This window comes from Lithobates pipiens, unplaced genomic scaffold (genome assembly GCF_037356315.1).
Source record: "Lithobates pipiens isolate NorthernLeopardFrog02 unplaced genomic scaffold, aLitPip1_a1.2 Scaffold_8, whole genome shotgun sequence".
Taxonomy (NCBI): domain Eukaryota; kingdom Metazoa; phylum Chordata; class Amphibia; order Anura; family Ranidae; genus Lithobates; species Lithobates pipiens.
In genome coordinates, this window is record NW_027507903.1 from 545,368,179 (window position 1) to 545,440,267 (window position 72,089).

The 72,089-nt window shown below is 44.4% G+C and overlaps 1 protein-coding gene across 1 annotated transcript; it reads right to left on the bottom strand.

Moving 5' to 3' along the window:
* Positions 1-234: 234 nt before the first annotated feature.
* Positions 235-29,792, bottom strand: LOC143960835 (olfactory receptor 13G1-like). Its single transcript, XM_077469776.1, has 2 exons — positions 29,236-29,792; positions 235-2,318 (listed from the first exon to the last, which is right to left on the bottom strand). Exons 1-2 carry the CDS (start codon positions 29,276-29,278, stop codon positions 1,327-1,329), a joined length of 1,035 nt encoding a protein of 344 aa, XP_077325902.1. The 5' UTR covers positions 29,279-29,792; the 3' UTR covers positions 235-1,326.
* Between the last annotated feature and the right edge of the window lie 42,297 nt (positions 29,793-72,089).

A 72,089-nucleotide genomic window follows, 5' to 3' on the forward strand; every position in this document is an offset into this window, starting at 1 on the left:
TGCTGTGGGCATGCCTACAATATTACTGAAAATAATGCCACAGGCTATTTCCCATACAAACTTATGTTTGTGATGAAAGCTCACCTGGCAGTAGGTTTGGCCTTCGGTCTCTATTTAGATGGCATATCTGCTGCAACCTACAGAGGATATGTTGAAAGGCTTAGTGAAAAACCTAAAGACAGCTTATAAAAAAGTATGACAAGCCTCTGAAGACAGAGGGCAGTGGAACCCCCCCCCCCCCCCGCCACTGTGCCAGGTCTCCAATCCATGTAACCGGGTAAGACAAATGAGCTGGCCCAACTCTCCTTCTCCCCACCCTCCAACTCACCCTTGCTGCCATCTTTCATGCTGTGAGAACAGGCAGTGTAAGATCTCTCGCTCTTTCCTCTCCCCCAGCAACCAGATCAGATTCGGACAGCAGCAGCTGATTGGAGTCTGACTGCCTGCTGCACAGGGAGGACCAATTTGCTTCTGAGCATGCCAGAGCTGCCATAGACTGCAAGTGTGTGATCGTGCATTGGGAGACTGAGCCTCCGGAACCTGACATCAAGAATGCTAACTGATAACTGTGGAACCAGACATGTCACTTGCCAGGAATGGTGAGAGGAAATACAACTTCTAACCTCTTGCTACATGCAGTTCCACATAGACTGCTCGTTATTTAGCAGCCTCATTACAGGCATACTATAGACACCCCCCAGGTACAAAATTTAAAGGAATATTACACTTTTATTGTTTCACTTTAAGCATTATTAAAATCACTGCTCCTTAAAAAACGGCCGTTTTTAAAACTTCTTTTTGCATTGATACATGTCCCCAGTGGCAGGACACAGGTCCCCAAACACTTTTTATGACAACACCATGCATATAAGCCTTTAAAATGAGCACTTTTGATTTCTCCTATAGACTTTCAAAGGGTGTTCTGCGGCTTTCGAATTTTCCGTGAACACCCAAAATTGTTCGCTGTTTCGGCGAACTGGCGAACAACCAATGTTCGAGTCGTACATGAGTTTGACTCGAACGTAAAGCTCATCCCTGTATTCGAGCCTTAAGTCTTCAACTGTTTACCTGCTTTGAGGTAATACACTTATTTAATGTATTAGTCTGTGGTCTAATTTCTATACAATGTTACATATACAATGTTACATATTTGTTACTTACTAATGCTTATGTTATTCAGGGATGAGAGGTCCTCTACCTCTAACCTGGTGTGTTAGTGGGGATCAAGCGGTTTTAGGGGTTGTGGCAGAATGGAGATTAGCACCAGAGGCACCTACGGGGGTAAGCGTTACACTTACATTTGCCAGTAGAGATTTCACATAAACCTTATATTGTATCATGGCAAAAACATTGGTTAATGTCTTGAAATAGTATTTTTATGCCTTTTATGACTTTTCTGTTTCTCAGACTGTATACCAGGGGATTTAACATTGGAACAACACCAATGTACAGTATAGAGAGCAGTTTGTCTTGTTCCTGAGAAAACCTAGATTCTGGTTTTATGTTAAGAGTAAGAGATGTGAGACAAAATAAAAGAACAATGGTGAGATGAGAAGAACAGCTGGAAAATGCCTTTAGTCTTCCTGAAGATGTGTGGATCTTCATAACTGTAGATAGAATGTACATGTAAGATGTAAGAATAAGTATAAAGGGAAAGAAACCCAAAACGACACCATCTACATTTATTAGAACCAATATGCTACTGCTGTCACTACAGGAGATACTGAGTATTGTCTTCATGTGACAAAAGAAATGATTAATTTCACTGGAACTGTAGAATGATAACTTAGATATCAACAACACATACATCAAGGCATTAAATGTACCTAGAATGATGCAGAATAAGCTCAGGGTTAAGCAAATTATTTTGTTCATTATAAGAATGTAGTGAAGCGGAATACAAATGGCGATGTATCGATCATATGCCATAGAAGTTAATAAGAAAAATTCTGTGCCAACACAAAAAACATAGAAAAAAACTTGCGTAAAACATCCTTGATAGGAGATAATGGTATCGCCCGTGATTGTTATAAACAGCAGCTTTGGCAAGATGGCAGAGATGTATAAAATGTCCAAGACTGTTAGATTGCATAGAAAAAAGTACATTGGGGTATGCAACTGCTGAGTTCGGCATACAATTAGAGTAACTAACATGTTTCCGAGCATGCCAAACAAATATATAAATAACACACCAACAAAAATCACATGTTGGACATTTGGATAGTTTGAAAATGCTATCATATGGAATTCATTGTAGAGTGTGAAATTTTGAATATTTTCTTTGTAGCAAAGTAGATCCATTGAAGTGTTTGAAAATGCTGTTAAAAAGTGTATTTAAAATGTTATATTTAATATTAAAAATAATGTATTTAAAATCATATTTTTATGATACACACATTATACGTTTTAAACCTAACAGCAATAAGAAAATGATCAACACAAGATAACCTAAACAAATAAGAGAAAACTACAATGTAGTATGTTTCTTTTACTTAAATAGGAGTTTCTCCCCCCCACCAAAAAATTCTAAGTCAGCAGTTACAAATACTGTAGCTGCTGACTTTTAATATTAGGGCACTTACCTGTCCATTGATCCTGCAATGTCGGCACCCCAGGCGATCGGCTCTCAGGTTCAGCCGCCGCCATTTGTGTTGATGGAAACCAGCAGTGAAGCCTTTCGGCTTCACTTCCGGTTCCCTACTGCGCATGTCTGAAGCGCACTCCGCTTCCTAACTGTCTGGGAGGCAGAGGAAGGAGGAGATGGACCGAGGTCGCCACAGCGCAGTCCCCCGGAAGTGGGCGATTGGTACCTGTCAAAAACAGGTACATGATCGTCCCTCCCCTGAAAGGTGCCAAACGTGGCACCGGAGGGAGGAGGAGGCAGATAAGCGGATCCTCCACTTTTGGGTGGAACTCCGCTTTAAAGTAGAACTATAGGCAAAACCTTTTTTTTTTTTTTTTTTGGATAGAACATGGGAGGTTAATAACCCCTGTCAGATTTTTTTTTTTCTTTTTAGACATCTGTGTCCCATTTTAAAGATTTCCCTTCACTTCCTGTTGCATATCCAAACAGAAAATGAGAAAAAAATCCCTGAAAATTAAGGAAATTCCTTGGAGACCCCAGGTCACCAGAACTAGTGTTGGAAGATTTGGAAGATTGAAAGATTTCCTCTCTAATACTTTTCTGGACACAACCCAATATTTATGATTTTTCTTTATGTTCACTTTGAATGATAATGGTAAACAGGACAAATAGAGAGGGTGAATCTCCTATGGGGGTACAGACAGCAAGAAAAAAAACAAAAACTGACAAGCATTCTAATCTCTATGCACTTTCCAAAATTAAAAAAAGTTTGCATTTAGTTATACTTTAAATATGAATCATAATTCTAAACTTTTGGAAGACTATTTCAAGAGATTTTAAAATACCCTTAAATCTATTAAAACTGAGTTGCATAAAAAGCTACCTCAAATAACTATTAAAGATAAAATCAATCATTTATTAAAGAGTGTACATTTTAGTCAGTTAAATTAGAAAAAGTAATAGCAGTTAGTTATCATGGGCCTTGTACATTTGTTAGCTATTAACCCCTTCCTGCCCAGCCCTGGAGTCCCTTTAACAGGGTCTGTTCTGTACACCCAGGGGGCAGAAAGGACGGTTAATCACATGACCACTGTGACGGGCTGTCACATTGGTTGCATGATTGGGAGCCAGTACTGCTCACTCCCAATCATTAGTATGGACCGAGAGCTGCCTTTAAAGTGGCTGTAAACCATTGGGGGGTAAAAATGTTTTAATTATAATTATCTAATTAGTATGTTAATTATCTCCGCACTTCCTCATCATCATCTTTCATATGCCCTACCGCAAGCTTTAGGTAAACTCACTGTTTGTGTTGCTATTGGTTTTCTTGGTGGTTTGTCACTCTTATATCTCCTTTGCTCCAATTTAATTCCCGTTACACCGGGGTGTTGTCTATATGCTTTCCCACTTTTTCACACACTTATTTTCTATCACCTTATCCTCCCTTCCTACAGTCCCTGTATAATACCCACGTGCACATTATATTATGATTTATTACAGTAAACCCCTTGGGCTCATACTGACTATTACAGCGTTTGAAGGGGGCTCCCCCCATGCACCTTCTTTCACAATTGTTTCCTGGGTGTCCCCGCCCTGCTGCCGCTTTGTCACCACCTCAGATCCCTGGGGGGATGGTTTCCTTATCCCCTGTTGTCTCTTATCATCATTATTTCTCTTATCTACGTTATTTTACAATTCTACTATATACCCACAGGTAGGGATGAGCTTCAAGCTCGAGTCGACCATAGTTGTTGTTCCCGCTCTTTCTGTGCTAAATAACTACCATTAATTAACTATTTACAATGCATTATAGACAGTCCCAGTTAGCTGCTCCTGATGAGTGGATACAGATCCACGAAACACGTTGAGCTTTCATATTTGATGTGTATACCATGGGTTTTATTTGGCTGAGTCATCAATTAATTCAATATAATATATATACCATGTCTGTGCTTATTTTGGGTGTACTGTTGATATAATTTTTAATCATGTGCTATATTGTTTATCATGTTACCAATTTTATTATGATATGATTTATTAATCATGTTTTATATTTTCTGTATCATACTTATTGATTGAATGTGTATATCATTTATTGCACTATGCCCAATGTTTTTAATTATAAATATCATGTTTAAAATGGCTACTTTCATGTTCATGGGCACAGTAATCGGTCATAAGAAACAGTTTATTAGTAAGAAATAGTTTATTTGTCAACTAAATACAATGTTTTAGGCAGACACAGGGTTAATTACATTTGACCATGCTAAGTTGTATTAAAAGAATTTTAGGACATTGTTGTCTAGATGTGTTTGAAACTAGAAAGAATTGCAAACTTGGTTCAGTGTAATGTAAGGAGAGGACACTCAGCAGCTGCTTACACATCTGGACTCAGAAGCACTAGCTCAATTTTTTTAGGATGGATGGCATCTGGCCAGGTGCTTTATCCACCTTTATTCTGTCTAAATATATCTGGACCATATTACTTTTGAGCTATTGTGGATCATTTGGGGCTGTGTTAATACCATCCCCATTATGGACATGAGCTCCCCATGCTCCTTTGTATTACACAGAGCTGAAGAAAGTATTTAATAAATTTCCTGTTTCTTTGTCCCCAGTCATCCACTCTATATTATTTTGTAAAGGGCCTGCATGCTCTGACCTGACATTTTTTTTACTGTTAATATATCTGAAAAATAATTTGGGGTTTGTCCTACTATCTTTTGCAATCTGCCATTCGATTAAAATTTTTGCATCTTTGATTTCCCTTTTACATATTCTGTTATATTCTTTGTAGTATTTAAATGATGATAGTGCTCCTTCATTTTTATATATATATATATACATATATATATATATATATATATATATATATATATATATTTTTTTTTAAAGTTCTTCTCTTATTATTGTTGGCATTTTAACTTTGGCCGTGAGCGACATAGGTTTGATTTTTATTTTCTTTAAAGGTATAATTTTTTTTTATTGTTTACATACAAACAAACAAATACACAAATACATATATAGGATTAAAGGAGCAAACAGTACTCCATCAACTAGGTCCTCTTTCACACTCTGAGATCACTTCTCACATAGAGAAAGACACCACCACCCCTCTGTTTTCCCTGTCTTTCCGAAAGAGAGCATAGCTAGGAATATTAATAGCCCAGTCAAGAGAAGAGTGAAGCCAAGATTCAGCAATACCAATTAGATCATAGTTTTCCTTGTGCACCAGAGCTTCCTACTCAGCTATTTTGCTTCGCAGACTTCTTGCATTGGTGAACAAACACTTTATTTCATTGTCACATTTTACAAACGTATGTTGCATATTTTTTTTTGTACAAATAGTACCATTTCCAATGGTTGTTTGTAATATAGGAACCTTCGTATCATCTGCCATAGCCCTCCCCCATCTTTCCCCATTCTACCCACCAATAGAGGCTGACCCTGTCTGACCTGTCTGCCCCATCATAATCTAATTCACCCTCCCCCCATAATCCTAGTTTAAATACTCATCTAGCCTTCCCTAAAAACCTCTCCCCAGTAGACTTGTGCACAACGGAAAATTTTGTTTAGTTTCGGTTCGTTGTCATTCGTAAAATACATAATTTCGTTCTGTTATATTCGTTATGTTACGTTAATACGTTTTCGGATAATTCGTTATTATTCGTAGAGTGTCGAATTCATTTGTTCGTATTCATTGAAATTCGCTATTTACAGTGGTGTGAAAAAGTGTTTGCCCCCTTCCTCATTTCCTGTTCCTTTGCATGTTTGTCACACTTAAGTGTTTCGGAACATCAAACCAATTTAAACAATAGTCAAGGACAACACAAGTAAACACAAAATGCAATTTGTAAATGAAGGTGTTTATTATTAAAGGTGAAAAAAAATCCAAACCATCATGGCCCTGTGTGAAAAAGTGATTGCCCCCTAAACCTAATAACTGGTTAGGCCACCCTTAGCAGCAACAACTGCAACCAAGCGTTTGCGATAACGTGCAATGAGGCTTTTACAGCGTCCTGGAGGAATTTTGGCCCACTCATCTTTGCAGAATTGTCCTAATTCAGTTACATTAGAGGGTTTTCGAGCATGAACGGCCTTTTTAAGGTCATACCACAACATCTCAATAGGATTCAGGTCAGAACTTTGGCTAGGCCACTCCAAAGTCTTCATTTTTAGTGATGGCCGAACGGTTCGCCCGGCGGTCGTTTCGCGGCGAATTTCCGACTTTCGCCGTCCGCGGGTTCGAACGCCTTTTTCCGTCGTTCGCCCCGGCGGACTTACGTGTTTAATGTATACAAGAACTTTAACCTTTCGTGACACGTTTATCATGTGTTACAGGACAACCAATTGAGACATGACAGCTCATGGACACTTGGACATTCCCCCTAACCTATAAATACACCCGATCCGGTGGCCATTTTACATTCTTTCTTCTGTCACTGTAGGGAAAGGATCCTGTGTGGAGTAGGGACAGAGAAAACGCTAGCTATTTGGTACACAAAAGTTCTTTTCAGGACTGGTATAGGTGTTAGGTCAGCAGCCTGAGTTTCTTTTGTCAGTTTAGATAAAGGGACAGAGCGCTGTATGCTGCTATTTTAGGGACAGCTCAGCCAGATTAGTCTTTCTTCATCATCATCATCATCATCATCATTAGCTGTTACTATCAGGTCCACAAAAGAGCTGTTCCAGCTAATCGTTCCAGCCTACTCTTTTTTGCCAATTTGTATAGGGACAGGCAGGAAGCAGTGTTGTCAGGCAGTGAGGATAATTTTAAAGACTTGCTGTTACTATTAGTTCCACAAAGGTTCTTTTCAGGACTGGTATCAGTGGTACGGTAATAGGCTTGTACACGTATAATATTCTTTCTTCCAAATATAGAAAGAATATTATACTTGACTGCTGCCCTTCTGCTGCAGTCTGCTAATCATTCACAACTCACTTGTTCCACAAAGCTCTTTATCAGGACTGGTAACTTGGTCTGTCTAGGGTGCTACGGTACATAGGCTTGGGTGCGGTACAGTCTGCTGTTCTGTAAGGACCGCTATCGGTCCACAATACATAGGGTTGCCGTGCACTACTGCTGACCGCTGCCCTATACTGCAGCAGTCCTTCATTGGTATAGGGACTGACGTACAGTCTGCTAATCACTAACACACAACCTGCTTGGTCCACAAAAGTTCTTATAAGGACTGGTAACTTGGTATAGGGTGCTACGGTACATAGGCCTGAGTGCAGTACAGTCTGCTGTTCTGTAAGGACCGCTATCGGTCCACAATACATAGGGTTGCCGTGCACTACTGCTGACCGCTGCCCTATACTGCAGCAGTCCTTCAGCGGTATAGGGACTGACGCACAGTCTGCTAAACACTAACACACAACCTGCTTGGTCCACAAAAGTTCTTATAAGGACTGGTAACTTGGTATAGGGTGCTACGGTACATAGGCCTGAGTGCAGTACAGTCTGCTGTTCTGTAAGGACCGCTATCGGTCCACAATACATAGGGTTGACGTGCACTACTGCTGACCGCTGCCCTATACTGCAGCAGTCCTTCAGCGGTATAGGGACTGACGCACAGTCTGCTAAACACTAACACACAACCTGCTTGGTCCACAAAAGTTCTTATAAGGACTGGTAACTTGGTATAGGGTGCTACGGTACATAGGCCTGAGTGCAGTACAGTCTGCTGTTCTGTAAGGACCGCTATCGGTCCACAATACATAGGGTTGCCGTGCACTACTGCTGACCGCTGCCCTATACTGCAGCAGTCCTTCATTGGTATAGGGACTGACGTACAGTCTGCTAATCACTAACACACAACCTGCTTGGTCCACAAAAGTTCTTATAAGGACTGGTAACTTGGTATAGGGTGCTACGGTACATAGGCCTGAGTGCGTTACAGTCTGCTGTTCTGTAAGGACCGCTATCGGTCCACAATACATAGGGTTGCCGTGCACTACTGCTGACCGCTGCCCTATACTGCAGCAGTCCTTCATTGGTATAGGGACTGACGTACAGTCTGCTAATCACTAACACACAACCTGCTTGGTCCACAAAAGTTCTTATAAGGACTGGTAACTTGGTATAGGGTGCTACGGTACATAGGCCTGAGTGCGTTACAGTCTGCTGTTCTGTAAGGACCGCTATCGGTCCACAATACATAGGGTTGCCGTGCACTACTGCTGACCGCTGCCCTATACTGCAGCAGTCCTTCATTGGTATAGGGACTGACGTACAGTCTGCTAATCACTAACACACAACCTGCTTGGTCCACAAAAGTTCTTATAAGGACTGGTAACTTGGTATAGGGTGCTACGGTACATAGGCCTGAGTGCAGTACAGTCTGCTGTTCTGTAAGGACCGCTATCGGTCCACAATACATAGGGTTGCCGTGCACTACTGCTGACCGCTGCCCTATACTGCAGCAGTCCTTCAGCGGTATAGGGACTGACGCACAGTCTGCTAAACACTAACACACAACCTGCTTGGTCCACAAAAGTTCTTATAAGGACTGGTAACTTGGTATAGGGTGCTACGGTACATAGGCCTGAGTGCAGTACAGTCTGCTGTTCTGTAAGGACCGCTATCGGTCCACAATACATAGGGTTGACGTGCACTACTGCTGACCGCTGCCCTATACTGCAGCAGTCCTTCAGCGGTATAGGGACTGACGCACAGTCTGCTAAACACTAACACACAACCTGCTTGGTCCACAAAAGTTCTTATAAGGACTGGTAACTTGGTATAGGGTGCTACGGTACATAGGCCTGAGTGCAGTACAGTCTGCTGTTCTGTAAGGACCGCTATCGGTCCACAATACATAGGGTTGCCGTGCACTACTGCTGACCGCTGCCCTATACTGCAGCAGTCCTTCATTGGTATAGGGACTGACGTACAGTCTGCTAATCACTAACACACAACCTGCTTGGTCCACAAAAGTTCTTATAAGGACTGGTAACTTGGTATAGGGTGCTACGGTACATAGGCCTGAGTGCGTTACAGTCTGCTGTTCTGTAAGGACCGCTATCGGTCCACAATACATAGGGTTGCCGTGCACTACTGCTGACCGCTGCCCTATACTGCAGCAGTCCTTCATTGGTATAGGGACTGACGTACAGTCTGCTAATCACTAACACACAACCTGCTTGGTCCACAAAAGTTCTTATAAGGACTGGTAACTTGGTATAGGGTGCTACGGTACATAGGCCTGAGTGCGTTACAGTCTGCTGTTCTGTAAGGACCGCTATCGGTCCACAATACATAGGGTTGCCGTGCACTACTGCTGACCGCTGCCCTATACTGCAGCAGTCCTTCATTGGTATAGGGACTGACGTACAGTCTGCTAATCACTAACACACAACCTGCTTGGTCCACAAAAGTTCTTATAAGGACTGGTAACTTGGTATAGGGTGCTACGGTACATAGGCCTGAGTGCAGTACAGTCTGCTGTTCTGTAAGGACCGCTATCGGTCCACAATACATAGGGTTGCCGTGCACTACTGCTGACCGCTGCCCTATACTGCAGCAGTCCTTCAGCGGTATAGGGACTGACGCACAGTCTGCTAAACACTAACACACAACCTGCTTGGTCCACAAAAGTTCTTATAAGGACTGGTAACTTGGTATAGGGTGCTACGGTACATAGGCCTGAGTGCAGTACAGTCTGCTGTTCTGTAAGGACCGCTATCGGTCCACAATACATAGGGTTGCCGTGCACTACTGCTGACCGCTGCCCTATACTGCAGCAGTCCTTCAGCGGTATAGGGACTGACGCACAGTCTGCTAAACACTAACACACAACCTGCTTGGTCCACAAAAGTTCTTATAAGGACTGGTAACTTGGTATAGGGTGCTACGGTACATAGGCCTGAGTGCAGTACAGTCTGCTGTTCTGTAAGGACCGCTATCGGTCCACAATACATAGGGTTGCCGTGCACTACTGCTGACCGCTGCCCTATACTGCAGCAGTCCTTCATTGGTATAGGGACTGACGTACAGTCTGCTAATCACTAACACACAACCTGCTTGGTCCACAAAAGTTCTTATAAGGACTGGTAACTTGGTATAGGGTGCTACGGTACATAGGCCTGAGTGCAGTACAGTCTGCTGTTCTGTAAGGACCGCTATCGGTCCACAATACATAGGGTTGCCGTGCACTACTGCTGACCGCTGCCCTATACTGCAGCAGTCCTTCAGCGGTATAGGGACTGACGCACAGTCTGCTAAACACTAACACACAACCTGCTTGGTCCACAAAAGTTCTTATAAGGACTGGTAACTTGGTATAGGGTGCTACGGTACATAGGCCTGAGTGCAGTACAGTCTGCTGTTCTGTAAGGACCGCTATCGGTCCACAATACATAGGGTTGCCGTGCACTACTGCTGACCGCTGCCCTATACTGCAGCAGTCCTTCATTGGTATAGGGACTGACGTACAGTCTGCTAATCACTAACACACAACCTGCTTGGTCCACAAAAGTTCTTATAAGGACTGGTAACTTGGTATAGGGTGCTACGGTACATAGGCCTGAGTGCGTTACAGTCTGCTGTTCTGTAAGGACCGCTATCGGTCCACAATACATAGGGTTGCCGTGCACTACTGCTGACCGCTGCCCTATACTGCAGCAGTCCTTCATTGGTATAGGGACTGACGTACAGTCTGCTAATCACTAACACACAACCTGCTTGGTCCACAAAAGTTCTTATAAGGACTGGTAACTTGGTATAGGGTGCTACGGTACATAGGCCTGAGTGCAGTACAGTCTGCTGTTCTGTAAGGACCGCTATCGGTCCACAATACATAGGGTTGACGTGCACTACTGCTGACCGCTGCCCTATACTGCAGCAGTCCTTCAGCGGTATAGGGACTGACGCACAGTCTGCTAAACACTAACACACAACCTGCTTGGTCCACAAAAGTTCTTATAAGGACTGGTAACTTGGTATAGGGTGCTACGGTACATAGGCCTGAGTGCAGTACAGTCTGCTGTTCTGTAAGGACCGCTATCGGTCCACAATACATAGGGTTGCCGTGCACTACTGCTGACCGCTGCCCTATACTGCAGCAGTCCTTCAGCGGTATAGGGACTGACGCACAGTCTGCTAAACACTAACACACAACCTGCTTGGTCCACAAAAGTTCTTATAAGGACTGGTAACTTGGTATAGGGTGCTACGGTACATAGGCCTGAGTGCAGTACAGTCTGCTGTTCTGTAAGGACCGCTATCGGTCCACAATACATAGGGTTGCCGTGCACTACTGCTGACCGCTGCCCTATACTGCAGCAGTCCTTCATTGGTATAGGGACTGACGTACAGTCTGCTAATCACTAACACACAACCTGCTTGGTCCACAAAAGTTCTTATAAGGACTGGTAACTTGGTATAGGGTGCTACGGTACATAGGCCTGAGTGCGTTACAGTCTGCTGTTCTGTAAGGACCGCTATCGGTCCACAATACATAGGGTTGCCGTGCACTACTGCTGACCGCTGCCCTATACTGCAGCAGTCCTTCATTGGTATAGGGACTGACGTACAGTCTGCTAATCACTAACACACAACCTGCTTGGTCCACAAAAGTTTTTATAAGGACTGGTAACTTGGTATAGGGTGCTACGGTACATAGGCCTGAGTGCAGTACAGTCTGCTGTTCTGTAAGGACCGCTATCGGTCCACAATACATAGGGTTGCCGTGCACTACTGCTGACCGCTGCCCTATACTGCAGCAGTCCTTCATTGGTATAGGGACTGACGTACAGTCTGCTAATCACTAACACACAACCTGCTTGGTCCACAAAAGTTTTTATAAGGACTGGTAACTTGGTATAGGGTGCTACGGTACATAGGCCTGAGTGCAGTACAGTCTGCTGTTCTGTAAGGACCGCTATCGGTCCACAATACATAGGGTTGCCGTGCACTACTGCTGACCGCTGCCCTATACTGCAGCAGTCCTTCATTGGTATAGGGACTGACGTACAGTCTGCTAATCACTAACACACAACCTGCTTGGTCCACAAAAGTTTTTATAAGGACTGGTAACTTGGTATAGGGTGCTACGGTACATAGGCCTGAGTGCAGTACAGTCTGCTGTTCTGTAAGGACCGCTATCGGTCCACAATACATAGGGTTGCCGTGCACTACTGCTGACCGCTGCCCTATACTGCAGCAGTCCTTCATTGGTATAGGGACTGACGTACAGTCTGCTAATCACTAACACACAACCTGCTTGGTCCACAAAAGTTTTTATAAGGACTGGTAACTTGGTATAGGGTGCTACGGTACATAGGCCTGAGTGCAGTACAGTCTGCTGTTCTGTAAGGACCGCTATCGGTCCACAATACATAGGGTTGACGTGCACTACTGCTGACCGCTGCCCTATACTGCAGCAGTCCTTCAGCGGTATAGGGACTAAGAGTTTTGTCACAGGGTGATTTAAAAAATGACAGGCAGAGGAAGAGGCAGGCCCTTCCGCAGGGGTGGTAGGGGTAGGGCAGGAGCAACAGCCTTGAGCCAAAGTGGGAAGTTGCAGAAGGTGCGTTCAATTACTTTAAAGGACGCACCAGACTTGGTTGAGTGGCTCACTCAGCCTTATTCTTCTGCACCCTCCTCATCCTCTCGATCTGCACCCTCTTCTTCACTCTCTGCTATGTGCACCCCCAAAGACACTACCACCAACAACACGACCACCACCACCACCACCACATACCTTCCGCTTGAGTCACTGGAATTATTTTCCGATCCATATCAAGAGGACATTTCTGATGCGCAGCCACTCTTGGTATTGGATCAGGAAGAGGAGGTAGCAACAAGCGCTACTCAGCAGTCTGACGCCAGTACCCAGATCAGCCCAAGGAGGAGGTTGGTCCCCGGTGTTGCTGCCTACTCTACTTATAGCGGTGGGGAAGGTGACGTTGATGATGACGTGTCTAGTGATGTCACGTGGGTGCCCACAAGAGAGGAAGAGGAGGGGAGTTCAGAGGGAGATATGGACCAGCAGATAGGGAGGAGAAGCAGCAATGACTTACATTGCACAGCAGGGACAAAGCAGACTGCAAATGTATCAGGAGCGAGTCATCGACCATGTACGGTCACATCTGGCGCTCCCAGGACACCGGCACATGGCTCCGCAGTGTGGGCTTTTTTTAACGTGTCCGCTGCTGACAATAGCGTTGCCATCTGCAATCTTTGCAGTCAACGCGTTAGTCGCGGTAAGCCCAATACTCACCTAGGGACGACCGCCTTAAGAAGGCACATGAGCAGCCATCACCGAGCCCAGTGGGAGCAACGGAACACACAAAGCCACACTGCAGGCTCTCACCGTCCAGCCTCGTCTTCTACTTCTCCTTCTCCTCTCTCCTCACAATTGTCCTCCACTCCACCTTCCATCACGCCAAGCTCACATTTTTCTGCAAAAAGGCAGGCTTCCGTGGGCCTAATGTTTGAGCGTAAAAAAATGATGACGCCGGATAACCCTCTTGCCCAACGGTTGGCGGCTGGCTTGTCAGAACTCATAGCCCGCCAACTACTGCCATATAAACTGGTGGACTCGGAGGCCTTTCGCAAATTTGTGGCCATTGGAACACCACAATGGAAGGTCCCAGGAAGGAAGTATTTCTCAGAGAAGGGCATCCCAGAGCTATATGGCCATGTTCAGCGGCAAGTGAATGTATCTCTGGCACACAGTGTCGGTGCCAAGATACATCTGACCACAGACACGTGGTCTAGCAAACACGGGCAGGGAAGGTATATCAGTTTTACTGCCCACTGGGTGAACCTTCTGACGGCCGTCAAGCATGTAACCCGTGGCACCCGTGTAGATTTGGTTTTACCGCCACGGATTGCATGCAGGCCTGACTCTTCTTCTCCTCCTCCTACTCCATCCTCCTCCCTCTCCTCCTCAGCTGCCTCCTCCTTTTCCGCTGCTAGCGTCTCTTCCACTGCACCGCCCAAGCTCCCCAGAACCTATTCCACATGCCAGGTGAGACGTTGCCATGCCGTGCTGCGTCTGTTGTGCCTGGAAGCAAAGAGCCACACTGGCCCGGCACTCCTTTCAGCTTTGCGTTCACAGGCAGATGAGTGGCTAACACCGCTCAATTTGACAGTTGGTAAAGTGGTGTGTGACAACGGTGCCAATCTGCTTAGCGCATTGAAACAGGGCAAAATCACGCACGTGCCGTGCATGGCACACGTCTTAAACTTGGTCGTGCAGCGATTCCTTGTCAAATACCCTGGGGTCCAGGACATCTTGCGGCAGGCAAGGAAAATCTCGGCCCATTTCAGAAGATCTTACACGGCCATGGCTCGCCTTGCTGACATTCAGCGGCGACACCATCTGCCGGTCAGACGTCTTATTTGCGATTGCCCGACGCGATGGAACTCAACCTTCTATATGCTTGATAGGCTGCTCCAGCAGAAACGTGCAGTTAACGTCTACCTGTATGAACTCTGCGAAAGAAACGGTTCTGGGGAGCTGGGTTTTTTTTCACCGCGCCAGTGGCTGCTCATGCGCGACACATGCAGACTTCTGCGGCCATTTGAGGAGATCACCAAACTGGTCAGTCGCAGCCATGGCGCCATCAGTGACATGGTACCTTATGCCTTCTTTCTGGAGCGTGCATTGCGTCGTGTCATTGATCAGGCTGTGGAGGAGCAGGAGCGGGAAGATGAGGAAGTCGCAATGCTGGATGAATTCCCAGGGGGGGCTACTCTATCTGAGACAAGTCAACAACAGGAGTCTGATGAGGAGTCAGAGGAGGATGGTGCCGGGGCGGATGAGCAGGAGCAAGAAGAGCATGCTTTAAACCTTTCTGGGATCCCTGTTGTGCGAGGATGGGGAGAGGAGAATGAAGAGGACGACATTATCCTGGATGATGAGCAGGAGCCAGGCCACCACACCGCTTCCACTTTAGTGCAAATGGGGGCCTTCATGCTCCAGTGTTTTAATAGGGACCCCCGTATAAAAAGCATGAGGGTCAAGGACCAGTACTGGGTGGCAACGTACTTAGACCCCCGGTACAAACACAAAATGGCGGAAATGTTACCGCCGTCGCAGAGGGCTGTCAGAATGCAGCACTTCCAGGCCTTGCTTCGAGAAATGCTGCATTCTGCTTTTGCGTGCGCTGGCAGAGGAGCAATTCCCACTCCCAGAGAAGGATTTGCGGGTACCAATCCAACAGCGCCTGCAAGAAGAGGCCGGTTTGAAGATGTGTTGGTGACTTCGGATATGAGGTCATTCTTTCAGCCGACCCATCGACAGGTGTCATCCGGATCCAGCATCAGGGAACGCCTAGACCGTCAGGTGTCCGACTACATTGGGTTAACGGCCGATGTGGACGCTCTGAGGAGTGATGAACCCCTAGACTACTGGGTGGGCAGGCTTGACCTCTGGCCAGAGCTTGCCCAATTTGCAATCGAACTGTTGGCTTGCCCCTCATCCAGTGTCCTGTCCGAAAGGACGTTCAGCGCAGCAGGGGGGATTGTGACCGATAAGCGTACTCGCCTAGCTCACCACAGTGTTAACTACCTCACATTTCTAAAAATGAATGAGGCATGGATCTCGGAGGAATTCAACACATGTGATCAGTAGACCATGTATATGTCTATAAACAATTTTTGGAATCAAGCACACAGACCTTCTTAATTCATTTGGCTCACTTCCCTGACCCAAAAAAGCACACCGTACTATATGCCCCTACCCTCCTCTTTGAAGAGGTTGAGCGGTGTCATATTTCTACTGGGGCTGCTTATTATGAGGGGTTCCCACCATCCCTGTGCTGTGCTGACTTCCTCCTGGGTGTTCTTATTATGAGGGGCTCCCACCATCCCTGTGCTGTGCTGACTTCCTCCTGGGGGTTCTTATTATGAGGGGATCACACCATCCCTGTGCTGTGCTGACTTCCTCCTGGGGGTTCTTATTATGAGGGGATCACACCATCCCTGTGCTGTGCTGACTTCCTCCTGGGGGTTCTTATTATGAGGGGATCACACCATCCCTGTGCTGTGCTGACTTCCTCCTGGGGCTGCTTACGGTGCTGCTGTCAGCGCTGTATGTCACGGAGCTGCTGTCAGCGCTGTATGTCACGGAGCTGCTGTCAGCGCTGTATGTCACGGAGCTGCTGTCAGCGCTGTATGTCACGGAGCTGCTGTCAGCGCTGTATGTCACGGAGCTGCTGTCAGCGCTGTATGTCACGGAGCTGCTGTCAGCGCTGTATGTCACGGAGCTGCTGTCAGCGCTGTATGTCACGGTGCTGCTGTCAGCGCTGTATGTCACGGAGCTGCTGTCAGCGCTGTATGTCACGGAGCTGCTGTCAGCGCTGTATGTCACGGAGCTGCTGTCAGCGCTGTATGTCACGGAGCTGCTGTCAGCGCTGTATGTCACGGAGCTGCTGTCAGCGCTGTATGTCACGGTGCTGCTGTCAGCGCTGTATGTCACGGAGCTGCTGTCAGCGCTGTATGTCACGGAGCTGCTGTCAGCGCTGTATGTCACGGTGCTGCTGTCAGCGCTGTATGTCACGGAGCTGCTGTCAGCGCTGTATGTCACGGAGCTGCTGTCAGCGCTGTATGTCACGGTGCTGCTGTCAGCGCTGTATGTCACGGAGCTGCTGTCAGCGCTGTATGTCACGGTGCTGCTGTCAGCGCTGTATGTCACGGAGCTGCTGTCAGCGCTGTATGTCACGGAGCTGCTGTCAGTGCTGTATGTCACGGAGCTGCTGTCAGCGCTGTATGTCACGGAGCTGCTGTCAGCGCTGTATGTCACGGAGCTGCTGTCAGCGCTGTATGTCACGGTGCTGCTGTCAGCGCTGTATGTCACGGAGCTGCTGTCAGCGCTGTATGTCACGGAGCTGCTGTCAGTGCTGTATGTCACGGAGCTGCTGTCAGCGCTGTATGTCACGGAGCTGCTGTCAGCGCTGTATGTCACGGAGCTGCTGTCAGCGCTGTATGTCACGGTGCTGCTGTCAGCGCTGTATGTCACGGAGCTGCTGTCAGCGCTGTATGTCACGGAGCTGCTGTCAGCGCTGTATGTCACGGAGCTGCTGTCAGCGCTGTATGTCACGGAGCTGCTGTCAGCGCTGTATGTCACGGAGCTGCTGTCAGCGCTGTATGTCACGGTGCTGATGTCAGTGCTCTGTATTACGGTGCTGCTGTCAGTGCTCTGTATCTCCTGCACCCTCTTGTTTGCCTACCCTGGTCCCTGACCTTCCCTCTCCTCCATTGCCTTCATTAGCTCCATAGTCCTGAATTGTCAGAACAATTTCCCAAATAAAAAAAAAATGCTTGTAGTTATCGATCCCAAATTCACCTCATACATGTATTATGCTATTGTCCAGGTGGTGGGACTACGTGCTACCCCCTAATAATTACCCCGTGGCCGCAAATTCGACCTAAAGGTTTGCGAAATTCGCCTCCCATTGAAGTCAATGGAGCCCGCGGCGAACGGTCGTTTTCGCGAACGTTTGTGCCCGTTCGCGTTTCGCGTTCGCGAAACGTCCCGTCGGAAGTTCGTCCATCACTATTCATTTTGTTTTTCTTCAGCCATTCGGTGGTGGACTTGCTGGTGTGTTTAGGATCATTGTCCTGCTGCATAACCCAAGTTCGTTTCAGCTTGAGTACACGAACAGATGGTCGGACATTCTCCTTCAGGATCTCTTGGTAGACAGCAGAATTCATAGTTCCTTTTATCACAGCAAGTCTTCCAGGTCCTGAAGCAGCAAAACAGCCCCAGACCATCACACTACCACCACCATATTTTACTGTTGGTATAATGTTCTTTTTATGAAATGCAGTGTTCCTTCTACGCCAGATATACTTGGACACACACCTTCCAAAGAGTTCCACTTTTGTCTCATCGGTCCACAGAATGTTGTCCCAAAAGTCTTGGGGATCATCAAGATGTGTTGTGGAGAAATTGAGACGAGCTTTGATGTTTTTTTTGCTCAGCAGTGGTTTTCTCCTTGGAACTCTGCCATGCAGGCCATTTTTGCCCAGTCTTTTCCTGATGGTGGAGGCATGAACGCTGACCTTAACTGAGGCAAGTGAGGCCTGCAGTTCCTTGGACGTTGTTGTGGGGTCTTTTGTGACCTCTTGGATGAGTCGTCGCTGCGCTCTTGGGGTAATTTTGGGCAGCCGGCCACTCCTGGGAAGGTTCACCACTGTTCCATGTCTTCGCCATTTGTGGATAATGGCTCTCACTGTGGTTCGCTGGATTCCCAAAACTTTGGAAATGGCTTTATAACCCTTTCCAGACTGATAGATCTCAATTACTTTCTTTCTCAATTGTTCCTGAATTTCTTTGGGTCTCGGCATGATGTGTAGCTTTTAAGGATCTTCTGGTGGACCTTACTGTGTCAAGCAGCTCCTATTTAAGTGATGCCTTGATTGTGAACAGGTGTGGCAATAATCAGGCCTGGGTGTGGCTAGAGAAATTGAACTCAGGTGTGGACAACCACAGTTATAGTATGTTTTAACAAGGGGGGCAATCACTTTTTCACACAGGGCCATGATGGTTTGGATTTTTTTTCACCTTTAATAATAAACACCTTCATTTACAAATTGCATTTTGTGTTTACTTGTGTTGTCCTTGACTATTGTTTAAATTGGTTTGATGTTCCGAAACACTTAAGTGTGACAAACATGCAAAGGAACAGGAAATGAGGAAGGGGGCAAACACTTTTTCACACCACTGTATCTATGTATAGACATTCGTGATAATGATTCGTAGTTTGGAAAGTCATTTGTTTATTGAATCTTTTAACACACACAATGACAACGTCTCTGTCACGGTCTAGAGTCAGGCTCAGAGGCCAGTAGCTATAGCAGCAGAGCAGGTATTCACACAGGTCACCCTGGCTGATGACACGGGTTCACCTGAGGTGCGGGGTCTAAGCACTAACCGGTATTCACCAGAGCTCCTGAAGGTGGAGATGGGCTTGGCTGCGTGTTAGTACCAGGTCGCGGTCCTCAGGATAGCCCCACCAGGAGGTGAGCAAGCCGGGGTCTGGTAGCGGATATAGCAGGTAGGGATAAAGCAGAAGCGTAGTTGAGAAACAAGCCAAAAGTCGGTAACAAATAGTTGCAGGTTGGGATTCAGCAGAAGCGTAGTCCAGGAACAAGCCAAATGTCGGTAACGAATGATAGCGAGGATACGTTTGGCAGCAGGAGAGACAGGAGCAAGATATTGGCTGGTGAAGGCACAATATTCTGGCAACCAGGAAGTGCAGAGACATGGCTTAAATCAGGAAGTTCATGGGAGGAGCAAAGGGTTCAAGGTTCAAGGCAAACAAGATTCAAGACAAGATCATTCAAGGAATTGTCCAAGGGGCTGTCCAGCATTTCAGGTGGCTCAGCAAGCAGAGTAACTGCCAGACACACCAGAGGTCCCAGGTCCTAACAGTCTCTTCTCCTCGGCTCAAATACAATACAACACCCTTCTAACTCAGTTCTCAGGAATGCACTTTGCCAGTAATCCAACCTCCGGCACAAAATTAATTAGCTGATTGGACTGTAAGATTTACTTTGAGCTGACCTTTTGTTTCATTAGATCTTTAAAGAATTACCGAATCATGTTGAATTCACTCAAATTTATTTGTTATATTTCTTTCGTATTCATTGTAATTCATTATTTTTTTATTCGGACATTCGGATGCATCCGAATGTCCGAAAGATGCAAAATTCGGCCGAATTTCGATTCGTTACGAAACGAATTGTACAAGCCTATTCCCCAGCACAGTAGACCACCTTCCATTTAGGGGCAAGCCATCTTCAGCATATAGGTGGCACCCAAAATGAAAAGTCAGCCCAGTGCTCTAAAAACTCAAATCCCTCTTTCTTACACCTGGTCTTTAGCCATGCATTTAGCTCTCTAATCTTCCCCTGACTTTCCTGTGTTGCATATGGCACAGGCAAAATTTCAGATAATATCACCTTGGGGGTCCTTCTCTTCAACTTGCAGCCTAATCCTTTTAACCACTTCCCGACCAGCGCACGACGATGTACGTCGACAGAATGGCTCGGGCAGGCATATTGGCGTACAGGTACGTCCAATATTCAATGCCGCCCTGCCATCGGGAGCGCGCCACTGGCGGGGCGCTCCCGCGCTGGTCGGGACCCCCGTGAGTCCGGTCGCAGGACCCACGGACTCGATCGCCGCGGGCATCCCCGCGATCGTCTCACAGAGCAGCCGAATGGAGGAAATGCCGTATAAACAGCATTTCTCCATTCTGCCTAGCAACTAGTGACGCTGATCTCTGCTCCATGTGATTGGAGCAGAGATCAGTGTTCACTAAATGAAAGCCCAACCCCCCCACAGTTAGTAACACACCCCTAGGAACACTTAACGCCTACACTGCCACCCACTGGTTAACCCCTTCACTGCCAGTGTCATTTACACAGGAATCACTGCATTTATATAGCAGTGATTACTGTATAAATGACAATGGTCCCAAAAATGTGTCAAAAATGTCCGATGGGTCCCCCACAATGTCGCAGTCACAATAAAAATCGCTGATCGCCGATATTACTAGTAAAAAAAAAAAAAAAAAAAAATTATTAATAAAAATGCATTAAAACTATCCATATTTTGTAAACGCTATAACTTTTGCGCAAACCAAACAATAATCGCTTATTGCGATTTTTTTAACCAAAAATATGTAGAAGAATACGTATCGGCCTAAACTGAGGGAAAAAAATGTTTTTTTATATATTTTTGGGGGATATTTATTATAACAAAAAGTAAAAAATAATGCGTTTTTTTCAAAATTGTCGCTCTATTTTTGTTTATAGCGCAAAAAATAAAAACCGCAGGGGTGATCAAATACCACCAAAAGAAAGCTCTATTTATGGGAAAAAAAGGATGTCAATTTTGTTTGGGAGCCACGTCGCACGACCGTGCAATTGTCAGTTAAAGCGACGCAGTGCCGAATCGCAAAAAGTGGTCTGGTCTTTGACCAGCAAAATGGTCCGGTCTGCAAGTGGTTAATTGGCTCTTAAGGTGCCTCCACCTTCCATATATTCTGTCATTGGTTCCAACAAGGACCCATACAGCTGACCCAGCTGTATTGGTCCATGTTGGAACCAATGACAGAATATATGGAAGGTGGAGGCACTTTAAGAGCCAATTGAAAGGACTAGGCAGCAAATGCCCATGCCCAGCCCCTCCCAGTAGTTTATCAACCCCGTCAACCACATACCAAACCCTGGCACCAAGGAGACAGCAAACCCTTCGGTTGAGGCGATCCTGGCGACAAATTATTCTATCAGTCTTTCTGATTACAGAATCCCCTATTACCACCAACTGTCTAGGCCTACCTGCACTCCCCTTACTACCCCTACTAGATGGACTGCTCTCCTGGCTGTTAGGGGGAGCAGTGACATCTAGGGCTGCCCCCTCTGAGCTTGATACCCTCCCCACATCTTCACCCAACTTGGCGTATCTGGTAGGGTGCTCAAACCCAGGGCTGTCCTTCCTTTTTTGTGAGCTCCTACCACTCCCTCTAACTGTATTAACCCATCTTCCTACCTGATAATCCTGACCTACCCCTCCACCCTTTCCTTTAATGCCTGTAGCCAACTGCTCAGTGAGCAGTGGATTCCTTTCAAGCTTGTCAGTTCTGCCCAGTGTTGCAATTTTCTCCTCCAGATCTCTAATGTGAGCTTCCAGAAGGGCAACCTGCTCACAGCTGCAAGGAAAGACCCCAAAAAGAACCTAAAAATACAAACACAGCAATCACCAGCAATCAAAAGCAAAACTGGTTTTTAGGGCCGGTTCACACTATTGCGATCAGGGCTATCTATAAGGCAGGGCAAAAGGGGCAGCTGCCCTGGGCCCTGTCATTGTTGTGGGGCCCAAAGCAGCTGCCTCATACTTCCCAACTATCCCGGTTTAAATTCCCTTGTCCCTTGTTCCTTGAAATTTTAGTCCTGTGTGAAGTTCTGTTACTAATGCTGCCCAGCTCTGCCCTATTGTTGTGTACAGATGACTCACCTGCAGACCCTATGTTTACATGTAAATTATCGGCATCAAAGACATCAACATCAAAAACATCAATCCCATAGTTCATACATCGAGAAAATTAAATTCATATATAAACATATTGCACATAGTGAAGATCAATAGAATTAATTAGGTAAAAAACATTACAGAGTCTAATAAAACTGCATGATTCATATGTAAATAGCAGCAGCATTACTAAGTAAATAGCTGTGGCTGGTGGCATTGATATGTAAATAAAGGCGGAATTCATATGTATATTATGCCCCCTGCAGTGAGCAGATGATGTGCTGTAACCTCTAGCAACCAATCAGTGAGCAGTATTGCTGTACAGTAATCTCTAGCAACCAATTAACAAGCAGAAATCATTTGCTGTAACCTCTAGCAACTAAGCAGTGAGCCTTAATGTGTGCTGTAACCTCTAGCAACCAGCCAGTAAGCAGTAATGATATGCTGTAACCACTGGCAGCCAAACTCAATTGTAACAGATTTTAAGTTTAGCTGCTATTTATTGTATGTCTCAGAGCAGGTGGAGAGGGAAATTGCATGGGTGGGGGGAGGCCCAAGAAAATTTTGGCCCTGGGTCCAATCAATATTAAAGATGGCCCTAATTGTGATGACAGACATTGCATGTAATGCGCAGCGCACTGCTGTTCACATTACATTTGATGTCTGTGTGGGTGTGATGCCAGCCATACAGATAGTATGGCTGATATTGTACCGCATTTGGTGCAAACATGCACAGGACCCTTTTTTCTGTTCGGAACAGAATCGGATCGCATGTGTGTTCATGCGATCCGATTCATGTCCGAACTGTCAGTTCGCAGTGCGATATACAAGCTGAAATGGGGGTGTCGTTAACATATAATGGTACCCCCCAACAGTTTGCATATGGCAGTGTGAACTGCTGTGCCTGTCGGGTGCGATGCGGGAACCGCAGTTGATTCGCAGGTTTCTCGCATCGCAATAGTGTGAACCGGGCCTCACTCTCCACTCAAAGTTCCCACTCTTCAGTTTCCAACCAGCAAATCTGGCCCAGTGGTAAGACAGCTGACATCTTCACCCGGTCTTCCTTCTGGGTTTGCAGCCCCCAGGTACATGACTGGCTGGGGGCGTGATGATGTCACTCTGATGATGATGATGGGCTCTGAAGGTCCGGCACTGTAAGTGATGTCATTGGCTGCATGCACTCTGAATATCTCCTAAACTGTGTAAGTTTAGGAGATATTCACAATACCTATAAGTAATAGGCTTGTCTGTAGTACAAGTGGTGTAACAGAATTTACAACCACTTTAAGAGTTTTGTCACTGTGTGAGAACAGAATGCTCTGTCACCCATGGATTCATATGTGTGGCAGTCCCACCTATTTGCCTCCACACATATTGAGGGGCTTCAGTAAACAAAACTGCAGTGTTTATCTTTATCACACATCACAGGAAGCACCTCCATGGTTAACAGAGGACGGAATTAAAATTAGACTTGTGAAACTTAAAGCGGAGGTCCACCCTAAAGTGGACCTTCCGCTCATCAGAACCCTCCCCCCCTCCGGCGCCACAATTGGCACCTTTCAGGGGGGAGGGGGGTGCAGATACCTGTACAGTATAGGTATCTGCACCCACTTCCGGGATAGCTCTCTGCGGAAAGGGGCGTAGATTACGCCCCTTTCCGCAAGTGCCCCCCTGCCTGCTGGGAAACACACAGATCCCAGAGGCAGCGGGGACCGTCCTTATTGCACAGCGTGACTCGCGCATGCGCAGTAGGGAACCGGGAAATAAAGCCGAAAGGCTCCATTTCCTGATTCCCATACCCAAGATGGCGGCGGCAGCACTCGAGAGACGATCTAGAGATCGGCTTCGGGTGCCGACATCGCGGGCGCACTGGACAGGTAAGTGTCACTATTTTAAAAGTCAGCAGCTGCAGTATTTGTAGCTGCTGGCTTTAAAAAAAAAAAAAAAAACGCGGAGTCCCGGTGGACTCCCGCTTTAACATTAATAAATCACTGGGACCAGATGGCTTGCATCCGAGGGCACTTAGGGAACTCAGTCAAGTAATTGCCAGACCATTGTTCCTAATTTTTACTGACAGCCTACTGACTGGAATGGTACCAGGTGATTGGAGAAAAGCCAATGTAGCACCAATATTTAAAAAGGGCCCAAAATACATCCCTGGAAATTACAGACCATTTAGCCTAACATCAATAGTATGCAAGCTCTTGGAGGGGACGATAAGGGACTATATACAAGATTTTAGTAACAAGAACAGTATCATTAGCAGTAATCAGTATGGATTCATGAAGAATCGTTCTTGCCAAACCAATCCTTTAACCTTCTATGAGGAGGTGAGTTGCCATCTAGCTAAAGGAAGGCCCATAGACATGGTTTATCTGGATTTTGCAAAAGCAATTGACACAGTTCCCCATAAACGTTTACTGTACAAAAGAAGGTCCATTGGCATGGACCATAGGGTGAGTACATGGATTGAAAACTGGCTACAGGGGCGAGTTCAGAGGGTGGTGATAAATGGGGAGAACTCAGAATGGTCAGAGGTGGTTAGTGGGGTCCCCCAGGGGTCTGTGCTGGAACCAATCCTATTTATTTTGTTCATAAACAACCTGGAGGATGGGGTAAACAGTTCAATCTCTGTATTTGCGGACGATACTAAGCTAAGCAGGGCAATAACTTCTCCGCAGGATGTGGAAACCTTGCAAAAAGATCTGAACAAATTAATGGGGTAAGCAACTACATGGCAAACGGGGTTTAATGTAGAAACATTTAAAATAGTGCATTTGGGTGGCAAAAATATGAATGCAATCTATACACTGAGGGGAGAACCTCTGGGGGAATCTAGGATGGAAAAGGACCTGGTGGTCCTAGTAGATGATAGGCTCAGCAATGGCATGCAATGCCAAGCTGCTGCTAACAAAGCAAACAGAATATTGGCATGCATTAAAAAGGGGATCAACTCCAGAGATAAAATGATAATTCTCCCGCTCTACAAGACTCTGGTCTGGCTGCACCTAGAGTATGCTGTCCAGTTATGGGCACCAGTCCTCAGGAAGGATGTACTGGAAATGGGGCGAGTACAAAGAAGAGCAACTAAGCTAATAAAGGGTCTGGAGGATATTAGTTATGAGGAAAGGTTGCGAGCACTGAACTATTCTCTCTGGAAAAGAGACGTTTGAGAGGGGATATGATTTCAGTCTAGAAATGCTGTACTGGTGACCCCACAATAGGGATAAAGCTTTTTTGCAGAAGGGAGTTTAACAAGACACGTGGTCACTCATTAAAATGAGAAGAAAAGAGGTTTAACCTTAAACTACGTAGAGGGTTCTTTACTGTAAGAATGGAAAGGATGTGGAATTCCCTTCCACAGGCGGTGGTCTCAGCGGGGGGGGGGGGCAGCGATAGTTTAAAAAAAATATTAGATAAGCACCTGAACAACCGCAACATACAGGGATATACAATGTAATACTGACATATAATCACACACATAGGTTGGACTTGATAGACTTTTTTCAACCTCACCTACTATGTAACTATATATATGGGTTATTATGTGGCCAGAAAGAGGATAAAATAATTTTTTTTTACCAATTAGTTAATATTGATACCCATAATTGTTTTTTGTGGATCTAATGCTTCTGTTCCTGTGTTTCCTGTGACTCCTATTCTTGATTTTTTTGCCTTCTTGTCTTCTGTTAGCCTTGCTCTGTTCAGTTTATCTTAACAATAGCTTTCTGGTCCTATTCCCTAGGTTTATTCCGGCTTTGTGACTATTTCCTCCTTCCTTCAGTCCTGTCCCATTGTGTGTTTTTCTCTGAATCTATTTTTATCCTGTCTACAAAATATGTTGCTGCTCCATATGTAGCATATGTGTCATTTTTATCTGTCCTTTTGGGGTACCTTGTGCCTCAAGCTTTAGCCCTTTTTTTTTTAAGTCAGCCTTCCTCACCTCTGTCTTCTTTCTGCTCCTAGTTCATTACCACCCCAGAAACCTGAAGAGTTCCGGCCCTTCCATACTCCATTCAAAGCTAAAATAAATGTTTTGGATGTATTTGGGTTTTAATACATTAAATATTCTTTCTGTGTACAATTACACTCACCCACCACTTTAACCACTTTTAAGTACACCTTGCTAGTACCGAGTTTGACCCCCTTTTGCCCTCAGAACTGCCTTAATACTTTGTGGCATAAATTCAACAAGGTGTTGTAAACATTTCTCAGAGATTTTGGTCCATATTGACATGATAGCATCATGCATTTGCTGCAGATTTGTTGGCTGCACATCCATGATGTGAATCTCCCATTCCACCACATTCCAAGGGTGCTCTATTGGATTGAGATCTGGTGATTGTGGAGGCCATTGGAGTGCAGTGATCTCATTGTCATGTTCAGGAAACCAGTTTGAGATGATTTGAGCTTTGTGACATGGTGTATTATATTGATGGAAGTAGCCATCAGAAGATGGGTAAACTGTCTATGGACGCCGAATGCTGGACTTGGGAACGCGCCTGCAAGGTAACCACCCGGAAGAAAGCGATTCTCCTAGGAGGTTATGTGATGCGAGGAGGAGTCGCGAGAGCCACGGAGGACCCCAGAAGTCTAGAAACAGGGCCACTCTGTGCAAAAGGACCTGCACAGTGGAGGTAAGTATGACATGTTTGTTATTTTGAAAAAAATTGAAGCTTTACAATCACTTTAACCCCTTGATTGCCCGTGATGTTAACCCCTTCCCTCCACGCTCCGGCGCCATCTTGCCAAGCCAGAAGGTGACCCACTCTTCAGAGTTTATCCAACCCGCTCCTTGATTGACTACCCTGTGCCGTGGGTCACTGCCCTTGAGAGCCATCGAAGGATCATAGGAACACCTAACTTCCAAGCCAGAGGTCGCCTACACGGATGCCCTTATCGCTTGGTGTACTTCACCACAAGCTTTGTTGATTCATCAGGCGTATGTCCTTTTGAGTCCATGCTCTCTGGTAAGCCTTCATCCAAATGGTCGTCGATAATCTACTTGCAACTTTCTTTTTACTTGTCTTCATCTTTGATGCCATGAGGATGTTATGAAAATTCAATCTATGTGTCTGGACCCATTCACACATTTGATTCCCTTATCTGTGGACTTCACGTTCATCCTATGTACACATTTTATTTTCACTGTCGACTCATTTAATCATGCATTTTCACATATTTGAATATATGTTTGAGATTCACATGATCACTATATAGTCTTAGTTTATCCAGAGGCCGTTCTATTAGCGCTGCACTTTTATTTGTTGTTTCAATTTACAACTGTCTTTTTGCTCAGCTAACTGCTGTTTATTTATTTTTTCAAGGGACAGAGCGGTATTTTTTCACGTTTTTTTCATTAGTACAATAACATTGCACATTTTTAGCACTGATTACTGCAATAATGTCACTGGTTCCCAAAGAAGTGTCAAAAATGTCAGCTAGGTGTCCGATCTGCCTGATGTCTGATCAATGTCTCAGTCCCACTAAAAATTACAGATCACTGCCATTACTAGTTAAAAAAAATAATAATAATAAAGGTGCCATAAATCTATTCCCTATTTTGTAGACACTGTAATTTTTGCACAAACCAATCAATATATGCTTATTGCAATATTTTTTACCAAAAATATGTAGAAGAATAAATATCGGCCTAAACTGAGGAAGAAATCAATTTTTTATGTATTTATTTGGGGATATTTATTATAGAAAAAAGTAAATAATATTGTTTTATTTTTTTATTTTTTTAATTGATGCTTTTTTTTGGTTTATAGCACAAAAAATGATCAAATACCACCAAAAGAAAGCTTTTTTTGTGGGAAAAAAAACCCATACGTTTTGTTTGGGTACAATGTCACACAACCACACAATTGTCAGTTACGACACAGGCTGTATCGCAAAAAAGGCCTGGTCATTAAGGGGGTAAATCCTTTCCGTTAATAAACTCTCCTCAGTGAAGCCAGAAGCAGTGCGTGTACATAGGATCATGATGTGCCGGCTGAGGATAGTTTATTAAAGCTCTGAAGATTTTGGGAGTCTTCTTTATTTTGGGGTCCTATTATGATCACCTTATGAGGATTATTGATTTCCCTTATTTAAAAGAGTGACTGGATTTAAAGGCCCTGGCTGGGTATGGAGCCACAAGCGTTTTTTGACCTTTTGTAATGAGAGGTCCATTTGATCCGGTAAGCAAGCCCTTTTTTAGCCTTTGGTGATGGTGTTAATTCACAAGATCACCTTTTAAGGTGTTGGATGGTAGTGAAGATCCATCGGAATCACAGAGCATTTTCACTGGATTATTTATGTTACTGGACTTTTTATTGCATAATTCATTTTCACTGTTTGATTTAATTTTGCTATTGGATCACTCTTAGCTGTTGGGTCATTCTTCTATTTGTCATAATTCTACTGTAATAATGTCACTGGTCCCAAAAAAGTGTTAAAAGGGTTTTGTACACGCTATAACTTTTGTGCAAACCAATAAATATACGCTTATTGTCATTTTTTAAATAAAAAAATATGTAACAGAATACATTTTGACCTAAACTGAGGAAGTATATATCTATATTAGATTTTAATATATTTTTTTATTGGGTATGATTTATAGCAGAAAGTAATAAATATTGTTTTTTTTTTTTTTTTTAAATTGTACTGTACCTGCAATAACGCCTCTTCTCATGTTCAAAATAGTTATTATCATTAGGAAGAGCACATTTATATATACTATGTGAGAAGATTTCCCTAAGCACCTGGTGAGTTAAGTCTCATAAGAGTGACTACAAATATTCCTCAGTTAATTTTTTTTTTTTTAAAGGAAAATATTATCTGAGAAGGCAACTATACATAATATATTTATATACTAAAGTCAAAATAAAATATAGATACTGTTTTGGTCCATTTTAATTTTAATTTTTGTTTATAACATTTCAGTGGTATTTATTTTTAACCATTTTTATAAAAATTTTATTTCTCAAATAAATACCAACTCCTAGATCTACAGAATTCTTAGAGCATTATGGGTTTTCTACTGAGACAACAACACAATTTTAATTTATTATGTTATAAAAACTATACAGAATACATTTCTAAGCATAACCAAAATAGTATATAGATACTATTATAAATAATAGTTTGGTCAATTGGTATTTACTTTTTGCTTATAACACCTCAGTTGTACATACACTATATTACCAGTAGTATTGGGATACCTACCTTTACACACAGATGAACTTTAATGGCATCCCAGTCTTAGTCCGTGGGGTTCAATATTGAGTTGACCCACCCTTTGCAGGAATAACGGCTTCAACTCTTCTGGGAAGGCTGTTCACAACATTAAGGAGTGTGTCTATGGGAATGTTTGACCATTCTTCCAGAAGCAAAATTTGTGAGGTCAGACACTGATGTGGATGAGAAGGCCTGGCTTGCAGTCTCCACTCTAATTCATCCCAAAGGTGTTCTATTAGGTTGAGGTCAGGACTCTGTGTAAGCTAGTCAAGTTCCTCCACCCCAAACTTGCTCATTCATGCCTTTATGGACCTTGCTTTGTGCACTGGTCCAAATCATTTGGTGGAGGGGGGATTATGGTGCGGGGTTGTTTTTCAGGGGTTGGGCTTGGTCCCTTAGTTCCAGGGAAGGAAACTCTTAAGGCGTCAGCATAGCAAGACATTTTGGACAATTTCATGCTCCCAACTTTGTGGGTACAATTTGGGGATGGCCCCTTCCTGCTCAAACATAACTGCACACCTGTGCACAAATCAAGGTCCATAAAGACATGGGTGAGCGAGTTCTCGTCCACATCAGTGCCTGACCTCAAAATTCACCTCTGGAAGAATGGTCAAACATTCCCATAGACACACGTCTAAACCTTGTGGACAGCCTTCCCAGAAGAGTTGAAGCTGTTTTAGCTGCAAAGGGTGGGCCAACTCAATATTGAACCCTACGGACTAAGACTGGGATGCCATCAAAGTTCATGTGCATGTAAAGGTACTGAGCCCATAAAATGCAGCCACTGTGCCCATTGAATGCAGCCACTGTGCCCATCATATGCAGCCACTGTGCTCATAAAATGCAGCCACTGTGCCCATAAAATGCAGGTTCTGTGCCCATAATATGCAGCCTCTGTGCCCATCTTACAGCCTCTGGGCCCATCATATGCAGCCTGTGCCCATCATATGCAGCCTCTGCGCCCATCATTAGACTCGCACCTCCTGATTGGCTGAGAGGCTGTTCAGTGTTAGAAAAGCAAACATTAATTCACTAACACACCTGGGTGGACTGCAAGCACAATGCTCTTCCCTCGTAGTCCACCTTTTTTGAAGCCTATTGGAGCTATGGCTCTAATCGGGACGCTTCAAAGAAAAAAAACACCCCCGCCGCTGTAATTTAGAATGGGGGTGGCGGCGGCCATGGATAGATTCATGCCATGCACAAACCTATCCATTATTCATAGAGTGGGCTGGTGTAACAGAGGGGGCGACGCCTGTGCGCACTTAATGGACGCACCACCACTGGTTCCAATACTTTCGGTAAAATTGTGTATTTTTAAACATTTATATACAAACTTTATTTTACAAATAAATATCAACTTATAGTTCTGTTTATGACACAGAATTCACAGAGCATTATAGGTTTCCTACTGAGACAACAACACAATTGTAGTTATTATGTTATAAAAATATAAAACTTGTTTGGCCACTCTAGACAACAGCTGCACTTTTATGAATTTTTTTTTCTTAAAAGTACCAGGAAAATCTTTTAGGGGTCTATTTATAAATAGTGTGGAACAGTTACAGAATTTACAACCACTTTAAGAGTTTTGTCACTGTGTGAGAACAGAATGCTCTGTCACCCATGGATTCATATGTGTGGCATGTGGGCACTAAAGTCCCACCTATTTGCCTCCACACATATTGAGGGGCTTCAGTAAACAAAACTGCAGTGTTTATCTTTATCACACATCACAGGAAGCACCTCCATGGTTAACAGAGGACGGAATTAAAATTAGACTTGGGAAACTTAAAGCGGAGGTCCACCCTAAAGTGGACCTTCCGCTCATCAGAACCCTCCCCCCTTCCGGCGCCACAATTGGCACCTTTCAGGGGGGAGGGGGGTGCAGATACCTGTACAGTACAGGTATCTGCACCCACTTCCGGGATAGCTCTCTGCGGAAAGGGGCGTAGATTACGCCCCTTTCCGCAAGTGCCCGCCCCTTTCCGCAAGTGCCCCGCTGCCTGCTGGGAAACACACAGATCCCAGAGGCAGCGGGGACCGTCCTTATTGCACAGCGCGACTCGCGCATGCGCAGTAGGGAACCGGGAAATGAAGCCGAAAGGCTCCATTTCCTGATTCCCATACCCAAGATGGCGGCGGCAGCACTCGAGAGACGATTTAGAGATCGGCTTCGGGTGCCGACATCGCGGGCGCGCTGGACAGGTAAGTGTCACTATTTTAAAAGTCAGCAGCTGCAGTATTTGTAGCTGCTGGCTTTTAAAAAAAAAAAAAAAACGCGGAGTCCCGGTGGACTCCCGCTTTAACATTAATAAATCACTGGGACCAGATGGCTTGCATCCGAGGGCACTTAGGGGACTCAGTCAAGTAATTGCCAGACCATTGTTCCTAATTTTTACTGACAGCCTACTGGCTGGAATGGTACCAGGTGATTGGAGAAAAGCCAATGTAGCACCAATATTTAAAAAGGGCCCAAAATACATCCCTGGAAATTACAGACCATTTAGCCTAACATCAATAGTATGCAAGCTCTTGGAGGGGATGATAAGGGACTATATACAAGATTTTAGTAACAAGAACAGTATCATTAGCAGTAATCAGTATGGATTCATGAAGAATCGTTCTTGCCAAACCAATCCTTTAACCTTCTATGAGGAGGTGAGTTGCCATCTAGCTAAAGGAAGGCCCATAGACATGGTTTATCTGGATTTTGCAAAAGCAATTGACACAGTTCCCCATAAACGTTTACTGTACAAAAGAAGGTCCATTGGCATGGACCATAGGGTGAGTACATGGATTAAAAACTGGCTACAGGGGCGAGTTCAGAGGGTGGTGATAAATGGGGAGAACTCAGAATGGTCAGAGGTGGTTAGTGGGGTCCCCCAGGGGTCTGTGCTGGAACCAATCCTATTTATTTTGTTCATAAACAACCTGGAGGATGGGGTAAACAGTTCAATCTCTGTATTTGCGGACGATACTAAGCTAAGCAGGGCAATAACTTCTCCGCAGGATGTGGAAACCTTGCAAAAAGATCTGAACAAATTAATGGGGTAAGCAACTACATGGCAAACGGGGTTTAATGTAGAAACATTTAAAATAGTGCATTTGGGTGGCAAAAATATGAATGCAATCTATACACTGGGGGGAGAACCTCTGGGGGAATCTAGGATGGAAAAGGACCTGGTGGTCCTAGTAGTTGATAGGCTCAGCAATGGCATGCAATGCCAAGCTGCTGCTAACAAAATAAACAGAATATTGGCATGCATTAAAAAGGGGATCAACTCCAGAGATAAAATGATAATTCTCCCGCTCTACAAGACTCTGGTCTGGCCGCACCTAGAGTATGCTGTCCAGTTATGGGCACCAGTCCTCAGGAAGGATGTACTGGAAATGGGGCGAGTACAAAGAAGAGCAACTAAGCTAATAAAGTGTCTGGAGGATATTAGTTATGAGGAAAGGTTGCGAGCACTGAACTATTCTCTCTGGAAAAGAGACGTTTGAGAGGGGATATGATTTCAGTCTAGAAATGCTGTACTGGTGACCCCACAATAGGGATAAAGCTTTTTTGCAGAAGGGAGTTTATCAAGACACGTGGTCACTCATTAAAATTAGATAAAAAGAGGTTTAACCTTAAACTACTGTAATATTTGGGGGTTATTTTAGCTTAAAGGTAGAGCTTACCAGTGAGCTGGATCCACACCAGATGTCGTTTAAGGGCTCGTAGGCCCACTTTTATTAAAGAAAGAAAAGTCAGATAACAAAATAGTTGCCCACACAGGGGTTTCAGCTTTCCACAGCAGTAATGTATGTAGAACCAAAAATACCAAGCCACCTGGCTCTCTTTAGCAGCACTGCTGCTCAGACTTCTGCTGCAGCCCTCTTGGCTCTTTAACAGAGTTCCTGTACACCCAGTACCTCAGCACTCTTTAACAGCTTCTCTTTCAGCCCACAAGCTTGGACCCTCTGTCTGCTCTGACAGACCGACCTGTGCAGACATGCACACTTCTTCTCCCTTACACGCCTGGACTCCTCGGGAGGGTGGAGCCCAGAACCATGGTGTTGGCTTTGTTTTAAGCCCAAGACCCACCTGTGCAATCATGCAGCCAGACTTCTGGCTGTTCCCAAAACCCGGTCCCAGGATTGGAGATTCCGTACTACCACATATCCCCCCCCTTTGTTTCGACCCCGAGGGCGGAACACCCAAGTTACTTTTGGCACCTCTGTGCCAGATACCATTTACAGAAGTACCCTCCTGTCCAACCTCGCTTCTCCTAACGGGGAACTCCACCCAATGCCTCCTTTGGTGTCTCCCTCTAAGCCTTACTGTCACTCTGCTATGAGCTTTGATGCGACCTTCCCAACTTTTCTTCCGAGTGAATTTCCATAAGCACTTCCTCTCCTGAAATCTAAATGGGTTCCCGTTGGTCTTTCTACCAACCCTTCTGCCTCCACGCTTCAGTTTCCCAGGTTTCCCCAAAACTCTCTCAGCAGTACTGTTCTGAGACTGTAGGGGGCCCATTTCTATAGTGTTTAGAACGGAAACCCACCTCTTATTTCTGGTACCTGACGCAGCAGTCACTAACTGATTACCAGGTTTACCTGTACCTTTGGACACCACATTATCATGTACCATTAACACATTATTTGGTTCATCATTGACAGACATATTCAAACCAACATTAGACCTCTCAATGTTGCACATGTCACCAATGCCTTTTTTTTCAAAATTTGCTAGGGCAGAGTCTGCAGAGGGCACACATACTGGAGGGCCGCCATCACCCACAGGAACCTCACAGGACACCACCTCCCCTGGGTTCACCCACTCTGCAGGCAGCTGTCCTATCACTTGACCCGTTCTGATGCCATCTGTATTTTTATCCACCGGAACAGGCAAGCTCTGGTCTGATCCACATACAATTTTTATCACACTCCTTGTCCATTCCCCTGTCCTGGGGACCTTAATAGGTTTGTCACCTAAACCAACCACTGGACTGGGGACCCCAGTCTCTTTAACCACCTTTGTTTGAGCACTGGTCAGGATCTCTGCTGCTTTCAGGTTCACACTTGGCCCTTCCATCTCATGTGGTTTTTCTACCGGTGCAGTAAACGCGCCCTTCACCAACAACTGACCAGCACCACACTGGACCATAGCAGCAGAAATGCTTCCCATCTGGCTGTTAGGAGGTGAATCCACAGACATTTTAGGCTTATTTACAACTTCTCCAAAGTCTGTCTCAAATATTTCTTCTGCACGTAGTCCAGCAGCATACATAGCAGCAACTTTTAACAAAATTAGCAAATTTAGGAATAAACCATTCCTGTCCCGTTTTACTTTGCTCTGTACAGCCTGCCATACAGTGCTCCACCTAGTGGTACTGCGCAGTACCAGCCCATCAGACTGTGGAGGAGACACACTAGTATAGATTGGCTGTACATCCCAAAGTTCAAGCATCTCTTTTAATGCTTTGGTAAATAACCAGGCCCTTGACTCCAGACCTAAGTCCTTCCTGGGGATTTTCATGACACTGGGGATGCAGAGAGACTCACTTGCTGAGACTTGAAAAGTTGTAATGGTTAACGGAACCTCCTCCCGGCTGGAGGTAAACACAGCCTGGTGCTCCACCAGAGCGCTGCCAATTGCTGGACTCATACCCAACTTCTCAGGCTCAGCATCAGTGAACTGCTCCAGAACATTACCAGTGACGTCACGTTGACACTCCATGTCAACCTCAGTTTTGTGGGTCACAGACAATGTCTCTGCTGTGCCCTTATTTGGTTCATCCTGCTCACCAGGGTTAACCCCTGCAGCAGCCACCGCGCCCTCAGGTACAGGCTGTTCTGCAGCCCCTCCTGCTGGCCCAGCAGAAACCGTGTCCACCTTATCTTTGTGCATAAAAGCCTCATCTATCAGGGAGATAAGATTTTTGCTCCAACTATCCCAATCTGTTGTATGTGCGCTCCCTTCTGCGGTACTCCTCAGCACCGATCCTTCTGCCCAAGGAGACACATAAGAACAGACTGGCTCAGCTGCAGACTCATTACACCAGTCATTGTAAACCATGTCAGACTGTGGTAGCACAGGTTGCAATACACCATATTCACCACCTTTCTCTGCTTGCATTTCATAAGCCTCACACACGTTTGCATTTTTCACAGGTTGTGTTAATCCACCATTTACCTCCACATTTTTAGTACTAGCAGTTTGCACCAACACATTACTATTACACGGTACAGTTCCATTCTGTCCCACCAGAGTGACATCGCAGTTGTCCAGGGCAACCTCTGACTCCAACACATGAAGTTCCCTGGAGATTCCTGTGGACAACTGTGCCGGCTTACCACCAGTTGCTACAGGCAACGGCCCATTTTTGATAACCCCAGGTTCTTTCAGAGCAAAAGTTTTCCCAACAGCAGCAAACTTTTCATTAACAGTAACACTTATAGCATTTTTAGCATTTGTAGGCTGTCCTAGCCCATGGTCAACTTGAGCCTGATAGTCATTAGACACAACACTTTTAGACATCAACACAGGTTCTATTTGGACTTTAACCCTTGCATTCCCACTATATAGGGAAAAGTCATTCTCAAGTGCACATTCAGTGGCCCCACTAACTGGGGTCACTCTCACATCATCATGGACAGTCTCGTAACCAGTCCTTTTATACATGAAATCAGCAGTTCCAGCCATCATTTCATTAAAGACAGTCTTACCCACCGCAGTAGTTGGGGTCACCATCTTCATTTGAGTACGTCGTCTTATGCACCAGTCCTCTGCTGCACTTTTACTGGCCAATTCCTCCTGGTGGCCATGGGATGAAACTACAGCAGGCATCTCCCACCGTTTAGCACCCCCTGCAGGCACAACAGGAAACCTCTTGTTGCTAGGGGTGACTGCAAACATATTTTCACCGGAATCTGGGCCTACAGACAAAACTTTTTTCTCAGCAACATTATCTCCAGCCGTATTCCATAACCTAGGGCGAGAAAACATGCCATGCCCCAGCTGGCCACATTCCAGGCATGGTACTGGACGATTTTTTCCCAAAGCGATTCTCTCCTGGTGATTCCCAGCTGGCCGGAATGCACAGGCCTCTTTGTGGGGACGCTGAACCAAACCTCTACTGCAGCTCCTTTCAGGCATAAATTTCACTCCGGTTGCCATGGGAGACCGCACTCTCCCAGCAGAACTTTGCTGGCTCTCTCCAACATGATAAATTGGCTCCTCCTTAAGCCACTTTCCACGATCCTTATTAGACATAGCCCATGGTACAGAGACAGCCCGACTGGCTTCCTCTGCGTTGCTATGGGCAACCACTCTCATCCTCAGCCTTTGATCAGCCTCTCTCCTTGCATATAGCATGGGCTTCTCTCTGCTGGATCCCGTCTCATGCTGTGACACATTCACATCTTTCACAATAGCTGTTTTAACTGCATCAGCTTTGCCAGGGGCAACAACAGCCCTCTTCCAGTTATGGACATCCAGCGGCTTTCCCCTTGCACTGAGGGTTGGCTTCCTTTCCTCTGTAGCTTGGTTCAGTGCTGCTAAATGCCGCTTGCACCAATCCACTGCAGATTCAAATGCTGGTGGACTCTCCATAACAGCAGTCACCTGTGCACTCATTGCACCAGTGTTGCTAGGGACAACCCCAGCCCTTTTTCTCCTGGATACACTCTGATCAGGTATGTATGGGGCTCGTTCGGGCGGTAACATCCCCTCCAACCACAGAGCTCTGTCTCTCATTTCAGCAAACCTGGCTTCTTTTAAGAGCTTTGACCGCCCCATACTTAGAGACTCCAGAACAACTTTAAACAGTCCAGGAAAATGAAAGTGTCTCTTTTAAAGCAAGTTGCTTTTCTCTTCATGCAAGCTTTCCTCACCTGCACATTGCACACACTGATTGTGCTGTCTCATGCACACAAACACAGTTCATAGCAAGAGAAAAAAAAAATTTGACTTTTCATTCACAGGTACACCACCTGCAACACGCAATGCCTTTTGCCTGGCTGCACTTCCACACACAGCCAATAGTTCCTGATGCGACTTACTGTAGAGCAAGGACCCGGATTCCACCGTCTTCTGCCCGCATTCGAACACCACTTGTAATATTTGGGGGTTATTTTAGCTTAAAGGTAGAGCTTACCAGTGAGCTGGATCCACACCAGATGTCGTTTAAGGGCTCGTAGGCCCACTTTTATTAAAGAAAGAAAAGTCAGATAACAAAATAGTTGCCCACACAGGGGTTTCAGCTTTCCACAGCAGTAATGTATGTAGAACCAAAAATACCAAGCCACCTGGCTCTCTTTAGCAGCACTGCTGCTCAGACTTCTGCTGCAGCCCTCTTGGCTCTTTAACAGAGTTCCTGTACACCCAGTACCTCAGCACTCTTTAACAGCTTCTCTTTCAGCCCACAAGCTTGGACCCTCTGTCTGCTCTGACAGACCGACCTGTGCAGACATGCACACTTCTTCTCCCTTACACGCCTGGACTCCTCGGGAGGGTGGAGCCCAGAACCATGGTGTTGGCTTTGTTTTAAGCCCAAGACCCACCTGTGCAATCATGCAGCCAGACTTCTGGCTGTTCCCAAAACCCGGTCCCAGGATTGGAGATTCCGTACTACCACACTACGTAGAGGGTTCTTTACTGTAAGAATGGAAAGGATGTGGAATTCCCTTCCACAGGCGGTGGTCTCAGCGGGGGGGGCAGCGATAGTTTAAAAAAAATATTAGATAAGCACCTGAACAACCGCAACATACAGGGATATACAATGTAATACTGACATATAATCACACACATAGGTTGGACTTGATAGATTTTTTTCAACCTCACCTACTATGTAACTATATATATGGGTTATTATGTGGCCAGAAAGAGGATAAAATAATTTTTTTTTACCAATTAGTTAATATTGATACCCATAATTGTTTTTTGTGGATCTAATGCTTCTGTTCCTGTGTTTCCTGTGACTCCTATTCTTGATGTTTTTGCCATCTTGTCTTCTGTTAGCCTTGCTCTGTTCAGTTTATCTTAACAATAGCTTTCTGGTCCTATTCCCTAGGTTTATTCCAGCTTTGTGACTATTTCCTCCTTCCTTCCGTCCTGTCCCATTGTGTGTTTTTATCTGAATCTATTTTTATCCTGTCTACAAAATATGTTGCTGCTCCATATGTAGCATATGTGTCATTTTTATCTGTCCTTTTGGGGTACCTTGTGCCTCAAGCTTTAGCCCTTTTTTTTTTTAAGTCAGCCTTCCTCACCTCTGTCTTCTTTCTGCTCCTAGTTCATTACCACCCCAGAAACCTGAAGAGTTCCGGCCCTTCCATACTCCATTCAAAGCTAAAATAAATGTTTTGGATGTATTTGGGTTTTAATACATTAAATATTCTTTCTGTGTACAATTACACTCACCTACCACTTTAACCACTTTTAAGTACACCTTGCTAGTACCGAGTTTGACCCCCTTTTGCCCTCAGAACTGCCTTAATACTTTGTGGCATAAATTCAACAAGGTGTTGTAAACATTTCTCAGAGATTTTGGTCCATATTGACATGATAGCATCATGCAGTTGCTGCAGATTTGTTGGCTGCACATCCATGATGTGAATCTCCCATTCCACCACATTCCAAGGGTGCTCTATTGGATTGAGATCTGGTGATTGTGGAGGCCATTGGAGTGCAGTGATCTCATTGTCATGTTCAGGAAACCAGTTTGAGATGATTTGAGCTTTGTGACATGGTGTATTATATTGATGGAAGTAGCCATCAGAAGATGGGTAAACTGTCTATGGACGCCGAATGCTGGACTTGGGAACGCGCCTGCAAGGTAACCACCCGGAAGAAAGCGATTCTCCTAGGAGGTTATGTGATGCGAGGAGGAGTCGCGAGAGCCACGGAGGACCCCAGAAGTCTAGAAACAGGGCCACTCTGTGCAAAAGGACCTGCACAGTGGAGGTAAGTATGACATGTTTGTTATTTTGAAAAAAATCGAAGCTTTACAATCACTTTAACCCCTTGATTGCCCGTGATGTTAACCCCTTCCCTCCACGCTCCGGCGCCATCTTGCGAAGCCAGAAGGTGACCCACTCTTCAGAGTGAGGCTTGAATTGCATGCTCCCGCACCATCTTGTTGGGACAGGAAGTGATCGCGGTAACATACATCCATTAATGAGGAGACACCACAGGTCTGTAAGTACTTTTTTATCTTCACAAATGTGAGTGTTCCTTTTTTTAATAAATTAAATACCCTTTTACATAATGGATTTACACTATGTCACACTTTGTTCTCCTTCTTAACCATATCACACGATAGAGTTTATCCAACCCGCTCCTTGATTGACTACCCTGTGCCGTGGGTCACTGCCCTTGAGAGCCATCGAAGGATCATAGGAACACCTAACTTCCAAGCCAGAGGTCGCCTACATGGATGCCCTTATCGCTTGGTGTACTTCACCACAAGCTTTGTTGATTCATCAGGCGTACGTCCTTTTGAGTCCATGCTCTCTGGTAAGCCTTCATCCAAATGGTCGTCGATAATCTACTTGCAACTTTCTTTTTACCTGTCTTCATCTTTGATGCCATGAGGATGTTATGAAAATTCAATCTATGTGTCGGGACCCATTCACACATTTGATTCCCTTATCTGTGGACTTCACGTTCATCCTATGTACACATTTTATTTTCACTGTCGACTCATTTAATCATGTATTTTCACATATTTGAATATATGTTTGAGATTCACATGATCACTATATAGTCTTAGTTTATCCAGAGGCCGTTCTATTAGCGCTGCACTTTTATTTGTTGTTTCAATTTGCAACTGTCTTTTTGCTCAGCTGACTGCTGTTTATTTATTTTTTCAAGGGACAGAGCGGTATTTTTTCACGTTTTTTTCATTAGTACAATAACATTGCACATTTTTAGCACTGATTACTGCAATAATGTCACTGGTTCCCAAAGAAGTGTCAAAAATGTCAGCTAGGTGTCCGATCTGCCTGATGTCTGGTCAATGTCTCAGTCCCACTAAAAATTACAGATCACTGCCATTACTAGTTAAAAAAAAATAATAATAATAAAGGTGCCATAAATCTATTCCCTATTTTGTAGACACTGTAACTTTTGCACAAACCAATCAATATAGGCTTATTGCAATATTTTTTACCAAAAATATGTAGAAGAATAAATATCGGCCTAAACTGAGGAAGAAATCAATTTTTTATGTATTTATTTGGGGATATTTATTATAGAAAAAAGTAAATAATATTGTTTTTATTTTTTTTTTATTTTTTTAATTGATGCTTTTTTTTGGTTTATAGCACAAAAAATGATCAAATACCACCAAAAGAAAGCTTTTTTTGTGGGAAAAAAAACCCATACGTTTTGTTTGGGTACAATGTCACACAACTACACAATTGTCAGTTACGACACAGGCTGTATCGCAAAAAAGGCCTGGTCATTAAGGGGGTAAATCCTTTCCGTTAATAAACTCTCCTCAGTGAAGCCAGAAGCAGTGTGTGTACATAGGATCCTGATGTGCCGGCTGAGGATAGTTTATTAAAGCTCTGAAGATTTTGGGAGTCTTCTTTATTTTGGGGTCCCATTATGATCATCTTATGAGGATTATTGATTTCCCTTATTTAAAAGAGTGACTGGATTTAAAGGCCCTGGCTGGGTATGGAGCCACAAGCGTTTTTTGACCTTTTGTAATGAGAAGTCCATTTGATCCGGTAAGCAAGCCCTTTTTTAGCCTTTGGTGATGGTGTTAATTCACAAGATCACCTTTTAAGGTGTTGGATGGTAGTGAAGATCCATCGGAATCACAGAGCATTTTCACTGGATTATTTATGTTACTGGACTTTTTATTGCATAATTCGTTTTCACTGTTTGATTTAATTTTGCTATTGGATCACTCTTAGCTGTTGGGTCATTCTTCTATTTGTCATAATTCTACTGTAATAATGTCACTGGTCCCAAAAAAGTGTCAAAAGGGTTTTGTACACGCTATAACTTTTGTGCAAACCAATAAATATACGCTTATTGTCATTTTTTAAATAAAAAAATATGTAACAGAATACATTTTGACCTAAACTGAGGAAGAAATTAGATTTTAATATATTTTTTTATTGGGTATGATTTATAGCAGAAAGTAATAAATATTGTTTTGTTTTTTTTTCAAAATTGTACTGTACCTGCAATAACGCCTCTTCTCATGTTCAAAATAGTTATTATCATTAGGAAGAGCACATTTATATATACTATGTGAGAAGATTTCCCTAAGCACCTGGTGAGTTAAGTCTCATAAGAGTGACTTCAAATATTCCTCAGTTAATATTTTTTTTTTAAAGGAAAATATTATCTGAGAAGGCAACTATACATAATATATTTATATACTAAAGTCAAAATAAAATATAGATACTGTTTTGGTCCATTTTAATTTTAATTTTTGTTTATAACATTTCAGTGGTATTTATTTTTAACCATTTTTATAAAAATTTTATTTCTCAAATAAATACCAACTCCTAGATCTACAGAATTCTTAGAGCATTATGGGTTTTCTACTGAGACAACAACACAATTTTAATTTATTATGTTATAAAAACTATACAGAATACATTTCTTTTTTTTTTTTTTTTTTTTTTTAATAAATTTTTATTGAAATTCTTCAATAATACAAATAAGCATAAAGTACAAGTAGCCAAATACAAGTCAAGAGTGGCTGAACATCAATTTACCAATGAATAAAGTACAACAACAATGTCAGATAATCGAGATAAAGGAGGAACAAAACAAAGATAGAGGCCAATGGCCTCCGTAGGCAAGTACAAATAGCGTAAATATACTCCCATCTCAATCGCATGGAAAGAAATCAACTCTAATGCGCTATTTAGAAACAGAAAAACTAAAACACAGTGGTATTGCATTATATTGTAAAAACTGGACCTTACTGTCAAGCCACCGGACACCCCAAAAGGGATCTTGCTGTGAACGGTGATTGAATGAGGGAGGTAAACAGAAAAGTGTAGGGGTCCATTTATGGCAGAGTCTGCTAGTATGCTAGTTTATCAGACCGCATAATCGGGGTTTAAACTACCTACTGATATAAGTAAGGGGTACATAGGAAGAATCTAGTGAGGAAGAAGGGTGCAAATACATCCTGTACAATAATGAATCAAGCTTTTGGAAAGTGAAAGAACGAGACCTGTGGTGTCTCCAAATGTGGTTAAACAACACAAAAAAAAAAGGGGGCTTGAGAAATTGCAATTAGAGAGGAAAAGGAACGGATCTCGTGGTAACCACAACCTATGGTCGCTGAAAAGAGCACTGACGATACATTTATGGGTTGTTATTCTGATTTCCCAAATTGAAAGAATCTCTAAAATGTGTCCAACACGCCCAAATTTTACCATATTTAGTGGGTTCATCTCTCGCTTGGTGTATGAGATTTTCCATATCTGCTATCTTATCCACCCGTGTCACCCATTCGGCTAACGTAGGAGGCGATGAGGTCTTCCAATGAACCGGGATACACTAATTAGCCGCATTAATGAGATGCATTGAGAGGGATTTGGAATACTCTTTCTTGGGAGTGGAAGAGTAGTGCAGAAGGAATTGGGCAGGAGTAAAATCAGGGGTGTAAGTTGTTATATTGGTAATGTGCCTGTGGATTTCTTGCCAAAATGGTTGTATAAGTGGACATTCCCACCAAATATGGGTTAGCGTTCCCATTGCGGTATTGCAGCGCCAACATGTAGAAGGGACACTAGGGAAGAATTTGTGAATTTTGTCAGGGGTTCTATACCATTTAGAGAAGATCTTATATCTGCTCTCTTGAGAAGAAACATTTACAGAACCTTTGTGAATGAGATGATAGATGTTCTTCCAATCCTCAGATGAAAGAGATAACTGTAGATCAGATTCCCATTGTTTAACTAAATTATCGCTCAGAATATCATAAGAGGAAAAGAGCAGTGCGTAAGTCATAGAGATAACATGTCTTTGTGGTTCACGGTTGTTACAGACAGATTCAAATGGTGTAAGGGTTCTAAACCAGTTGGAATAAGTTTTGGAAGTTTGAAAAAAGTGTCTAATTTGTAAGAACTTAAAAAAGGGGACATGAAATTCCGGGAATAAGGACACCATGTTTGGGTGGGATAGGAGAATGCCATTTTGAAAGAAGTCAGATGCTCTTGGTAAGGACCCGCCTGGGGACCTCCTCGGCAATTTAGAGAAAAATCCTGGTGGAAAGTCTGGATTGTCAGTTAGGGGCGTCATGGGGCCACAAGTAGGGTTCAAGTGTAGAAATTTGCAAGCCTCTCTAAATTTTTTCAAAGTAGAGTGTATGAATGGATTAGTACGTACGTTTTGCGGGATGTGTGACGTGCGCAGCCATGGTAGATGAGCTAACGGTAATTGTGTGAATGCTTGTTCTAGGTTAATCCAGTCCTTATAAGATTCATGAGAGTGCCAGTCTATTATTCTGGTCAGGTGGCACGCCATATGGTACTTCTGAAGGTCTGGCAGACCCATACCGCCTAGCTCTTTAGGAAGTGTCAAACGATCCCAACTTAATCTAGGTGTTTTAGCCAACCAGATAAAGTGTCTGCACATGCGTTTATAAGAGAGGAAGAAAGTAGGAGGTAATTCTATAGGAATCGCTTGCAACAAATACAGGATCCTGGGCAGCACATTCATTTTTAAAATAGCCAGTCTGCCAAACCAAGAGAAGGGTCCTTTGAACCAATTGTGTAGGTCTGTTTGGATCACACGGAGGAGGGTCTGAAAATTGATAGAAAATAAATCTGTAAGGTTGGCGGGAATATGGATGCCTAAATATTTGATTGAATTGAGTTCCCAACAGAATGGGAAGTTATGTTTGCATTATAAAACTAGTGGAGGTGGTAGCGATATGTTTAGAGCTTTAGATTTAGAAAAATTTATTTTCAAATTAGAAAGTAACTGAAATAGCGAAAAATCTTTGAGGAGATTGGGAATAGAGGTAATAGGGTCAGATAAAAAGAGCAGAACGTCATCAGCATAAGCTGCGACCTTATATGTTTTATTGGTGATAGTTATACCTTTAATGTCCGGATTCTCTCGAAGTCTACGAAGAAGGGGTTCCATAGTGAGTAGGAAGATTAGGGGGGAAAGAGGGCAACCCTGACGAGTGCCGTTGGAGATGGAGAAGGCGTTCGACAGGCATCCATTAACTCGGATTTTGGCCACAGGGGAGGAGTATAAAGCCATTATCATCTGTATTAGTTGAGGAGGGAAACCTACTGAATGTAGAACCGCCTCCATGTAGTCCCAAGCCACCCTGTCGAACGCCTTCTCCGCGTCAAGTGATAAGAAGAAACCAGGGGTAGAGTTAGTAGAGAGCCAATGGTGGATGTGAAGCGCTTTGATCGTGTTATCCCTAGCTTCCCTGCCAGGGACGAACCCCACTTGATCTAAATCAATTAAGCTCGGAACGATGGGATGTATACGGTTGGCTAGCGCTTTCGCATACAGTTTAATGTCCACATTTAAAAGTGATATTGGGCGATAATTGGTAACTAAGGTGGGATCTTTATCAGGCTTTGGAATAAGGGTTATGTGTGCTTCAAGCAGATCTTTGTGGGCTGTGTTAGAGGGCGACATTGTAGTAAAGGCTTTAACCAAATGGGGGATTAGGATGTCAGGAAAGGATTTATAGTAGCTGACAGTAAGGCCGTCAGGGCCTGGGCTTTTGCCGGGTTTCATTTGTTTTAGGGCACTAAGTATTTCTTCCGATGATAATGGGGAATCTAAACCAGGGAATCTTTCTGTATCAATTGGCTCAGGTGAGTACTGTTGTAAAAAATTTTTAATGGCTGTTGAACGTTCAGTCGGATTGGACATCGTGGGTGGAGTGGGGAGGTTATATAAAGAGGAGAAATAGCGAACAAATTGATCCGAAATGTCCTCTGTCGAGGATAGTGTGGTACCTCGTTCATCTACAATCGAGTGTATCGTGTGTTTAGCCTTCTTTGCTTGAAGGGCTCTGGCCAGTAATTTGCCAGATTTGTTTCCAAATTCATAAAAAACTTTTTTAGATAACATAAAATTACGCTTTACTTTTTTATGTAGAACTTCTAAAAGTTCTTCTCTAGTTTGCGTAAGTTCAGTCATAACCTCCGCCGCTCGCGAAGCTTTGTGAGTTTTTTCGAGTATGTGTATGCGTTTTGTTAAAGCGTCTATGTACGTTTTCCTGAGTTTGTTACGTTTGGCTGCTAGAGATATAAATTCACCTCTTATTACACATTTGTGTGCTGCCCATATTGTGTCGGGAGTAGATTCCATGGCCGAGTTTTCAGCAAAATAGTGAGAAAGGCAGTTAGATATGTTCTGTACAATATCTGAATCAGTGAGTAGGGAATTGTCGAGGCGCCAAATGTGTGAATCATTTCGTTTATCCGGAAGGGAGAGAGTTAAGGAGACAGGGTTGTGGTCTGAGAGAACCATAGGTTCAATAGTGGAGTCGGTTAAGAAAGGTAATTCATTTTGGGAGATGAAAATGTAGTCAAGACGAGAGTATTTCTCGTGGGGTGGAGAAAAGAAAGTGAAATCTTTTTCGTTAGGGTGAAGGGTCCTCCAGGAATCGTGTAGGAGTAACTCTTGTAATTGAGATTTGATTGCACGGAGGGCCCTATATTTCAATACCGAAAATCCGTTTTATGTGTCTAAGGAGGGGTTCAGAGCAACATTAAAATCACCACCAACAAATAGAAAACCATTTTGAAATGTGGTCAGTTGTTGAAGGGTATTACGAAAAAATGTGACCTGCTGCGAGTTGGGTGCATAAATATTGGCGATGGTGATGTGTCTGTTATGTAGTGTGCCTTTTAAAAAAAGGAACCTACCTTGTATGTCTCTCTGAATGTCTGTAATTTGGATTGGGCAGTTTCTGGAAATAATTATGGAGACTCCTTTAGATTTGGCGTCAGCATTCGGTGCGTGGTAGACCGTTGGAAAATATTTGTCAGTTAACCTCGGAATCGTGTCAGTTCTGAAGTGAGTCTCTTGAATGAGAGCAATATGAGTTTTAGAGTGTCGTAAAGTAGAAAGCAATTGCATTCTTTTTTCGGGCGTATTAAGGCCACGTATGTTGATGGAGCATATCTTAATTTTTTGGATGTCTTGGGTCGCAGTCTGTGAAGGTGTAGACATGTTCATTAGATCCGTTCAGGGGATGAGGGCACTTAAAAAAAAAGAAAAAAAAAAAAAAGAAAAAAAAAAATATGGGAAATGAAATGTAAGGTGTGGAACACACCTGTTAACCGATGAGACAGAGAGAGAATTCGTCCCTCTATCTCTAGGATAGGAAAATCGGTGTAAGTACGGTGCGACGAAAGCAAGCTCACCCAATAATAGGTGAACTTACTCCTCGCCACAACCGTGTGGGGGTTGGCTGTGACCAGTCCAAAGAGGGATTTGGAAAGTATTAATGGAGAGCCGGCTCACGACCTTATAGGAAGTACATGTTGGAGGCATATAGCCGCAACTATTTATTTTATTTATTTTTTATATATATATTTATGTTGTATTATTGTCATTTTAGGGGGTAGGCATCAGTGGTATGGGGTATTCTGAAAGGTAAGATTTAGAAATGGATGGAGAGGCAAGAAGATGATTAAAAATTATACCTGTGTGGTCATATATGTTTGAGCAAGAAAGTATAGTAGGAGGACAAGGGAATAGAAACATAATACATTCCATGCATAACTAACACTATAAAGGGTGAAGGGGGGGAGGAGAGAGAGTAGGGAAGGGGGGGGGGGAATGGGATATGGAGGGGAGGGGAGGGGAAGGGAGGAGGTGGGGCACAGGGGAAAGGGAAGGGAAGAGGGAAAGGTGGGGAAGGGAGATATCATAAGTACTTGGCATATCATTACATTTCAGTTGTCATATCTAAATATGCTATTCAAAGAGCCTGTGCACCATGTAATTTCCTCATATAAAGGGACTAGTCCTATATGAACAATAGTCAGAACCATACAGTGTTAGATTAGAAGAAATGCGGCAAGTGGTAATGTCTTATAATGTCCAAAGCTAATAGTAAGGGTACATCACTATTGGTAATAATGAGAACGATAGGAACTATGGGGAAGTTAAACGCATCTCTGCTTTACCAGATACAGAAAGCAAGATATAGGACCAGTAGCTAAGAGTTAGTAGAAAGGGAATGATTGGATACCTGCAAGTAAGGAGAGCTTGCAAAAAGAGCGTTTCTCCATAACAACCTGCAGCCGAAGGAAGTAGTGAGTCCGGAAATAATTGTATGGTCAAGGTGACGTAAATAGTACAGCCACATACATCGGGGTGCCGGGAAGAAGAAAATGGCCGTAGGGAGTTATGGGAAATGTAGTACGTGTCTCCCAAATTAACACAATAAAAGAACTGTCATATGAGGGATATACAGACTTCCCTTATGCTAGGTATAAGGAGCCTGGAGCGAGGAAGAAAGGTCGCAAAAACATATAGAACAAAAATAACCAGGCCTGTCAACTGAAAAGGCAACTATGATCAGAATGAAAAATCTTCACTGTATGTCGCTACTTACTCATTAATTATAGTCACAAGTCCTGCATTCGGGAGAGAAAGAGAAAAAAAAGAAACCTCCCGTCAGTCCAGATTAATGTGACAAAAAAAAAATATATACTCCGGAGCTGTACGACTTCAGCGTTCTCTTCTGGCTCTCCTGGAGCTTTGCGTGTAGTAAGGACTGCACGGGCGTCGGGTATCCCTCGGAGCGGTGTGTCCATCGTCTGGTGATGGAGATCTGCGCCGTCGAAGACTCTGTTCTTGTGCGTCCATCGGTTCTGCCGGAGGTAGATCCTTTCTCACAGCAGAGCGGCGAAAATCTGCGAACCAATTTGGCACCTCTACCAATGGGATATTGAGTGAGCGACAGAAATGTGGTAAGTCCTCGGGAACTTTCAGATGCGCTGTGCGGCCTTGAGTTGTTGCAGAGAGACAGAACGGAAATCTCCATTTATAGTTAATCCCGTTGGCGCGGAGGACATCTAGTAGTGGGCGCAAGTCCCTGCGGTGTTTCAGTGTTAGGCTAGAAAGATCCTGATAAATTTGGATGTTTGTTCCGTCATGTATGATTTGTGGTGAGTCCCGGGCTCTCTTAAGGATCTCTTCTTTAATTTTAAAGTCAGTAAGACAGCATATGATGTCGCGGGGGGGTTCCGACTCCCTACCCCTAGGCTTCAAAGCTCTGTGAATTCTGGCCATGTCTATATGAGTCGTGGGTGAATTGAGCAAGTTGTTAAAAATGCTTGTCACGGACTGCAGAACCTGGTCCCCTTCAATGGTTTCCGGAAGGCCTCTGACCCTTAGGTTGTGGCGACGGCCTCTGTTGTCGAGGTCTTCCAGATGAATATGGACAGCCCGTAGTTGGAGAGTATGAGAGTCGACGTGATGAGTAGTTTTCTTGATCTGTGACTCCTGTTTCCTCATGCTATCCTCCATTTCGACTACTCTTTCAGTGAGAGAGCGAATGTCAAGGCAGAGCTCCGAAATGGCCGCCGAGAGTGTTCCTTTAATATCGTCAGCTATAGATCTGAGGTCTTGCATGCTGAGTTGTGGTTGTGGATGAGGTGCGGGATGATCCGAATGATCCGGAGCCTCGGGTAAGGCTATGGAAGGATCTCGTTGTGGTCCGCTCTGAGTCACATTTGGTTGTCTTCGATTAGGGGCAGCCGCCATTGTGCCTCTGTTTGCCCTGAATAAAGCAGGGATTGTGGTAGAAACACCTCCGGAATTCCCTCGAGGCGAGCGTGATCGGGACGCGGAGGAATTCCGCGAAGCAGTCCCCATATAGAAGTAGCTTTAGGCAGGCTAGAACCTCCGCAAATTAGATTATAGGTCGTGAGGCGACGGGAGCTCAAGCACTAGGCATCCATCTTCTAGGCTGGTCAGGCCACGCCCCCCTACATTTCTAAGCATAACCAAAATAGTATATAGATACTATTATAAATAATAGTTTGGTCAATTGGTATTTACTTTTTGCTTATAACACCTCAGTTGTACATACACTATATTACCAGTAGTATTGGGATACCTACCTTTACACACAGATGAACTTTAATGGCATCCCAGTCTTAGTCCGTGGGGTTCAATATTGAGTTGACCCACCCTTTGCAGGAATAACGGCTTCAACTCTTCTGGGAAGGCTGTTCACAACATTAAGGAGTGTGTCTATGGGAATGTTTGACCATTCTTCCAGAAGCAAAATTTGTGAGGTCAGACACTGATGTGGATGAGAAGGCCTGGCTTGCAGTCTCCACTCTAATTCATCCCAAAGGTGTTCTATTGGGTTGAGGTCAGGACTCTGTGTGTTAGCTAGTCAAGTTCCTCCACCCCAAACTTGCTCATTCATGCCTTTATGGACCTTGCTTTGTGCACTGGTCCAAATCATTTGGTGGAGGGGGGATTATGGTGCGGGGTTGTTTTTCAGGGGTTGGGCTTGGTCCCTTAGTTCCAGGGAAGGAAACTCTTAAGGCGTCAGCATAGCAAGACATTTTGGACAATTTCATGCTCCCAACTTTGTGGGTACAATTTGGGGATGGCCCCTTCCTGCTCAAACATAACTGCACACCTGTGCACAAATCAAGGTCCATAAAGACATGGGTGAGCGAGTTCTCGTCCACATCAGTGCCTGACCTCAAAATTCACCTCTGGAAGAATGGTCAAACATTCCCATAGACACACGTCTAAACCTTGTGGACAGCCTTCCCAGAAGAGTTGAAGCTGTTTTAGCTGCAAAGGGTGGGCCAACTCAATATTGAACCCTACGGACTAAGACTGGGATGCCATCAAAGTTCATGTGCATGTAAAGGTACTGAGCCCATAAAATGCAGCCACTGTGCCCATTGAATGCAGCCACTGTGCCCATCATATGCAGCCACTGTGCTCATAAAATGCAGCCACTGTGCCCATAAAATGCAGGTTCTGTGCCCATAATATGCAGCCTCTGTGCCCATCTTACAGCCTCTGGGCCCATAATATGCAGCCTGTGCCCATCATATGCAGCCTCTGCGCCCATCACCTCCTGATTGGCTGAGAGGCTGTTCAGTGTTAGAAAAGCAAACATTAATTCACTAACACACCTGGGTGGACTGCAAGCACAATGCTCTTCGCTCGTAGTCCACCTTTTTTGAAGCCTATTGGAGCTATGGCTCTAATCGGGACGCTTCAAAGAAAAAAAAACACCCCCGTCGCTGTAATTTAGAATGGGGGTGGTCGCGGCCATGGATAGATTCATGCCATGCACAAACCTATCCATTATTCATAGAGTGGGCTGGTGTAACAGAGGGGGCGACGCCTGTGCGCACTTAATGGACGCACCACCACTGGTTCCAATACTTTCGGTAAAATTGTGTATTTTTAAACATTTATATACAAACTTTATTTTACAAATAAATATCAACCTATAGTTCTGTTTATGACACAGAATTCACAGAGCATTATAGGTTTCCTACTGAGACAACAACACAATTGTAGTTATTATGTTATAAAAATATAAAACTTGTTTGGCCACTCTAGACAACAGCTGCACTTTTATGAATTTTTTTTTCTTAAAAGTACCAGGAAAATCTTTTAGGGGTCTATTTATAAATAGTGTGGAACAGTTACTAGACAGCTGGGATCTCCAATCCACTGCTTTTATTCGTTTTTTTTGCAATAGTGCTAGTGAGCAGCTTAAAAGAAAACTTGCAAATAAAAGCACAGAAAAAACTAATAAGTTAAATGCTTTTTGGAGTATAGAAATTTGGTTATCTGGGAGCACAGTGCATAAATACAATAAATAAAAAAAGAGAGGAATGGCGCAAAGACTACATTAAGGTCAAGTAACATTAGCATAGAGGAACATGTATTTAATTAAAGGGCTATCTGTACAATATAATGAGATAAATTATCTTAAAAAAGTCCCGATATGCAGTGAAGCTAAATGTCCATAAAAATGATAAAACAATTAAACAATAGCACAAAAGTCAGCTCCCTTAGGAGAGAAGATAAAGAACAAAAAAGGGGGCGCTTCTAAGGGCAATATGTTAGGGCCGGTTCACACAGCAGGCGAGGCGAGGCGACTCCGACTTGCCTCGCCGCGACCTGCCGCGGCCTCAGCGGCGACTTGCAAATGACTTCTGTATAGAAGTCAATGCAAGTCGCCCCGAGGTCACCCAAAAGTAGTACAGGAACCTTTTTTCTGAGTCGGAGCGACTCGAGTCGCTCCTCTCAGAACGGTTCCATTGTACAGAACGGGGGCGACTTGCGAGAGCGAGGCGAGGCGAGTCGTGTCGCCTCGCATCGCCCGCTGTGTGAACCGGCTCTTAAGAAAGGATTGTTTTAAATACAATTAAACCTAACTTTTAATTAGTAATCTATAAAAATTATTTGAATATTGAAAAGAGATAAACATAAAACACATAGACAAACTTAAGGAAGCACCAGCAAATACTAGAAAAAAACAAACAAAAATAAAATGGGCAAATTATCAAATATATGTAAATTAAAATGTCCAATGCCCATCCACCATTCCTTTCACTATGAGCACTAAAAATTAAGAACATTGATTTGACAGATTTGGGTCCCATTTACTTCAATGGGGTTCAGATTCAACATCCAAACTTTTAATATGTTTGGCCTAACCTTTCAAACCGGGAGGTGTGTTTGGGTCATCTCCACAAAGGACTACTGTTGTCACCACCATGACTTAAGGATAGGACACTTGATAGGATTGAAAGGACACCATGCCCTATCAAGAACTGTGCCTCTAAATTCATGTATTTAATGCTAAACAAGCTGAAAGTTTTTTTCATGAATAATAGACATTTGCTGATTATGGTTGTCAAGAGAACAGGGACATTTCAAAACATATATGCAAAAGTTAGTGTCACAATTGAAATATTCATGGATTCATGGACATGAAAATAAGGTACACCCCCCCCCCCCCCAAATAAGAGCAGTGTAGTTTAAAAAAAAATGTAATTATATTTGGTCTTATTTAAACCCTAATTAACCCTTAGTTTTGCTTAATCAGCCCAAACTATCTCCTTTTCCCCTTCGTCCCTTTGCTATAATTTTGCTGCTGATTTTTATGTGTTCATTTAAATTTTTCTAAGTGTTAACATTTTTACTTTTTTCATTTTTTTTTATATTTTGTTCATTCATTTTGTTAGTGTTGCAATACATTTGAAAAAAAAAAATGGAAAAATAAACCTTTTTTATATTTGTAAATATCTTTGTAATGCTTTATACCAGAGTCACCATTTTAAAGTACAGAATAAAATGTACACTTTTTTCTACAATGATTTTTGTTTTAAACTAACACTGGTCAACGCAGGAAAACTATGCCTTTTATTTTGTTACATTTGTGCCCATGGATTGCATACAAACAAAACACATTTCTGAAAGAAAATGTCACCAACAGGGATGAGCAGAGCAAAAAATTTGTACGAACAAGCGAACACCATTAAAGTCTATGGGACATGAACATGAAAAATCAAAAGTGCTAATTTTAAAGGCTTATATGCAAGTTATTGCCATAAAAAGTGTATGGGGACCCGAGTCCTGCCCCAGGGGACATGTATCAATGCAAAAAAAAGTTTTAAAAACTGATGTTTTTTTAGGAGCAGTGATTTTAATAATGCTTAAAGTGAAACAATAAAAATGAAATATTCCTTTAAATATCATGCCCGGGGGGTGTCCTTGGTATGTCTGTAAAGTAGCGCATCTCTCCCATGTTTAGAACAATACCACAGCAAAATAATATTTTGAATGCCTCGTACACACACGATCAAACAATCTGGCGAAAAAATCTGGCAAACTCAAGTCCGCCGGACAATCTGCCCGTGTGTAGCCTCCAGCGGACAATAAAATTAAATATTGTGTCCTTAGTATGCCTGTAAAGTAGCGCTTTTTCCAATGTTTAGAACAATACCACAGCAAAATGGCATTTGTAAAGGGAAAAAAAGTAATTTAAAACTGCTCACGGCTATAATTAGTTTATTTTTTTGGTTCATCGGGCGGCATGATGGACGATGGATTTACAGTGCGGGACATTTTTATTTATTTATTCTTTAATTAAAAAACCTGTCTACTGTAATTTTTACTATTTCTGACACTTTTTTTGGTGAATGGGTAGGGGTACAATGTACTCAATACTCATTCACATAGAGGGGGTGGGATCTGGGGGCCCCTTGTTAAAGGGGGTTTTCAGATTCTGATAAGCCCCCCTGCCCGCAGACCCCCACAACCACCAGGCAAGGGTTGTGAGGATGAGGCCCTTGTCCCCATCAACATGGGGACAAGGTGTTTTGGGGGACCCCAAAGCATCCTCCCAATGTTGAGGGCATGTGGCCTGGTACAGTTCAGGAGGGGTGGCACTCTCTCATCCCTCCTTTTCCTGTGGCCTGCCAGGTTGTATGCTTGGATAAGAGTCTGGTATGGATTTTGGGGGATCCCTACGCCATTTTTTTATTGTGGTGCAGGGTTCCCCTTAAAATCCTGAACCTGAAAATCCATACCAGACCTGAAGGGCCTGGTATGGATTTTGGGGGACCCCCACGCATTTTTGAAAAAAATTTGGGATCGGTTTTCCCCTTAATATTCATACCAGACCCAAAGGACCTGGTAAAAGACGGGGGGGGGGGGGGCAATGCCATTTTTTCTTTTTTTTTTCAATGATTTTTATCTATATTGCCAGGATCCGACAATTCATTACAGCCACGAGCAGTTTTAAATGATTTTTTCGGAGGCGCATGCGTGGAGGCTGTCAAGATAGCCATAATCATCTAGAGCTCCATGCCGCCCTGGTCTAATGACACCCGCCGCACCCGTGAGAGCTCGTTCAGGGTACGCTCCATGAGCGACAGCGAGGGGCACACCCCAGGATCACCCTGATGTCAGCAGGCATGGCCAGACTGGACCTATCCCGCTCACTGAACGTGGCCCCTGAGCCCCACAGCAATTGCAAAATGGCAGCCACGAGTATACAGGGCAGAGAGAGAGAGAGGAGGAAGAATCCATTGTAGACCAAGACACCCCAGGAACCGCAGCTGTGTCACAAAAGGACACAGTAAGTACAGCCCACAGGATTACACCCTCACCCACATCCACTGAATCCCTGATTGGGAGAACACTTGACAGCCTTCTCCTGACCCCAATGTCTGACCCCATGGCACCACTAGAGTCTTGTAAGGGGACACTACAGACTTCTCTTCCATGATGTCAGCATTCTACAAAATGATATCCAGGGGCCTAGTGCAAAATGCTGCTCAAATAACCTCATCAATCCATGCAGATTTACAACAACTGGGTATGCGGATGGAACACATTGAAAGAAAGGCAGAACAATCAGTAGTCAGAATTAACCAAAACTCTGCCAGAATTCAGGATGTGCAGGACCAATTAGAGACTGCATTATCGAAAATCGATGAGTTGGAAAACAGGTCCAGGTGTTACAATTTTAGGGTACGAGGTCTCCCTGAAACAATGAAAGAGGTTCAGCTGACAATCTGGGCACTTATCCCTGACATCCCAGACCCTCGCCAGGAATTAGACAAGGCACACAGAGCCCTACAACCTCCACGTTCAGACGGCCTCCCAAGGGACATCATTGTAAAACCACATTTTTACACAATGAAAGAAGAGGTAATGAAAAGGTCGTGTGCAGTAGAAAATCTGATGTCCAGGGACAACCTATCCAAATTTTTGCAGACCTCTCACTCAACACTGTGCAGAAATGGAGAGTATTGAAACCCCTTCTCCAAGTATTGACGCAAAATGAAATTACCTACAGATGGTCTTTTCCACTTTCCACTTTTTCCACTCTAACGTCTCATTTCGCAACAAAAGTTATGGTTTTTCATTGTTTGCCGAAGATGAGCGTATTTTACTACACCTGGATTTATTATCACAAGACCCACAACCCTCATTGGCTGGCAAAAGTGCAACACCCTTAGTGAAACGCCCGTCCCCGCGCAAGCTCTCTCAAGCTGGCGTGGCAAAAGCACCACTCCATAAGATCAAAGGACTCTCTTCCACCCTGAGGACAGTCGGACAGATGCAGCTTCAATCAATGTGATCTGAACGCCTTATTTTGTTCCCCCTGTTGTTGCTGACCCCATCCACATTGAACTATACCCACCTTCCATTTTGGAGGGTTCGTGCCTTTGGGAACAATCTGAGGGGTTGGAAGGGAGAAGGGTCACACTCAATGGTCACTCTCTGTTATCTAGGGCACCCCCCTTTCTTTGCTTTTGCTTTTTTTGTTGCACTTCAGTTATAGTAGCAAACTAGGGCCACTGGTCAGGAGACCCCCTTCTTTAAAAACGACCTGGTTACGAAGCTTACACATCCCTGAAGTTTTAATACTAGATAGCTCCCCCCCAGGGGGGAGACCCCAGGAATGTACTATTATATCCCACTATACAGTTCTTTTTTAGTACGCCAAGCTTGTTGATCATATTACCGAATTTATGTGGGGTACGGGATAGTGGCCATTCAGCGGGCCGAGACCCTCACAGGGGGTACCCATTTTTTTCCGGAGGTGCCACTGGCAGAGTGGGTCCGAGCCAGCTGAAAGAACACTCACCCAGTCTCTGTTCCAATTATCTTTACAGGGAACGAGACTCGGTTTCTATGTAATTAATATTACTAGTGTAAATGGCGGTGAGACAGTGGCGGATGCAATGCACCTCCAACAGCCTTTGAGGGGTGTTTACTTTCTCTTGAAGGCTGACAGAGGCACCCCTACCTAGGAGACCTCTGATCTTTTGGTTATGGGTCAGGAAGAGGCTGGACCATTCTTGCCCCGGGGGGGGGGGGGGGATATGGGGAATTCAGAATGCGCTATAACAACTTTATTCAGTTTGTCTCTCACATTTTCTATTTTCCTTCTGCTTTCTATTTCCCACCTTTTTCTCTATCTGCCTATCTTTTCCTGTAGGAGTCCTGGGAGGTCACATGTTGTTAGCTCCCCAGCCCAAACAGCAGCAAACATTGCCAATACTCATGGCTGCCGGCCATGACCCCTGCCAACTCGACCTTGCGCATAATCTAACATAAGACACAAGGGCTGCACTCGCCAATCAAAAGGCAGAAACTGCTAAAACTGTACCACTCTATGAAATCAGATATACTACTCTTACAAGAAACCAACTTCCCCATTTCCTACCAGCTCACCTTTTTACACCAACAGTACCCCCAATTCTTTCTCACCAATGCGGAAAACAGAACCAAATGGGTAGCAATATGCTTCTCAAAACACCTGCATTTCTCACCAGCCAAGGTTCTTAAGGTTCCAGCATGGTGCTATGTATTAGTGACAGGCACCATTGATGGAGAGACCTACACTTTCATCTCCTACTATACATCTAACAAAGGGCAGGCAACATTTTTTGACTCCTTAACACACACAATACAGAAACACTGTCAGGGCACAGTTTCCGTGGGAGGCGATTTGAATATACCTGCTGTGATGAAACCCCAAAGCACGGCCCCCATCCTATCGCCCACAAGGTGACCTCTACTATGCACCCATTGGCTCATTTATTCAATAACCTGCCTCCCCCCTGGCTTGAACATACAGGCCTTTCGTTGGTGGCTGAACAAAGGCTTATGGAACACTTTCTCAATTCTACATGCCCACTCTTCCTGAGCTACTGCATGAGCCAACTGGAAATGCCTGCTTCTGAGAGGTTGCGGCTCACCCAAATTAGACGCTTTCTAACCTCGATCTGGCCAGATAAAATGGAACTCCCAATTCTACTCTCTATGAACAATGGTGTGCTAGCCTTACGGATCAGAGGGGGGGCATTTCAATTATAGATGCCTTCCTGGCAAACAAGGTTGACAAGCCTTCATATGTCAAGGTGTGAGATCATGACATGGAGATTTCTTGGGACAGCAATACCTGGTTTCAAGCTCTACAATGTGCGTACAAAGGTATCCTCAATGTGTCACTAATTGAAGCCTAAACTCCTCACCAGATGGTACTCTGTTCCTGTTAGACTGGCAGTAATGTACAAAGATGCTTCTCCCTTATGCTTTAGAAACTGTAGTCTGGTGGGATCCATGCTCCATGTCTGGTGGTCATGTCCTTGAGTCATATCCTACTGGAATAAAGTATTCCGTCTCCTAAGGAAAATTTCTAGAGTGGCAATACCTAAAGCTCCCACTATTGCTCTCCTGAACCGTAAGGTAGACTTACTACACAAGCATATGAAAACCTTAGTCTACTCTATCCTCTTGTGTGACAAGATTACTCTAGCGGGAGTTTTTCCTTCAGATTTACCAAAACCATATAATATGAGGTCAAACCTTAGGAGTTTCAATGTGTATGCAATCAGGCAGGCCCTTCTACTACATGGTTTTGGTAAATCTGAAGGAAAAACTCAGCAGACAATCTGATAGTGTGTACGGGGCTTTAGAAACAAAGTACCTATGTTTGAGGCCATCTGGGAACCCTGGGCAACCTACTCTTGCATTTCCCTATGCCCGGGCATTACACCAGACTCTTACATTATCCTTGACTCCACTATCTCCTTTCTCTATCCCCTATCCTTTCTCTCTTCTGCTCGCTTGGAGGCATTATGATGCCTCCCTCTCCTAATTATCTACCATTTTTCACACATATAGAATTTTATAGTTTACTCCTTAAAAGGAGCAACTGTACCCCAGAGCGGGCCCTATATACTGTTAGGGTATGGAGGGGGGGGGGTAGTGGGCTCTGATCTCCAGGACGCGGGGAGGGTACCGCACACTTATGCCGTGTACACACAGTCGGACTTTCCGGCAGAAAAAGTCAGACGGAATCATTTCATCAGATATTCCGATCATGTGTGGGCTTCAGCTGACTTTTTTTTTTTTTAATTCTGACGGACCTAGAAATAGAACATGTTTTAAATCTTTCTGACAGAATCAATTCCTATCGGGAAAACCGTTTGTCTGTATTTTGTTCCGATGGACCAAAAATTATGCAAGGGCAGCTACTGGCTACTGGCCATTGAACTTCCAAGGGCTTTCACACTGGAGTGGTGTGCAGGCAGGACGGTAAAAAAAGTCCTCCTGCTAGCAGCATCTTGGGAGTGGTGAAGGAGCGGTGTGTATACCGCTCCTCCACCGCTCCTGCCCATTTAAATGAATTGGGCAGCGCGGCTATACCAACGCAAAGCGCTGCTGCAGCAGCACTTTGCTGTGGTTTTAACCCTTTCTCGGACGCTAACAGGGGGGTAAAACCGAATACCGGCGCTAAAATGACAGTAAAGCGGTGCTAAAAATAGCACCATTTTGCCGCCAGTGCCCACACAGCCCCAGTGTGAAAGGGGCCTAAAGGTTTTTTTTTTAACCAGTTCCTGACCGACTCCTGTATACTTACAGTGGCAGAATAGCTTTGCTTCACGAATATATACTATGGCTGCTTTAAGAGCCATAGCATTCACACGCAAGGCGGGGGGACCAGATGTGCGTGGCTGGCAGGCGTGATCCCTGCCAGCCACCAGTGATTTCGGGCACGAGAGCAGGAATAGGGATTTGTGTGTATAAACACATAAATCCCCCTGTCAAGGGAGGAGAAAGAGATCGTGTGTTTCTAATAAGTAGGAACAATGATCTGTCTTTTCTCCCAGTCAGTCCAATCCCCTCATCCCCTCACAGTTATAGCACACCTAGGGAACACACATTTAACCCCTTGATCACCTCTAGTGTTATCCCCTTCCTTGCCAGTGACATTTATACAGTAATCAGTTGATGATTTTAGCTCTGATTGCTGTGTAAATGTCAATGGTCCCAAAAAAAGTGTCAAAAGTGTCCGATTTGTCTGCCGCAATATCGCAGTCCCGATAAAAATCACTGATCGATGCCATGACTAGTACAAAATAAAATAAAAATGCCTAAAATCTATCCCCTATTTTGTAGACGCTATAACTTTTGCGCAAACCACTCAATATAAACTTATTGCATTTTTTTTTACCAAAATTATGTAGAAAAATACATATCGGCCTAAACTGAGGAATTTTTTTTTTTTTTTATTTGGGATGTTTAATATAGCAAAAAGTAAAAATATTGTATTTTTTCTAAAATTGTTGCTCTTCATTTGTTTATAGTGCAAAAAATAAAAACCACAGAGGTGATCAAATACCACCAAAAGAAAGCTCTACTGTAAATTTTGTATGGGTACAGCGTCACATGACCGCACAATTGTCAGTTAAAGCAATGCACTGCCGTATCGCAAAAAATGTAATGGTCAGGAAGGGGGTAGATTCTTCCAGGGCTGAGGTGGTTAAATAACAAACATGTTATACTTACCTCCCCTGTGCAAGAATTTTGCACAGAGTGGCCCGATCCTCCTCTTCTGGGGTCCCCCAGTGGAACTCCTGGCTTCTCCCAGCATCAAGTGCCCCCTTGGGGACCCGCATTCCAAGGGGACACCCATGCAGGCACGCTCCCGAGTCATGCTGCTGTGCCCATTGACACAGACAGCAGGACTCAGGCCCCGTCCCTGGTCCATGTGTCACTGGATTTAATTGACAGCATTGGGAACCAATGGCCCGAGACATCGGCTGGAGCTCATGTGCTCGTCCCTGTCAATGGAACAATTGGGTTCAGGTAAGTATAAGGGGGGCTCTGGGAGGTTACTGCAGCACAGAAGGTTTTTTACCTTAATGTATATAATATACAGTAGTTAAGTGAAGGGAAAGCTTCCTAATGAGAAACATATTGCAAAAAACTTGATGGTTTTACCCCCCCTACTCTATCTACTGTATATTTTATATGTACTTTAAAATATCTAATAGCAAAATGTTCTGCAACAATATATTCCATTGTGTAAGCTAGCCAGCCTTGGGTTAAATGAGCCAAAAGGAATCAAAAACTATCCCCTATTTTGTAAACGCTATAACTTTTGCACAAACCAATCAAAAATCGCTTATTGTGATTTTTTTTTTACCAAAAATATGTAGAAGAATAAAATATCAGCCTAAACTGAGGAAAAAACGGAAAATTGTATACTCACCTTTCCGTAATTTTCCTTTCCTGACGCATCCCATGGCAGCACACACACTGGGTTGTGAATCCGCCTCCACAACCTGATAGGACTGGTTAGCTATAAGATTTGAAGAGGAGTCCACCGTTGCATTCTCAGTAACTATCACCTTAGAGGGGTGGGATCTGTGTGCTGCCATGGGATGCGTCAGGAAAGGAAAATTACGGAAAGGTGAGTATACAATTTTCAGTTTTCCTGACGCATTATGGCAGCACACACACTGGGAAATAACTCGCTACATGGGAGGGTGCCTTTCAGAAGTTTTTTATTTACTCAAGTACAAGATATGGATAAGTTTGATTGAATAATTGATCTCCCGAACTCAACCGTAGTTAATTGAGCCGGGTCTATTCTATAGTGTGACATGAATGTGGTTTTTGATGACCAAGTTGCTGCCTTGCAAATAGTCTCTGGTGATACTCTGCTGTACGCTGCCCATGAGGCCGCCATCGCCCTCGTTGAATGCGCTTTCAGGTTTTCCGGTATTGGAAGGTGTTGAACTAGATATGCTTTCTTGATGACTTTAATCAACCATGAGGATATTGTCCTTGAAGAAGCCGCTTGACCTTTTTTGGCGCCATGCGGAATGACCAGGAGGTTTTCTGACTTCCTGAATGGAGCGGTAGCCTCCAGGTAGGCAGATATTGCAGACTTCATGTCCAGAGGGTGTGGATTTCCATCTGTGTTGAGAAGAACAGGAAGATTGATCTCCGGATTAAGCTAGATGCTACCTTTGGCACGAACTGTTCCGAAGGTCTGAGTACGACCCTGTCTGGGAAAAAAACTAGGTGTGGTTCTTTGATTAATAGAGCTTGCAGCTCGGAGACCCTTTTGGCCGATGTGATTGCAACTAGAAATGATAGTTTTAGTGTCAAGTCCCATAGGGATATTGATCCCCCCGTCGAGAAAGGTTCTTTTGTTAAGGCTTCCAGGACGATCGACAGGTCCCAGGTCGGAAAAATTGGTTTTCTAGGAGGCCTTATTTTTAGGCATGCTTTCTGAAACTGAATGATGAGGGGGTTTAAAGCCCAGTTGATTCCTGTCATTGCGGATATGGCAGAGACGTGAACTTTTAAGGTGCTTGACCTTAAACCTTTCTCTAGACCTAGTTGTAGAAATTCTAACACCTGAGAGACTGATGGAGAAAGAGGGTTCCAGGACTGTAGTTGGGCTATTGCGGATTTTTTTTTCCAAATCTTATTATATATGTTGTTTGTCGATTTCTTCCTTGCTTGTTGTAAGGTGGATATTACTCTTAATGAACAACCCTGATCTAGCAACCTTTCCCTTTCAGTTTCCAAGCCGTCAGGTGTAATCGCTCTGGTGACGGGTGTAGGAATTTCCCTTGTGAGAGCAAGTCTGGGAACAGCGGAAGTGGGAGAGGCTCTTCTGTGCTCAATTGCAGGATGGTCGGAAACCATGGTCTTCTGGGCCAGAAGGGCAATACTGCTATTACCGTGGAAGACGAAGTCCTCAGTCTGGCCAGAAACCTGGCTATCAAGGGCACCGGAGGGAATATGTAACCTAGGGGAAATTCCCAAGGATGGTGGAGACAGTCGATCCCTGTTGCTGCTGGATAGGCGGTCCTTGCTAAGAAGTGAGTACATTTGCGATTCGCTGGAGTTGCTGCCAGATCCATATCGGGAACACCCCATTTGCGTGCCAGAAGAGTAAAGGCCTTGTGACTGAGAGACCACTCGTTGTTTGAAATAAATATTCGACTTAGGTCGTCCGCGAGTTGGTTGTGAATCGCGGGTACGTATACTGCCTTCAGATCCGTCAGGTAGACTTGAGCCCACTCGATTATAGGTCATACCTCCTGCATTAGGACCTTGCTTCTGGTGCCCCCTTGCCTGTGGACATAATTCACAGCCACTGTGTTGTCCATACGCAGGAGGACACTCTTCCCTGAAAGGAGGGGACTGAAAGTTAGAAGTGCTTGCCATGCAGCCCTGAGTTCCAGAACATTTGAGACTATCCCTTGTGGACAGAAGGCCAGCGGCCCTGTGCTCCCCGATCTAGATGATACGCTCCCCAGCCAAGGTAACTGGCATCCGATGTTACTATTTCTGGGAGAGGATGAACGATGGGACGATGGCGTGTTAAATTGCTGGTTTGAGTCCACCATCGTACTGACTCCTTGACTGTCCTGGTGATTGTTATTTGTTGTGACATTGACACCCCGTTCCATTGTTTTAGGAACGAATTCTGGAATACCCTCGAGTTCCATTGAGACCACTGAACCATTAGAAAGGTTGATGACATTGAGCCCAGAACGCTTAAGCATTTTCTTACAGACAGGTGGTCTACTGATAGTAGCTTTTTCACTTTGCGGATAAGAGGATGAAGTTTCTCCTGGGGAAGCCCTACTGTGTTGGATCTGGTGTCCAATTCGGCTCCTAGGAAGACCATTTTCTGTACTGGGACCAGGCTGCTCTTCCTCCAATTCACTATCCACCCGAATTGCTGGAGCGTGGAAATCAGAATTGAACGATGTCGTAGAAGTGTTTCTCGATTGTCTGCTAGAAGAAGAATATCGTCGAGATAGTGTAGGACTCTTAGACCCCTTTCTCTCAATAGTGCTATAACCGGAAGTAACACCTTTGTGAAGGTCCTGGGTGCCGTTGATATCCCAAATGGGAGGCTTTTGAATTGAAAGTGTTGCCTGCCTATCGCAAAGCGTAGGTACTTTTGAAAGGTTTGAAGCACTGGAATGTGTAGCGTCGGACAAATCGACCGAGAGCATCCAATCTTTCTCCCCTATTGTTAGTAATATTGATTGGAGACTCTCCATCCTGAATGATTCGACTAGAATCATTTGGTTTAACTTTTTTAAATCCAACACGGGCCTCAGGTCTCCTGTTTTCTTTGACACCAAGAAAAGGGGGGAGTAAAACCCCTCTCCTCTCTGCTCCTGTGGAACTTCTATGATTGCTTGCTTCTGGAGCAACTCCATAATGTATCTGACCAAAAGCTTTCGTTTCAGGCACGAAAAGGGTAGTTTGGTAGGTCTGTAGTGTTTTTTTGGCGGTTTTCGCTTGAACCTCCACCTATGACCTTGCTGAACGGTGGATATCGCCCAGGGTTCTTTTATTTTGTCTATCCATACTTGGGCAAATAGCCTCAGCCTCGCACCTACTATTGCGGGCTGGGCATGTGTGGCATCAAAAAGATTTTTGTTGGTCTCCCGGCATGGTTGTCTTTGATTTTTGGACTCTCACAAAAGAGGGTTGTGTGCTTCGCCAATTCCGTTTGAATTCTTTCCCGGGTCTATAAGATCTTACGTCCCGGTACCTTTCTGGAAGGTGACGTCTGAAGGGCGGATTTTTCTGTTGCTTGGATCTTCTGTCCGACGGTATTAGACCCGATTTTCCCCCCGTGACCTTTGATATTGCGGAATCTAGTTTTGAACCAAAAAGGTTAGTGCCATCATAAGGGATCTTACACCAGCTGGATTTGGAAGTTGCATCAGCAACCCAAGGTTTTAGCCAGAGAGCTCTTCTGGAAGTTACTGAGGCTAGCATTGCTCTTGCTGAGGACCGTATAACGTCCACCGCCGCCTCCGCTACGAAATCACCCGCAAGGCTGAGTTCCTGCAGTGCTGAAATAATCTTGTCTTGGTCTGCTGCTTCTACAATTAATTTTTCAACGCCAGACGTCCAGATGTTGATGGCTCTACCGACCGCTGCTAGAGCAATTGCTGGCCTACAGGCCCCCCCCCGCTGCTGAGTAGGCTTTCTTAAGGTCGAGATCGATTTTGCGATCCATCACATCCTTAAAGGTTACGGCGTCTTCTATTGGTAGGGTTACATGACGCGCTAAGTGCATCAGTAAGGAGTCTACCACGGGAGCGGAGATAAGAGGGTTCACTGCTGGCTCTTTTAGGGGATAGAGCTTCGCTAATCTGTTGTTCAAGCCGGACTTCTTTTCTGGTTTTTGCCATTCATCTTTTATGAGCTCCTCTAGCTCTTCAATAAAGGGGAAAACCTCAGGGTCTTTTTTTTAGGTTAGGGAAGTATTTCCGTAACTTAGGCGGAACGTCTCTCTCTTCCTCCCAACCGATCGCCTCCTTAACCGATTTCGCAAATGGGTTTATTAATGCAAAGTCGAAAACTGTAGGAGCCAGGGGTTCCTCATCCTCTGGGGAGTCATCTGGATCCTGAGGGGTGTGAGAGGTTGAGGCTGAGTTAGATGACCTGATTGGATCATAAGCTGTCACCTGTAGGATTGTTTCTTTAACTGAGTCTCTTATAATATTGGAAGCTTCTCTAGCGTCAGCTTCCTTGTCCCGAGTTGCTTCCTCCAGACAGATTTGGCAAACAAGCTTACTAGGTAATGCTTGCGCTCCACAGACCCAGCAGGTATTAACCGCAGAACGGGTATGGTACTCCTCTCGGTGCTTCTCTGCGATGACGGGAAGACCTTGACCGACTTCGCCGAGAGTGAGAGTGTCTTGAGGGGGAACGTTCCTTTCTTTTAGAATGGGATGACCCTGATGACCTGCCAGAGCTACCAAAATGAAAGGTATTAGTGGCAGTGCTCTCTTTTTCTCCTCTTCACTACTTACCAATCCATACATCCCCTTACCTTGTGGTTCTAGGATGGTCTACTAAGGCAGCGGTCTCCATAGGGAAGAATAGAGTACACCTGTGACCAGAGGTTTTCAGTGTAAGAGCCAATGCAGAGTATGGGCAGAAGATGCAGGCACAGAAATGAATGGAAAAGTACATAAAGATGATAGAAAAAAGGCTTACCAGAGATCAGGAGGACTTGTCTTGCAAGGCAGCAGGCTGTGTGCAGAGATCAGGATGGTAGATGATGTGGAAAACACAAGCAGCACTTCAAAACGAAAATGACATTTTTTAAATAGCCTGCCGTCGCCGGAGGAGTGACGTCACCGCCGCGCATGCGCACTGGCCGGCCGCGCCGTCCTGCGCCATCTTGGATGCTGGAAAATGCAGAGGGCAAGGGGAAAACGTCACTTCCTGAGCGCCAAGCGTCCGAACGGAACCGCCATGATGGAGAGGTCACAGCGCCGTGGAACTACAGGGCTCAGCGTGCCCAGAGGGGAAAAAAAGGAGAAAAAGAGAAGAAAACTGAAAATTGAAAACGGAAAGTAGGCAGAAAGGGAGGCATGCCTGGGAGGTAAGTGGAAGCACCACAGATAGGAGGGGGGAGACCGCTGCAATTATTAAAACCTTTTTAAGGTTTTTTTCTCTTAACCACCTTCAGACCGGACCATTTTGCTGGTAAATGACCAGAGGTCTTTTTACAACTTGGCACTGCGCTGCTTTAACTGGTAATTGCGCGGTCATGCAATGTTGTACCCAAACAAAATTTGCGTCCTTTTCTTCCCACAAATAGAGCTTTCTTTTGATGGTATTTGATTGCCTCTGCGATTTTTATTTTTTGCGATATAAACGTAAAAAGACCGCAAATTTTGAAAAAAAATGATATTTTCTACTTTTTGTTATTAGAAAAATCCAATAAACTCAATTTTAGTCATACATTTAGGCCAAAATGTATTCAGCCACATGTCTTTGGTAAAAAAAAAGTCAATAATTGTATATTTATTGGTTTGCGCAAAAGTTGTCACATCTACAAACTAAGGTACGTTTTCTGGAATTTACGCAGCTTTTAGTTTACGACTGCCTATCTCATTTCTTGAGGTGCTAAAATGGCAGGGCAGTACAAAACCCCCCCAAATGACCCCATTTTGGAAAGTAGACACCCTGAGGAAATTGATAAGTGGCATGTTGAGCCCATTGAATATTTTATTTTTTTGCCTCAAGCGATTGAATAATGACAAAAAAAATTTTTTTTTTTTTTTTTTACACAAAGTTGTCACTAAATGATATATTGCTCACACATGCTATGGGCATATGTGAAATGACACCCCAAAATAAATTCTGCCGCTTCTCCTGAGTATGGGGATACCACATATGTGGGACTTTTTGGGAGCCTAGCCGCGTACGGGGCCCCGAAATCCAAGCACCGCCTTCAGGCTTTCTAAGGGCGTAAATTTTTGATTTCACGCCTCACTACCTATTACAGTTTTGAAGGCCATAAAATGCCAAGATGGCACAAAACCCCCACAAATGACCCCATTTTAGAAAGTAGACACCCCAAGCTATTTGCTGAGAGGCATTTTGAGTCCATGGAATATTTTATATTTTGCCACAAGTTGCGGGAAAATTACAAACTTTAATTTTTTTTTATTTTTTTTTCACAAAGTTGTCACTAAATGATATATTGCTCACACATGCTATGGGCATATGTGAAATGACACCCCAAAATAAATTCTGCTGCTTCTCCTGAGTACGGGGATACCACATATGTGGGACTTTTTGGGAGCCTAGCCGCGTACGGGGCCCCGAAAGCCAAGAACCGCCTTCAGGTTTTCTAAGGGCGTAAATATTTGACTTCACTCCTCACTACCTATTACAGTTTTGAAGGCCATAAAATGCCAAGATGGCACAAAACCCCCACAAATGACCCCATTTTAGAAAGTAGACACCCCAAGCTATTTGCTGAGAGGCATGTTGAGTCCATGGAATATTTTATATTTTGCCACAAGTTGCGGGAAAATTACAAACTTTTATTTTTTCTTCACAAAGTTGTCACTAAATGATATATTGCTCACGCATGCCATGGGCATATGTGAAATGACACCCCAAAATAAATTCTGCTGCTTCTCCTGAGTACGGGGATACCACATATGTGGGACTTTTTGGGAGCCTAGCCGCGTACGGGGCCCCGAAAACCAAGCACCGCCTTCAGGCTTTCTAAGGGCGTTACAGTTTTGAAGGCCATAAAATGACAAGATGGCACAAACCCCCCCAAATGACCCCATTTTGGAAAGTAGACACCCCTAAATTTAGGGGTACACTAGTGAGACTAGGTAATAAATGGCGGGTGCCCTGAAACTATAAAAAAAATAACTAACCAATCAGCGTCACCTGTAACAGTTATATGGTGATCACTGGTGAAAAGGTTAACTAGGGGGCAATCAGGGGGCTTTATGCGGTAGTATATGGGGGTCCCTGGCGCTATAAAAAGCTGCGGCGAACCTAAATACCTACCTGCCTAACTAGCGTCACCTGTGACACTAATACAGCGATCAGAAAAACGATCGCTTATTAGGCTGGGTTCACACTGGAGCGATGCGGGAACGCCACGAATCCGCGGCGGGTTCCCGCATCGCATGCCTCCCGGCGGCAGTTCACACTGCCCTATGCGAACTGCTGGGAGTGTCAGTGAAATGTTAATGACACCCCCAGATCAGTTCGCATATCGCAGTGCGATCTGCAAACTCGGATCGCATGGTGTGAACACCCATGCGATCCGATTCTGCTGCGGACCAAAAAAAGGGTCCCGTGCGAGTTTGCGGCGGGTGCGGCGGGTGCGACACGAATTCAGCCATACTATCTGTATGGCTGAACTCGAATCGCACAGAGATCGGATGTGATTTGCACTGCAGTGCGGTGCGAATCACATCCGTTCTCATAAACCGCTGCAATGTGAACCCAGCCTTAGTGACACTGGCGACGGGGGGTGATCACGGGGTTAAACCTTTATTGGGGGGGTTAGGGGAGTACCTTAGAACTAAAGGGGGCTAACCCTAACTGCCCTAACAGTTATTACAGTCACAAATGACACCCGCCGGGTGATCAGGGGGTTAAACCTTTATTAGGTAATAAATGGCGGGTGCCCTGAAACTAAAAAAAACGAACTAACCAACCAGCGTCACCTGTAACAGTTATATGGTGATCACTGGTGAAAGGGTTAACTAGGGGGCAATCAGGGGGCTTTATGCGGTAGTATATGGGGGTCCCTGGCGCTATAAAAAGCTGCGGCGAACCTAAATACCTACCTGCCTAACTAGCGTCACCTGTGACACTAATACGGCGATCAGAAAAATGATCGCTTATTAGGCTGGGTTCACACTGGAGCGATGCGGAAACGCCACGAATCCGCGCCGGGTTCCCGCATCGCATGCCTCCCGGCGGCAGTTCACACTGCCCTATGCGAACTGCTGGGAGTGTCAGTGAAATGTTACTGACACCCCCAGATCAGTTCGCATATCGCAGTGCGATCTGCAAACTCGGATCGCATGGTGTGAACACCCATGCGATCCGATTCTGCTGCGGGCCAAAAAAAGGGTCCCGTGCGAATTTGCGGCGGGTGCGGCGGGTGTGGCGGGTGCGGCGAATGGCTGAACTCGAATCGCACAGAGATCGGATGTGATTTGCACTGCAGTGCGGTGCGAATCACATTCGTTCTCATAAACCGCTGCAATGTGAACCCTGCCTTAGTGACACTGGCGACGGGGGGTGATCACGGGGTTAAACCTTTATTGGGGGGGTTAGGGGGGCACATTAGAACTAAACCCTAACTGCCCTAACAGTTATTACAGTCACAAATGACACCAATGCAAAAAAAAAAAAAAAAAAGCAATTGGTGTCACTGTGACTGGGGGGGCAGGGGTAATTGGGGGGTGATCGGGGGGTAAAGGGGGGGTGTGAGTGTGCCTGGCATGTTCTACTGTGTAGTGTAGTGCTTGTGCAACTCACCGATGCTCTCTCCTCGGTGCCGGAACGAAAACTACCGACACGGAGGAGAGAATACATCACTTCCTCTCCTGTGTTTACATTACAGGAGAGGAAGTGATGTCACCGGACAATTTCATTCGCCGGGAGCGATCGCGAGGGGGTGGCCATGAATGAATGGCTGTCCCCTCGTCCGGGATCGCTCCCGAACGAATACCGACCGCCGCAGGCACCGGGCGGGGGTCCGATCGGGCCCCCGACCCGCGGGAGGCAAGGGACGTACATGTAAGCCCTTATGCCTGCCCGTGCCATTCTGCCGACGTACATCGGCGTGCGGCGGTCGGCAAGTGGTTAAAAGTCTGCTGATTTGTAATTTTGCCCCTGAGACCACCAGAGGGGGGCTCCCTGCGTTATGGCTCATTTAGAGACCGTACGGACAGAGACTTCTAGGTAGGAGAGGCTGAACCTAGCTGGGGTAGTGCGGCAAGGGGTTCCATTTGCTAACCGATCGCAAAACGTAATGTCCCATTCAGGTGAGGAAAAAAAGGAGAATGCAACGGTGGACTCCTCTTTAAATCTTATAGCTAACCAGTCCTATCAGGTTGTGGAGGCGGAGTCACAACCCAGTGTGTGTGCTGCCATGATGCGTCAGGAAAAATCGTTTTTTATATATATTTTTGGGGGATATTTATTATAGCAAAAATTACCGCTCTTTTTTTATTTATAGCGCAAAAAATAAAAACCGTAGAGGTGATCAAATACCACCAAAAGAAAGCTCTATTTGTGGGAAAAAAAGGACATAAATTTTGTTTGGAATCCACGTTGAGCGACCACGTTTGTCAGTTAAAGTGACGCAGTCCCGAATCGCAAAAAGTGCTCTGGTCAGGAAGGGGATACATTTTTCCGGGGCTGAAGTGGTTAACCACTTGCCGCCTGCCCTCTTGCAAATTGATTTCCGCAAGGTGGCTCCGTTATCCTGACTAGGTATCATATGATGTCCAGCAGGATAAGCCGCTCGTGCGCGTACCAGGTGCGTGCAGCGCAGTGACTGGTGGTGCTGAGTGTTGCTCTGACACACCGCATCTCCAGTCGTAGTTAAGAGCCTGTGACGTAGGCTCTTAACCACGTGATCAGCTGTGACCAATCACAGCTGAAACCAGGAAATTCCGGTAATCGGCTTTCCTCGGTCCGCGCTGACAGGGAGAGCCAATCACCACTCTCTTGACAGAGGGGAAGTCTGTGCTGATTATCAGCGCATTGCTTATCAGTGGAGGCCCCATCAGAGGTGCCCACCACAGAGTCTAATCAGTGCCCATCAGATGCCAATTAGTGCTCATGAGCTTCCAACCAGTGCCCATCAAAATGCCAATCAGTGCCCATCAAATTGCCAATCAGTGTCCATCAGTGACACCTGTCAGTGCTCTTCACAGATGCCAATCAGTGCCCATCAGTAATGACTGTCAGTGCCTCCTCAGCATTGCTGCCTATCAGTGCCATCTATTAGTGCCCATCAGTGCCACCCATCAATGCCACCTATAAGTGCCCATCAGTGCCACCAATCAGTGCCCATCAGTGACACTTATTAGTGACCATCAGTGCCTCCTATCCATCCCCATCAGTGCCTCCTATTAGTATCCATCAGTGCTACATATCATTGCCGCCTATCAGTGCTGCATATCAGTGTTGCCTATCAGTGCTGCATATTAGTGCTTTCTTTTTATCAGTGCCCATCAATGCCCATTTGTACAGCCTCACCAGTGCCTGTCAGTGAAGGAGAAAACAAAATTTTATGACAGAAAAAAAGAAAAACATATTTTTTTATCAAAAATGTCAGTCTTTTTTAATTTTGTTTAGCAAAAAATAAAAAACCCAGTGGTGATCAAATACCACAAAAAAAAAGCTTTATTTGTATGTGACGAAAAGTATAAAAATTTAGTTTGGGTACATATCTGCGCAATAGTCATTCAAAGTGTGATAGTGCTGAAAGCTGAAAATTGGCATGAGCAGGAAGGGAATGAAAGTGTGGGAAGGCCATACCCTGCATAGAAAATGGTTTCCCCTGAATGAGCTTACTAATTACAAATGACAGCATGGAAATTCAGTAAACAGCCTCAGAATAGCCCTAGGAGTGGATTTTAAAAGTTTTGCTCAGCCCCTTTTCTTCTTTATATATGTTTATTGAGTTTTTAAGTTTAGGTGGTACATTATCACTTACAATGAACATTAAGTGAAAAGGGACAATGTAATTGTCAGTGATACAATAACATTTCAATTAAGTACAATGTTTTTATATTTGAGGACATTATTGATCCTAGATTTGGCTACTGTCAGAGATAATATAGTGGTCTACCATGTTTTTCCTATTGTTTGCTTTGCTGCTGTGAAGACATGTAGCAGCCACTTAGATGTATTTTCTATACCAAGGGGCTTAAGGTTCAAAGGGGCATGTCGACCCACAAAGGGAACAGGAGTGTCAAAAAGATTTGAGATCAGCTGATAAATAGTTGTGGAAAAGCAGCTCAATAGAGGTCATGTCCACCTTACATGTAGGAATTTGCCTACCTGTCCACAGTTATGGAAGCAAAGTAGTAAGCATTAGACATGTGCATTCGTTTTCGTCCGAATGCATTTTCGTCCGAATTTCAGCTATTTTCGTTTTTGTTTTGAC

What these genes read in the sequence shown, in the direction of transcription:
- LOC143960835 (XM_077469776.1), bottom strand. Translation starts at nt 29,278, where the DNA reads ATGATAATAACTATTTTGAACATGAGAAGAGGCGTTATTGCAG. An exon ending in GAGAAGAGGCGTTATTGCAG is followed by an intron (nt 2,319 to 29,235) that starts GTACAGTACAAT and finishes ACTTTTTAACAG; the next exon opens with CATTTTCAAACACTTCAATG.